Source organism: Hibiscus syriacus, unplaced genomic scaffold (assembly GCF_006381635.1).
Source record: "Hibiscus syriacus cultivar Baekdansim isolate YM2019G1 unplaced genomic scaffold, ASM638163v2 tig00110223_pilon, whole genome shotgun sequence".
In the NCBI taxonomy this organism is placed as follows: domain Eukaryota; kingdom Viridiplantae; phylum Streptophyta; class Magnoliopsida; order Malvales; family Malvaceae; genus Hibiscus; species Hibiscus syriacus.
Window position 1 is genome coordinate 2,832,138 of NW_024062636.1, and position 72,089 is coordinate 2,904,226.

At 34.0% G+C, this 72,089-nt stretch overlaps 3 protein-coding genes, 1 long non-coding RNA gene and 1 pseudogene across 4 annotated transcripts; 3 read left to right on the top strand and 2 right to left on the bottom strand.

Annotated features, from left to right (window-relative positions):
* Window positions 1–17,159: 17,159 nt before the first annotated feature.
* Window positions 17,160–17,707, top strand: LOC120114333 (protein SPIRAL1-like 5). Its single transcript, XM_039135280.1, has 2 exons — window positions 17,160–17,436; window positions 17,515–17,707. Exons 1-2 carry the CDS (start codon window positions 17,200–17,202, stop codon window positions 17,587–17,589), a joined length of 312 nt encoding a protein of 103 aa, XP_038991211.1. The 5' UTR covers window positions 17,160–17,199; the 3' UTR covers window positions 17,590–17,707.
* Window positions 17,708–24,758: 7,051 nt separating this feature from the next.
* LOC120114326 lies at window positions 24,759–30,719 on the bottom strand (annotated as a pseudogene).
* LOC120114327 lies at window positions 29,298–50,852 on the top strand. The gene is made up of 3 exons (XR_005515385.1): window positions 29,298–29,429; window positions 39,254–39,259; window positions 50,841–50,852. It is a non-coding gene; the product is annotated as an uncharacterized LOC120114327 (long non-coding RNA).
* A 698-nt stretch (window positions 50,853–51,550) lies between these two features.
* Window positions 51,551–56,062, top strand: LOC120114401 (monodehydroascorbate reductase, chloroplastic/mitochondrial-like). Its single transcript, XM_039135342.1, has 17 exons — window positions 51,551–51,655; window positions 51,763–51,934; window positions 52,050–52,149; window positions 52,248–52,325; window positions 52,626–52,697; window positions 52,811–52,929; window positions 53,040–53,124; window positions 53,229–53,318; window positions 53,603–53,704; window positions 53,867–53,956; window positions 54,065–54,145; window positions 54,482–54,553; window positions 54,630–54,724; window positions 54,844–54,932; window positions 55,020–55,082; window positions 55,177–55,217; window positions 55,818–56,062. Exons 1-17 carry the CDS (start codon window positions 51,646–51,648, stop codon window positions 55,929–55,931), a joined length of 1,473 nt encoding a protein of 490 aa, XP_038991273.1. The 5' UTR covers window positions 51,551–51,645; the 3' UTR covers window positions 55,932–56,062.
* A 360-nt stretch (window positions 56,063–56,422) lies between these two features.
* On the bottom strand, window positions 56,423–58,342 carry LOC120114402 (1-aminocyclopropane-1-carboxylate synthase-like). Its single transcript, XM_039135343.1, has 5 exons — window positions 58,303–58,342; window positions 58,092–58,262; window positions 57,866–58,001; window positions 57,626–57,786; window positions 56,423–57,467 (listed from the first exon to the last, which is right to left on the bottom strand). The coding sequence occupies exons 2-5, from the start codon at window positions 58,232–58,234 to the stop codon at window positions 56,480–56,482; spliced, it is 1,428 nt and encodes a 475-aa protein (XP_038991274.1). The 5' UTR covers window positions 58,235–58,262; window positions 58,303–58,342; the 3' UTR covers window positions 56,423–56,479.
* Window positions 58,343–72,089: the final 13,747 nt, after the last annotated feature.

The following is a 72,089-nucleotide window of genomic DNA, read 5'->3' on the forward strand; positions in this document are numbered from 1 at the left end:
CTTCCACCCCCAAGCTAGTCAATTAGAGTCATCCTGTGATTGCTTTTATTTACTCATATGCACATGGCTACCATTTATTTAAGAAAGTTACAGGCACTACCACAGCAAAGAGGAGTATCCCTCTACAGCAATTCCAAAGCATTTATTCACAATTTTAGACATAAGGGAGTTCTCATTGATTTATCATTTTAGAATAATTCCAAATTTCAATGCCAAGGCTAACTAGAGTTCTTTCATAAAAATTTCCTAAATTTCTTAAGTATAGAGGCCATAAAATCGTGTAAGAATAATTCAAAAATATAATTCACAAAACATCAAACCCTAGAGTCAGTTTTATCATTCTCAACAGTCATTTACATTCAATTTCTAGCCTAAAAAGTCAATCATCATCGGGTATCACCAAAATATTTTGTCAAACTTTCCTACCACTTACTGATGCCATGGTAAAATATTATGCTAACAATATTATGCATATGCTCTACAAAGAACACTACCTCCCCCAAACTTGAGATAAGCATTATCCTCAATGCTTAAGACAACAAATTACTTACTTAAACTAAATGCAATGTTACATAATGCAAAAATGAATGTGAAATGAGTGCAAAGTTAGGTACCTCAATTTTTTGATGGCTGGTTGAGTTGAGGTTCTTACAGCTCCAGGTCTTGCTCTCTTTCGGAGGAGTGCAAGGCTGAAATCGAAAGAAGTTGAATGATAGTAAGCAATATTAACACGACACACTAATGTATTAGTGTTTCGACTGGTTCGACGGGTGAAAGAAGATGTAGGTGCAACAACTAGACTGGGGGTTGGTTCGGATGGTGCCATAGGAGACTCCGGAGTATGGGACAAGTGGGTAGGATCTGGGATCGGCTCAACAATGGGAGGGTCAACATCATCGGTCTCGGGAGATGCCTTGGCATCAAATACCGACAAAATTTCATTTGGGAAACCCGAAAAATTCCGTTTGATGTCTAGAAGCATTTCTTGAAACATATAGACTCCACCATAGCATCCATTTTTCTTTGCATAGCCAAAGAAATTTTTTAAATCACCATATAGAACATACAATTGAGTCTGTGTCTATAGGATATTTCCCTTGAGAGAAAGCATCCTTGCCTTGGCATTAGATGGTTTGTCATCCTCAGACTCTTCAGTTGTAGATGCCTTAGATTTAGGGTTAACCAAACCCAATAACATTGACAACTAGGTTCTTATTATGCCCGAGAACCCAGACAATACCTCATTAAAACTACTTTCATAAACCTTTTTCTTTCAACAGAGTGCGATAATAAGATTTAGAAATACCAAAGTGCTAACTTTTTTACTCAAACATTCATGCACTTGTTCAAAAATTATTATACCCACATCAATAGGACGCGTAACCATAATGAAGTGTAAAAGTATTAAACATTGAAGGGTTATTATTGTATTGTAGGTGGTCTACATGAGTTTATGCTTCATGAAATGGTTCTACGGCTTTGTGCGCGGTTGAAGGCATTCCCGATTAACGAGGTAACAGTTGGTCTGACGGTCGTTCCAAGTGGTAAATCCTCAAGGACTCCATCGTATGTTGCACTGTAAACATCTTTATCAAAGTTTACATGTTGATCTTCAACACCCTGTAAATGAAAATAATGATTAAAGGCAGAGGGTGTGAACTGAATATATTTACCTCGAACGAAAATGGCATGTTGATTTTGTTTAGAAATATTCACATTGAACTCTTTTACTAAAGAGGCGCTAACGGGGTCGGGGTGCCTTACAAACTTTTTCCATTTTAATGGCTCAACAATGTCCATCACGTCTGGCCCAAAACTATTGTCCTGTTCATCGGTGAAGACGAACCCCAACTCAAATAAAAACTTACGTTCTTAAAATTTTGAAAGCGTTTCTTTTCCTCATCATCTACAAACTGTTGAGGGATATTTCTTTCAGCTTCCGTGAGTCTTATTTGTACCATTTTTGTAGTGGTTTGAAGGGAAAAATAAAAAAAGTTGAGAGCTTGTTTTGCTTCAATAGCATCAGTTATGGAGGAAAATGAGAGAAGAAGAAGAAGATGAGGAAATGTTAAAAGAAATAATGCGAGAGATGGAGTAAGTGGACGGTTGAAAAGAAATGAGTGGATGAGGTAAATGGGTAAGTGGGAAAAAGAAAAAGTAAACTATAAAATTAAATGTAATGTGAAAGGACAATACAGAGAGAAATAAATATACGAAAATAAAATAATATAAAAAAGAAAGTAAAAAATAATATTTCCCTTTTTAATTGCTTTATATTTTTCCTTCCCCTCTTGGTTACCGCTCTTTCGTACATCCCTGGGTACTAATGGGTCCCTACAATACAAAACAAATTGTCATTATCCCCGAATAATAAAATAAAAATAAAGATAAAGATAAAGATAAAGATAAAAGATAAAAGGAAAAATGAAAAAGGAAAAAATTTTGTTATTTATGCACAATAATATAATTAAATATCGTGGGATTAATTTTTGTTAATGGTTCAGGCGTACTCAAATGTCGTGCAAATATAACACCGACTTGTCACACAACATTGGAGATCCATTGTAAACTTTCAGGCGTTAACCATTGACCTTAAAGATCATCCCATTGTCCATATTTTTTATATCAACTGCTACATAGGGATAGACATGATGCACCTCAAAAGGTCCTGACCATCTAAATTTGAGCTTTCTAGGGAAGAGCTTAAGTCTAGAATTGTAAAGTAACACTTGTTGGCCAACATGAAAATATTGTGACATAAGCTTTTGTTCGTGCCACTTTTTTAGTCTTTTCCTTGTAAATCCTGACATTCTCATATGCTTGTGCTCTGAACTCTTCCATCTCATTGAGTTCCAACAATATTTTCTCTCCAACTAATTGAGCATCGAAATTTAACCTCTTAATGGCCCAATACACTTTATGTTCTAGCTTGACAAGGAGGTGGCAGGCCTCCCCATACACCAACTTGAAAGGTGACATGCCCAGAGGAATCTTAAAAGTTGTTCTATATGCCTAGAATGCTTCATCTAACTTTGGTGACCAATCATTCTGCCTCGTATTCAACACTTTCTCTAAGATCTACTTAATCTTGCGGTTGGATTTTTAGCTTGGCCATTCGTCTGTGGATGGTATGCCGTGGAAATCTTGTGACGAACTCCATATCTCCTTAATTCCTTGGAAATCAACTTGTTATCAAAATGAGTTCCTTCGTCGCTAATGATGGCTCAAGGTACTCCAAATCGAGTGAAGATGTCTTTATGCAAAAACTTAAGCACGATTTTGGAATCATTATTTGATGTTGCAATTGCCTCCACCCACTTGGATACATAATCCACGACCATCAAAATGTACAGATCACCACAAGAAGATGGAAATGGTCCCATGAAATCAATGCCCCAAACGTCAAATAGTTCAATTTTCAAAATACCTTGTAGTGGCATTTCATATTGCCTGGATATGTTCCTAATGCGTTGGCGTTAATCGCATGACTTGTAAAATGCATGATCATCTTTGAACAGAGTTGGCCAATAAAAGCCTGACGGCATAACCTTGGCAGCAGTCCTTGCTCCTCCAAAATAGCCTCCACATAGGGTCGTATGACAATTATATAGAATGTCTCGTTGCTCTTCTTCAGGTACACATCATCTAATGAATTGGTTAGCACAATGCTTGAATAAATATGGCTCATCCAAAAAGTAGAACATTGCATCGTGCTTGAATTGTTTCTTGGCCTGGCATTCAAATTAAAAGGATATACCACACTAATAAGAAAATTAACAAGGTCAGCGTACCACGAGATTGTCGTGGCATTTAAAATTTTCTCATCAGGAAATTTCTCTTGAATATATACAGTGTCATGACATTTAAAATTGTTCTCTAGCCTAGATAAATGATCAACAACTTGGTTCTCAGTACCTTTTTCTAAAGATACCTTATCAGATGCAGGCTTTCCTAAATCTTTGATTAATCTTATTATGATGTGCATTACGTCTTCGGACATTCAAATTCAATGGAATTGTCGTTTGTGTAATCTTCAAACCAGGAAAGGGTATTCGCCAAGGAGACCCTCTGTCGCCTTATCTGTTCAATTTAACCATGGAGTGCCTTAGTAACTTTATCTCTCGCATATATTCTTTGCGGATGACCTAATCCTTTATGCCAAAGAGAACTTGGCTAATGCTTGTCTCATTGAGGAAATGCTCGATCAATTTGTCTTATACTCGGGACACTTGGTAAACAAGAGCAAAACTACAGTCTTCTTTTCGCCTAACACGGACATCACTCTCCGTTCTGCTATCTGCTCAAAACTTGGCTATGGTGAGTCTCTAACTTGGGCACTTATCTTGGGGTACTCGTGAGACATTCTGGCGCTACCAAAGAATTATATAATTTAATTCTTGAGCGTGTTCAAATGAAACTCGCCAGTTGGTCGATCAGCAAATTAACTTTTATGGGATGAGTAACTTTGGCAAAATCTGTTTTACCGAGTATTCCGTCCTTCATCATGCAGGCTTGCAAGCTTCCTTCCTCTCTCTACCGTAAAATTGAAGAATTGGTTCGCCGTTTTATTTGGGGCTCGACATCTATTTCTTCTCGGATATTCCTCGTTAAATGGGATAACTTATGCCAACCTCTGTGTCATGGTGGTCTAGGGATTCGAAGGATGTCCATACAAAACTTCGCTTTCCTTTTCAATATTTGTGATGCTCTTGTTCGGTCACCTGAATCATTTTGGACATCTATTCTTCGAGAAAAATACAAGTGGAACCAATATTGTTTGGCCTCCATCTCGCGCTCCAATTGTTCCACTTTTTGAAGATCGATAGTTGGTATTTGGCCTTTATTTCGTAATAGTCTTGCGTGGTCGGTTAGTGATGGCACCCACATCCGTTCTGGTCTGATTTGTGGCTGCCAAACTTGGGTCTACTCTATAATTTTGCTGCTGAGCAGGCGATAATTGATGAAGATCTTAGAGTGAATGCGACCACTTGTCCTGATGGCTCGTGGAATTGGGATATTCTCCAAGCCTTGCTTCACCCCTCCGCATTGCAACACATTCAGAACATCCCACCTCCTTCATCGAGCGCTGGCCCCAACTTAATCTATTGGAAGGAAGATCCGAAGAGGTGTTTCTCTGTTCATAGTGCTTTCTCGGCCCTTGACAAAATTAATTGGTCTGATCAGAACGTTAAATGGAAGCTCATTTGGAAACTTTTTTGACTTATCGATCTCGTCCGGTTTTATCGAACGATATGCCACCTGTTAAGAAGCTTGGGTATCCCTTCAATAGCTAACCAAAGATTCTTGGTTATACTGAGACTTCAATGACGAACCGAAGGTGCAGGTGATATCAACTCTTCATATCCTTTTCATTTTCCTTTCCCTTTGATGCATGTTTACCTTACTGCTACCCACTAGATCCATAAATGGGAAAGTTGAAATGAAGACTACAAAGTCGATCGTGCAACAGAGAAAGTTCGGAGTTTAATAGCAACCAAAGCAATCCGAGTGCACAAACGGCTTGGGAACTTTGAAAATAATGAATTTAGTCAAAAGTAGAAAAAGGAATGGATGACTTTATAGAACCATGATTGATGCAAATTTTCATTTTACCTTAAAGTGGCATGCCTTCATTTGCAGTGGAATTAGTCGTTTTATTGGAGTAGTAGAGATGGACGGATGCCATTGTTGAAAACGCTAGAGAAGAAGTATACAACCGCAATTTAACATATATATTTAGTTTTGTTAAGAATATATCAGATTATTATGTTAGCTTGGTGGTTTGGTTTTAGTATTTATTTTTTGAAGGATGCATGTTCAAATCTTTATAGAAGGCAATTTTTCATCAAGTGATTTTAACAAAACGTCGTTTTGGGTGTGTTTTAACATTAAAATAGTTGCGTCAAAACGATGTCGTTTTGGTGAGGAGCCACGTCAGCAACATCAAAGCGTGGGGATGCCACGTGATCGTGATGTTAAGTCATTAACGGTAGGGTGTTGTAATTGCAGTGAAACATAAACGTCACTGATAAAATTGACAAAATTGAAATATCAGTAGCATTTTCGAACTCGAGCTTAAATATGAGTGCTATTTGAAATAGTTAACCCTATTTTTTAATATCATATTATAGATATTGAATTTGTATCATATAAACTATTTGATATATTATTGAAAGTTAAGAATTATTTCAATTCTTTTATTTAAGTTTGGATGTATTTGATGAATTAAAAAAATAAAATTATATTAAAAATATATATTTTATTTTAAAAATAAATTGTTATCATATAATTTTTAAAAGAAATCAATTTCTAGAATTTAGGAATTATTCCTAAAATATATTGAAAAAATATATCAAAAATGAAATTTTAGTTATAACTGATGGACCAATTAAAATATTTTTCATTAATTTAGCAGCTACGTCATCCCTTAATAATATTTAATGGTTAGTGTTTATTTTAACAAAATTCAAAATTTAATGTCTATTTTGTAACTTTAAAAAATGTAATAGCAAATAAAACAATTTTAATAAAATTTAATGATTATCTATGAATTTTCTCTATTAAAATATTTTTTTGAACAATTTTTACCCAAGGAGGGGAAAGGAGAAAAAAAGTGTAAGTTGGGAGCTTTTAATCACTCGGTAATTATTGACACTACTAAAGTATTTAGGGATGGGCAAGAACGAACCCGACGGGTTTCGACCTAATCGGTTGTGAAAAAAAATAGGTTCGAGCCGGGTCGGTTGGATTTTTTAAATGTGATGTTCGGGTTGGTTTGGAATTCAAGTTTAGGGTGAAAATACATGTCCCGACCCGACCCAAAAAATAATTTTACCTTATATATTTATGAATAATTACAATAATACCCCTCTATATTTTTTTCAATTAAATCATTATTTTATTAAATAAAATTATTTTATTAAATAAAATAATATTTTATTATTATTTCGGGTCGAGTTTGATCGAATTTGAATTTTATTTCAAAAAATCATTCAAATCAAGTGAAGAATAAAATTTTCAAAACGATTTGGGTTGGCCGAAACCCTACCTATTCTCATCCCTAATAGTATTATAGGATCGTCCTAGATACATATTATAAACAAAATTTACTATTTTACATGTATATGTTAAGAGATACCTTAGGACTATTTGGACTAAGTTCGGCTCTTTATGCCCAGCATACAAGTGCGTAAATGACCCAGCCCAACATAGCAAGTATTAATGGTCTTCGTTGTGGGTTTTTCGTATTTAAGATGAGATTTGATGTTAAGTCTTTAAATTTTGGTCATTTGTTTCGGAAAATAGATTTCAGAAAATAGATTTTGTAAAATGAATTATATTTATTAGAAAACATTTTATGAAAATTATTTTACAGTGTTTAGATGATATTGTGTAATCATTATCCACTTATTGGTAAATATTTAGAAATTATTTATTATAAAATCAAATCAAATAAATAATATTATTTATTAACAAAATATTATTATTATTTTAAAATATTAGAATAATTTATTTAATATTATTTATGTCAATATTATTAGTAAAATATTATATCTAGAATTGTATAAAAAAATTAAGATTATTATATTTTATTAGAATAAAATTATTATAAATTATATTAATTATTTATTAAAATAAGAATAATATATTATTAATTATAATAATTACTTATTAAAACAATAATATTATTTAATGTTAAAAATTATAATATTAAAAATAAGAATATTATATTATGTTATATTTTAAGGAGTATATTTTAAATATTCAATAATATTATTTTTATAAAATTAATAAATAAAATTAATTTTATTAATAATTTATTATATATTATTAAATAAAAATATAATATGATATATTATAATAATACAAGTATAACAATAGAAGTGTTATATTATATTATTAAAATCATCCATAAATATAATTTAATAATTAATATATTTATTAAAATGATACTAAATAATTTATTAATATTAAATATATAAAATAATAATATTTTGGATGTTTATTATTTGATGTGAAAAGTTCTTAAAATGACTTACGGAAAATCAGATCGTAAGTCATTTTTCAGAAAATGCAAAAAGAAATTCAGTTGAACAGAAAAATGAATTACATTGACAATTTGTTTTTCGTCAATAAAACACTAGAAAATGAGGAAAATAGTTTCCAAAAATCAATTACAATGAAACAAACAGGCCCTTAATAAGTATTTTGAACTATAAATCGTAGTATTTATCAAGTTCAGAATGTGTTTTAAATTAATAAAAATATTTTTAATTTTTTAAAATATCAAAAAGATAAAATTTAAAATTTAAAATTATATATAGATATTAAAAAAATAATATCTTATTAACTATTTAGAATTTGGATCGAATAATCAAAAAATTATATATAAATAAATAATTCAGTTGTTTTATATAATTCAATTGTTGGTAGGGTTTAGGATCATTTGTGTCTAGTAAATGGGTTACACAAGGTGGTAAGCTAGCTTCATCATAAGTATCCCTACGGCTTCATGGCCTTCATGCCTAGTTAGTCATATATAAATTAGAATCTATTTATATAATATAATTTTTTAATTTATACATATTTAATTTTATCTATAAAAATTAATATTAATTATCTATTTTTACTCATTTAACCATCTTTAATTTATATAATATTAAAAAATATATTATATAATTAAATCATACCCTCATATATATATATATATATATATATATAATATAAATATACCCTCTTTCATCTCCCACTAATATAGAGTCTAGCATCTTTCACACAAAACAAAAAGGGAAACTCAATCAATCATCTAATGTCAGCTCGCCTATAAATGACTATTTTTGGGATGAATTAAGATTTAGTATATATTATAACATCAACAACAACAATAACAAACATGGCTTGAATTCTCTCATAAGCCTTATATATTTGATATTAAATAGGTTTAAATGAAAAATAAGTATTTAGACTATGATTTTTGTTTATTCTATAAATATTAAGTTTTATTTTGTTAACATATGTATTTAACGTTTTCAAAATCGTAGACCAAAAAAAACGATTAACGGTGGAGAGCGAATTCACTATAGTATAAAAATTGTACAAAAAAATTATTATATTAAATCATCAATTAAGAAAAACGGAATGATCGTTCTCTTTCAAAGTAATTCTTCACCAAACGGAATGAAATATAATTTTTTTGGATTAAATCAAATAAATTTTGAAGTATACTTTGTAGGCTTATATAATAAATAAATACATAAACTATATCATTTTTTCTTTCAAATACCTAAAATTTTTTGTCAAATTAAGTACTTAAAGTTTAAATCTATAAATATTTTAAAGTTAAAAGTAATGTATGTTAAAAAACACATAAACCAATAAAAAAGTGAAGAAGGGCATATTAAGTAATTATTTACTTAAAAATTAAAGAAAAATAAATTAAATGTAAAAAGTATAACTCACCCTCTATTAAAACCAAAAAAAGGTGTAACAGACTCCCATTTACCTCGCTTTTTTCTTAGAATTTTTAAATCCTAGCTCTCTTGAATTTTTAAAATTACAAAAAATTAAATTTCAAATACATTTTTAAACCCTAATTTCTTTTAACTGACGTTACTTTTAAATTTAAAATATTCACAGATTAAAACTTTAGGTACATATTTTAATCAAAAAGAACTTTAGATATCTAAACAAGGTGATATATTTTAAATATTTATTTGTGGTATAAGTCTAAATTTTAATAATATCATATTATAAGAAATTATAATGACAATTTTGTAATTTAAAGTAAGGTTGGTTTTCGAATAATAGTTTAGTTAAATTGATAATAAATGCGAGGAACACTATGGCGAGTGAATGATGAGAAAAGCTTAGCTGAAAAAGGATATTTGTCGATTCAACTAAGGCCATATACTTTTTGGACATAATTAATGTTAGAAGGTCACTTCATTTTAGGGTAACCCCACTGGTTGAGCATTTCAATGTCTTCAAAGATTCAGTGGCTGCCATTTACGTATCTTTTTAAAGCCACAAAATGTTCCATTACCAATTTCAATCTCTCAGTCAATTAATTTCTGAATTTTCATGGATAGAATCATTGAACGATCTAGTATGAAACGAAACATTATTTTTTTTAAAAAGATTCAAATTTAAATTGTTGTATTTATAAAATTTGTGAACGTTATTCATAATTAAATTTTTTTTTAAAAATATAGTCTTATAATCAATAACTGTAAAAAGATTTTTAGTAATGTAAGTCAGATTATTTTCGGTAATCATTAGTTTTCAAAAAGAAATAATCGGTGTATATTTATATACAAAACTGAAACTGGTTCGAGTAGTCTCAGTTTATACCCTCGGTGCTTGATTTCAGAATCATCTTTATTGATGGTGCAATTACCTGAAAGCTGCAGTCCTTAGCCCTACAAGCTCCCTTCCAACCGAGCCTTACCATCAATCAAACCAGCTTAGTTCCTTTTCATATTCTTACTTTTTCCCCGAATACAAGTCATAAATGGGACCCGTAGCAACAACCAAATTATCACTAATTATTTCCCCTTTATGCATATGTTGTGATAATCACCCATTATCTTGATTTAACCCCATTAACGCACCTTTCTAGCTCTTAAATAGTGACCTTTGTTGATGATAAATGTATATTTGGTTACAGTGAAATCCCGATGCAAAAGCTATCTAATTAATATTTCGTACTTTCTTTTATAGTGAGGTAACATCGCCTCAGTACGCTGATTTTGCCTGGTAATTGATTAGACTCTAAATTGCAAAGATTGTGAAGTCCTTACCCAAATATCATCAAAAATAAAAATTAATATTAAAAATAATATATTTTTCATATATTTTTTTAATTGGCGTTTTATTGTCACATAAGATAAAGACACGTTAAGTGAAAAATTCTTTTGAAAGCATGCCTTGTAAGACATATCTTTTGCATTCGTAGTATTAACATAGATTGGGCTAAAATAGAAGAAAAGAAAAAAAATGTAACACCCTCAGACCGATGCGGGTGACCCGATCCGATCTAATGTGTCACATTAGGGCCACCGGAGCGACCCACAAAAAAAATCCAGGAGTTTTTTTAAAAATTTTGTTAAAACAAGTAAAATCATAAAACAATTTATAAATAAAAATAAAAGTTCCAGACTCATATATAAAAATATAATACAACCTATATGCCCCCTAATCACATGTATTGCACTCCTTAAGCAACACCGGTAGAACTCCTTTACTGATGTCGATAGTTGCACTGGTTCGATTTTTTTAATCTAAAATGGTGAGTAAAGAGTGAGCTTTGGGAAGCTCAGTAATACATAACTACCAAATGATGCTGAAGGACATGCAGATAAATAGAAAAACATAAATTTTTCTTATTGATTCAGAGGTCTACAGGTTTTCGAGATGAGCTGAGGTTCCACTGATATTTCTTCAAGTAAAAGACATGAAGATTTCAGTTCAGATGACCAAGTTTAGAAGATCAAAATAGGATACCTAGTGTGTTCCCACAAAACAGAGAAATGTATACAAATCCTTTAAAAACACTAGTAGTTTAAAACATATTTAAAAACCAGAGTAATACCCTCCAACCAAACACCGATATTCAGTTCCCCAGAACTACATCCATAAGGACTTACTCTATACTTATTGGGTATAGGAGCCAACCTAAGGGAGTATCTTAGGGCCTGAGAGCCTACACAAAGAATTTTCTCAGGGCCTCAAAGCCTACCCAAGGGTCATCTTAGGTCCGTAAGGAATTACCAGCTAATCAGTGTTGAACCTATATAAGGAATTACCAGTCGATCGGGCTGAACCTATATAAGGAATTACCAGCTTGATCAGAGTTGAACCTCCATACTTCAGAAGCATACCCATACAGTATCCAATAGAAATTAGATTGAGCATTGACTTTAATATCAAAGTCATGATTTAGTAAAATATCGTAAGAGTGACAATGAAGTTATTTATATCACATAATTTCCCTCCACCCATACACCATGTACAATCCATGATTTACCCAAGGGGGTGCCTTGGGACCTTAAATCCTACCCAAGGTCTTCTTAGGTCCGTAAGGAATTACCAACTTGATCAGAGCTGAACCTTCATACTCCAGCATACCCAGATAATGTCCCAATAAAACAGTTCAAGTAGTAACCAGTAGATCCCATGATCCATAAATCAGGAACGATTATATTTTCCAGTGAAAACATGTCATCAAAAGAACACATATCATGTAGCCATAGTTCATAAGCCATCAACCAGTAAATCATAAATTTTGGTGAAACATATTTCAAAATAGATAAAACAGTCATGTAGAACATAGGGAACACACTAAAGGATCCACATATTTTCCAGAGACAAATGGTAGTTATCAGGAATGAAAAACATGAAACTTATGTAATTTGATCAGTTTCCAAGGACGAGGTCCTATTAAAAAATGATCGACTATTAACGAATCTAAGCATACATTTAAAATTGATACTTCAGGATCTCTTTATGATTCAGGTGCATCAGGAAGGTCTTCAGGAACCTTTATATCAGTATAATTCAATATTCAGATTTACTAAGAGTGGTTCCATTATTCAAGCCAACAGGGCATTTTAGACATTACGATTCCTGAAAAATTATCAATAAATTTATTAAATAATAATATGATGGTGATTTATCATATCCGTTCTCAAAGAGACAAATGGGTATTTAAGTGGTATTTAATAACTTCCCAAATTGTAATAGTATTGGGGATGATCGACCTACTAGTTCGTACTCTAAAAAAACTCAGGGGCGTTATAACATTTAAAGCTTCACCGTTATCTTGAGAAGTTATCCAAGTCATGAGGGTATTTAGATCATTCTGGTATTTGAATTATATTTATTCATTCCAGATTTTAAGACATTAAATCATTTTAGGCTTAGGGGTATTTTATATTATTTCACACTTCAATGGGCATTTTGGTTATTTGAATATTAGAGGTTATTTAGTTGTTCCGCAACTCGAGGACATTCCGGTAATTCTGATTAATCCACATAGGTACCTTTTGGTAATTATGTCAGATATGCCCTTACAAGGTTATTTTTCACTTTTAGGGGTAATTTGGGTCTTTTGTAGTGCAAGGGCATTTTTCTAATTTTACTCTATATGGTTAAATCATTTTAGGCTTAGGGGTATTTTAAATTATTTCACACTTCAATGGGCATTTTGGTTATTTGAATATTAGAGGTTATTTAGTTGTTCCGCAACTCGAGGACATTCCGGTAATTCTGATTAATCCAAACATAGGTACCTTTTTGGTAATTATGTCAGATATGCCCTTACAAGGTTATTTTTCACTTTTAGGGGTAATTTGGGTCTTTTGTAGTGCAAGGGCATTTTTCTAATTTTACTCTATATGGTTATTTTTTTCATTTTGGGCTTGAAATAATACTTAATAATTTAATGATAATTTGTCCTATTCAAGATTTATATTGAATTATCATGGTTCTGGGTCAAATAAGGTTGAACAGATATCAACACCGCGATACTCACTAATCATTCGGACTGATATCATTCCAAAGATTCATTTATGAATATTGATTACACTAGTTAAACTAGACACCATCATGACACCATTAGAAATAATCATGAGGAGACGAACATTTATTTCAATGATATTATGTATTTCTGTATTACAATTGTATATAGTCAACGATCTTGGGCCTTGTTAGAAGACCTTTAGAGGTAGTTCAATCCTTAGGTTAAATTGCTTACAGGGTTTATCCTCATTCATTTATTCTAAGTCGTTTTATCCTCATTCATTTATTCTAAGTCGTTTCGACTATCATGGGTAAATCGTGTCATATTTGTGTTCGAAAGGCATCTTCGACATTTTATCAAGATCAATATAGGTTTAGAATAACTAATATTTATCCCAAGCCTAAAACATATTTATTTATGTATTAATCAATACCTAACTTGTACCATACAACATGCAATGGATAGTAAAGTATTACATCAATTTACGAGCCTTATCAATTTACCATTAAAACTCCATTCGATCACCCTCGAACTTTAATTCCACGTCCCATAATGTCTCGGATACATAGCAAACAAATTTACGCCAGAAACTAAGCTTAATCGAAAAACCAATTTCAATCTGAAGATAAAACACTGAAAATGGCTTATTGAGTGTGAATTTGGTAAAATGGACATCAAAATCGGACTCAAGACATCGAAAAACATAAAATATGACTTTTCAAAAAATTTAACTTTTTGGGTCAAAGTCAACGGTCAACTCTCTGGTCAAAGTTAACAGGTTGACTCGTTTCGGGTCAAACAGACCCGGTTCAAATCGGGTTGGCCTGTTCAGGCTGGTCCAGACCATTCTAAAAGAAACTAGAGTTAAGAGACATAGCCCACGCACGTACGGCGGCGCTTGACAACGAAGACAGGCTTATGACGGTCGATAGATCACTCCACAAGCAGCTAAACACCATTTTTCAAGCCATAATTAACTCAGCATCAGCCAAAATCCATCAGAAATAAAATAAAAGGGCCGAAAAGCTTACCCACACTGGCGATTGGCAAAAACGACGACGATGGGTGATGAACCCGACTGGGTTTTGGTCGCACGGAGATAGGGAACTTGATGGGAAGGGCGGTGAGACGAGACGGTGGTCGGATCGGCCGAAATTTGCAATAAACCAAGGTGTGACCCAAGTTTCTCCGACGATCTTCGAACGGCTACCCACGGCCTGAGATAACATATTCACTAGAATGGGTGATGACATGTACCGCTAGTCAGAAGAGAGAGAGTCGACGAAGGAGAGCATGAACGATTTCTCCTTTATTCTCCATGAATGACAGTCGATCTAGGTACACCAGGGGTCGGGGTTAGTTCGCGGGACGCCACTAATTTTGCTGATGACGTGGGTGGTCGCTATATATGGTCGGAGGGTAATAATCAACGGTGAGGGTTGTTGTTGGGGAAAATGAGTTCGGGGATTAGAGTTGGTTTGCTCGCTGAGGGGTTTATTTTCTACTAACAAAAAATGGTTTAATTTAGGGTTAGTCCCTAAACTTTGCACAGGTTCCAAAACCGAGCTACAACTTTTAAAAAATTACAATTTGGTCCTTAACTTTCTTTTAATTAAATTTTGGGGTGTTACGAAAGAGAAGTAAAAAATATTCAAAATTTATATGAACTTTGTATAAAAATATTAAATGCACACAATGCTTGTCAAAAATATGTAATTATATGAGCACGAGTATAGGTCGAACGACAGCAACAACTCATATTAATTAACCTTATTTTCAATCACTTAATATGTATATGTTTAAAAAACTATATTTAAACATTTAAAAAACTCACATTTACATAATATGAGATTTAAGAAGTTATGACCGAACATGTTAACTTTGAATTGTCAAAGACATATCCTAAACTTAAAGAGACTGGTGTCAATATGACGTTAAAGATAATTTTTTATAGTGGGATATTGAGTATTTCAAAAGACAATAATTGACAGAGTTTAGGACCTAGTCTGATTAAGTTCAAGACATGTTTTTGAGAACTTAAAATCAATATATTTGGTCATGAGCTTCTTAAATCCCACATTGTTTAAATATGAGAATTTTTAAATGTTTAAATAATCTTTTAAATATGCATTTATTAAGTGATTGAAGATAATTTTAATACATATGTGTTGTTCAACTTAAGTTTGTGTTTGTGTTTGTGTAAGTATTTGTCTTAAACACACTATGTGCCTTTAATTTGTTTTGACAAAAATCTTATATATTTTTAATATTTTTACTCTCTTTCCCTTTTTCTTTAATTTTAGCATAACTTTTAAAATTTTGATCGATTTATGTCACATAAACAAAATTTTTGAAAGTATTTTCCACGTAATACATTGTTGTCTTACGTAATAAAAAAGAATATCAATCTAAGAAATAATCTAAAATGAGTATTCAATTTTTTTATATTACAGTAAAATAGCCCCCAGATGCCTCAACAGTAGTCCAACAGCAAATGGGACCAAGGTTAACCACGTATTAAAGTAATGATAGGTGGGTTAAGCAATCCCAACGTGGATTACCTGTAAACAGTATTGAATTAAGAACCACTAAATCCTCAAAATTATTGTTTATTACTTGTATTGGTTTCAATGGCATCTGCTTGATTTGAACACAACCAACTGATCTCTTCTTTTGCAGAGAAACAGTTATGGAGTTGCAATTATTCTTTTGTAAATAATGACGTTTCTGCAATATAAAATTTAGGGTTGGAGCGGGATAGGGTTTGAATCCATGCTCTCATGATTGAAAAACCTCGCTACCCGGCTTCAAGAAATTATATAGAACATACATCCAGGACTATCTTGGAATCTTTTTTTAATGAATTTTGTTTATGTTAATTTATTTATTTTTAGAAGTGTTTATGTTTGATTCATTCATATAACATTTATTTAAACGGACATAAATAAATATTGTACAAACGATTCACGAACATTTATTGAATGCTTTGTTCATTCACTCCTAACCTCACCTAGAAATTAATCCATTTACATACATACAAGTTAGGTCAAAGATAAGCATCCATAAGATACCCCTTTCGAACACACGGTGACAGTTTTGATGAAAGAGTGGGGGATAATTTATTTGAAATTTTTAAAAATTGTAGAGGGAATTTAAATTTAAAGGTTTCGTTTAATTTTTTTCTAAAAAAATTGGATGATTAACTAAAAATTTTAATAATTCTGAGAGATTTAATGAAAACTTTAAAAAATTCTTATAGGGAATTTAATTAAAAATATTTAAGCTTTTTAAAACATAATGGAAAGTTATAAACATTTTGAGGTACCAAATTAAACATCTTTTAAATTCCAAAGTGTCAAATGTTAGTTTTCCAAAAAAAATTGGCCTCTCAATCTCCATTACCGTCCGCCACTGCTAACACACTTGCATTTTTCAATATTTAGTTTGCTTTATCTTACTATTTATTGCTATTTGCTATGGCCAAGTATATGTCAAAACATGTACATGAATATGACGCATATGTTAAAACATGTATATGAATATGATGCATATGTTAAAACATGCATGCACATGCACATAAACCCAACCATACAACCACAGTCCCGGAAGCACATTATATATTAGGGTTCCATCCCCTTGTTTGAAATTTACTTCACTAAATCTTGCACTTCTCCAGAAACATGAGTAGAGGTTGCAGCTACGGCGGCGGCCAAAGTTCCTTGGGCTACCTCTTTGGTGCTGATGAGAAGCCAAGTGCACCGACTGAAACGCCACCGATCCAGCCTCCATATGGCATAGATATTACCCCAGACAACCCTCCGTTGCAGAATAAACCATGTTCACAGAAACAGACTGAGAAAAACATCATCAACAACTATCATAGGGCTAAAGGACAGAATTCAGGAAACTTCATCACTGTGAGTTATTACTTTTGTCATGTGTATATATGTATATATATTTTAACCTAATTAGTAAGAGTGTTGTAAAAATTGCAGGATCGTCCGTCAACGAAAGTTAAATCAGTTCCTGGCGGAGATTCCTCTCTGGGTTACCTGTTTGGGGACAAGTGATGCAATAATTCCTTCTTACAAGTATAAGACAAGGAATTGAAGATAACAAGATAAGTGGGTTTCAAATACATCTGTAGTGCTTATGGTAAATAAGGGGTTCAGTTTCCCCATATCAGTGTTGAATTTGCCAGAGTTCCCAGAGTTCAATGTTAATGTATGGTTTTTAGCAGAAGTTCTCAAGTTTCTATATCCATGGGTGTGAATTTGTCATATAAACTTTGATTAATTATTAATGAAGTTTGTGTTTTATATTAAATATCCAAATTTGGATTGTGGGAACTTTTCCCATTTTGGATTGTTCTTTGTGAATAATTTGTTAATGTTAGAACTTGTTTGTGCTCCCTTTTGTGTACTTTTTTTGTTCAAGTGCTTCCACTTCTGATTTCTTGCATTTTAAAACACTGAAGATTTCTGAATTAAAGTTAAAAGCACAATGTTCTTGTTTTTTTTTAATTTGTACATGTTATCACCTAAACAATAATGCAAGAGTAATATTAAAAAAATAAATATTTTAAACAAGAATGTCCTAAACTGTATAAAGTTGTAAGATCAAACACATCCGACATTTATGGTGGAACTTAATTCTAACTAATTTGATGATAAAACTTGAAATTCCTTCTTCATTCCTTGAATGTACCCTAAACAGTCTCATATTTATTTTCTCCCAGATGAAACAAATGAAAGCACTCCAGATTAACTTAAAGATGAAAGTGATTAAGGATTTACCCTTCGAATAAGTACATTTCTATTCAGCTCCTCCTCCCAGACTTCCAGTCAAGTACACTTCTATTCAGATTGCGCACTGCAAGAATAGTTTCCCAAATGTTCCTTGAAAATAAACATTCAGAGAAAAATATTTCAAGTTTTAAACGCAGTACCACATATTATGCAGTGACCATCAACTTCAATTTTCATTTATAGCATGTTTTGATACATAGAAAGGAAACCAAATCAAATTGTGCTAAAGGACTCTTTTAATTTGAATCTCATATCAAATAATTCTAGTACTTTTCAACGACAGAAGCTTCATGCCTCAACATAAACAATTTTCTTAAGCTCAAATTCATGGAATTCTTATTATCCACATGCATGAAACCAACCCCTTTAATAACACATGTGTTGACTCAGCAACCCATGAGGAGCCTTCACTTGTCAGGATATTTTAGCAGTAGCCGCTAAAGAACTATTATCCTTCCAAAACAAATCAAGCACAAAGGTGATTTACTTTTTCACCACAACTTTACGAAGAACAAGTTACATGCACCAATAGTTTGTAATACTAAACAAGATAGAAAGAATGAGATGCAGCCCACCAACATAGCTAAGGTTCTTATTAGATCATTGTCTAAGTGTTGCTTTGATCTTTTCCAAAAGACTTTGACAGTTTTTTTAATTAGTTTCCTTATAATAAGAGGGACTCCTAAATATCTAACAAGAAGATAATTAAGTTTGAAGCTAGCCGGATCGTGGATAATTCTTAATTCACCTGTTATAATTCTGGAAATAAATAATTCACTCTTAATAGCATTGCCTTAACCCTGACAACTCATAAAAATGTACCAAAACTAACTAAATACCAATGATAGGGTTCAAGAACCTTTGCAAAGATTAAGCAGATAATCTGAGACACATGAAACCTAACATTTTACATTCAGGTGAAATTGAAAAATGTTTAACTGTAACCACACAAACATGTTTTCATGGTCATTAGGAAGCGATAATTGTACACTAACATATTTTAGGATGTTCCTAGCATCATTGCCCCACTTGTCTAATGCAATTTGTTTTAGCATCTTCACTACCTTAATCAAACTAGCATTTCCAACTGATTTTTCCTTCTTAAAAATCTTCTCTGATTGCAGTGCATTTTATAACCTATTTAAACTTGTTAGAAAAAATGGTTAATCCGAGATAAAAATAATAATAATAATAAATATTATTATATAATCAAATGAAGCAAAATAAATAAAACTTAAAGTAGAGGCAAGAAATTGGTTTACTCATATTTAGAGAATGAATCGGATGAGTAGAGTATGATAAACCGAAGAATGATTTTTGTTTAGGCCTATATGAACAGTTTCCTTAAGACAAATTCGTCCTCTCCTCGGTGCTTTTAGTAACGTTGGACGTCGGTCTTCCAGGATACAACAACAAAAGATCACAACAATAAGCATAACGTTGTGATCAGTCAAACACAATCTTGCCTTTCTCTATTACCGGAAAGAACGAATTTGAAAGGAATTTTCTAAGTGATTTCCTAATTCATTTTTGTGAATTGTGTCTCAAAGTTGTTTTTAAGATTGTGCCTCAACTAACCTATATATAGGGGAGAGGAAATTAATCAAAAGGTTATGACCTTTTGATGAAGAGATTTGTTGAAAAGCTAATATGTATAATTGAATTGATGTAATTTTATACCAAATAATAAGTCTGTTCACCAAGTGACATAACTTATTACTAAAAGACATCAATTTTATTCAATTATTTATTAATTTTTTCAACAATTCCCACAAGAATGAAATTGATGATTTCAACCACTGACTCGATATGGTGATAGATTTTACGTTTGATATTTGCATAGGATAGGTAGGCGTTCCCCTTTGAACCTTCCCTTGTGAAAATATGTTTACCTTACTGGTTGTCCAGTAGACGCAATGTCTTTGAACTGTCCTGTCGTTGGTGTAAACGATGACATACCTCACACAATTATCTTACTGACAAGAATTTGGTTCTCATGGTTATGTCCATATAGCCGTGGACATCTCCTGGTTCTGCAAGAGTTTAGAGAACTATGCCCCAATAGTCTCTTTGAAGCGGCTCCACTTCACTCTCACATAGGTGACTTATGTTGTTTGGCTCATCGAAACACATAGTGGTCATTAAAAGCATTGCTTAACCTTTTCCACATTTTAGTCACTGTTTTTATCATAGGAATGGACTTGGGGATAAAAACCCCCACACTGACCTCACAAGGTCTATGCAAGTGGGTTGTCCTATTGAACTTAGATCTTGGGATCTCCAATCAACTAAGTTGGGTTTTCCTCCACATAGCGCCTTAAATATTAATGGGCTTTAATCACATTCCTTTCGATGTTTGTCAACTTGATCTAGCGGATCCACAATATTATCTTTTGATCTTACAAAATCAATATAGATAACTCTAGTTGAGATCAATTGTTTAATGATATTATGTCGACGACGTATGTGTTCGACTTACCATTATAATTATACAAGGCACCCCCACACTTTGATGTAGTTGTAGGAAAGTTTTCTACATTTTCATAACTCATATGTTGTCTCGCCTATTTTCTTGTAAGTTACCTTATTTAAGGTAATTTGCTAATAAAATAGCTTCTTCCGCATGTTCTATGACAACTCAGAACATGACCAAATGTCATTCATAATTCTTTAGAATCTTATGGATACTATACACTTCATATGGTGTATCTGACAATCCATTTAAGATGTAATTCCGACATAGAAATTTAGAATGCTTTCAAGCTTTAATGACAACAATGTCTATCTCATCCTCTCTATGAATAGGAGGATCATCCTATATTTGACCATATTCAAGATGCTTAAATATAACATCTTCTGTCGCTATGTCTTGAAATTCTATCTATGAATTTCACATGCTTCTTGTTGTGGATCACAACCACTGACATCGTTGAATTTTATTCAAAGTATGAATAGGAATCAACATTTCAAATCACGAGTTAGGTGAATCGGTGGGGTTACCATTGTTTCGTTTAAAACATGTAACCAAAATTTGTAAATATTTCAACAATAAATTGAAAGTTAATTCAATTTATTTTACTATTTGTTTATGTTGAACAACAAAATTTAATTAGAAATTAAAATTCTAAAACAAAATTTGTAACAATGTTGTTACCTCCAAATGATTTTTGTTATCAACAGTAAATCAAATAAATTTGTTGAACAATAGGATTAAAATCCTGAAACATAATTATAGGCCCGATTTTTGTTCACATACATATAATAATTTTGTTCGGTACCTTATTTATCGCAATGAATTTTAGTCAAAACTAAAATCCAACAATTGAGTAATTTCTGTTAAATGGCGGGAATTTAGTAAAACTAAAACCCAAAAAAAATGTACAATCAACACTATTTTGTTGAATTCGTTAAATGTCAGGATTTAAAACTAAAATCCGAAACAAAACTAACTTCTGTTGGACAACGTGATTAAAACCCAAAACAGAACCAATTTCTGTTAAACGACGAGAATTTAATAAATTATTTCTCGAAACAGAACTAACTTCTGTTGAGCAGTGGGAATTTAATAAAACCCGAATTAGTAGTATAATCTCAATGTATAAATACACGTAGCTTTTCGATTTCTTGATCAAAATTCACCATTCATTAAACAAAAAAAATTATGTGCCTTATCATGTTATAATCAGACTGTGTCCAACATGCCTTAACCTCGCTTGAAACATGATCTTTTGAATTCAACATGCCTTGAATTCTTGACAAAAGGTTTCACTTGCGCCGAAGATTTATCAATCAAAGTTGGTGGACCGCAAACCTTCTTATCATCGTTGATAATCAAACTTGAACCAATAATTTGCGGGTTAAGGTGCAGTGTGCACATGCCAAACATTGAAGGCTGGCACTTACACTAAACTTTAAAAATGTTTCATAATTATAATTACGCCTCTTTCGTTATTCTTCACTCAATTTGGCAATTTCCAATGACATGTTGATAATCAAATTGCCACAACCAAATCACGTTTGTGATAATCAAATTGCCACAACCAAATCACGTTTGTGAAGATCCAATCAAGAAACAAGACGTCATGCAAATTATTATACTACGCATACTAAACATTTCCAAAGAAAATATAATATTCTACGTACCTTGATGCTTGTTCCAGTGATTTGGCTTGTAGACTAAAGAAAACAATTCGAATGAATTAAGTCTTCAACCAATTTGGAATGAATTGTCAATTCTCAAAATTCCAATGCAACAAACACTTTGGAACCATATTCTTGTCCTAGACACCAAATGCATCATTTCACGGTAAGCATCACGTGAATGTTTGTAAGTAGGACTAAACCACATAGAAGTATCCTCTACTGCAAATAGCCACCAATACTTGTTTTGCATCTGTTTGATACTTCGTTCAAATAATCTCGTTTCAAAAATAAACGGAATCTGTCTTAAGATTGTTAGAAAAAATGGTTAATCCGAAATAAAAATAATAACAATAATAATAAATATTATTATGTAATCGAGCGAAGCAAAATAAATAAAACTTAAAGTAGAGGCAAGAAATTGGTTTACTCATATTTAGAGAATGAATCGGATGAGTAGAGTATGATAAACCAAAGAATGATTTTTGTTGAGTCCTGTATGAATAGTTTTCTTAAGACAGATTCGTCATCTCTTCGGTGCTTTGAGTAACATTGGACGTCAGTCTCCCAAGATACAACAATAAAATATCACAACAGTAAGCACAACCGTAGTGATCAGTCGAACACAATCTTGTATTTCTCTTTCATCGAAAATAACGAATTTGAAAAGAATTTTCTAAGTGATTTTCTAATTCAACTTTTTGAATTATGTCTCAACTTTGTGAATTGTGTCTCAAAGTTGTTTTTAAGATTGTGTCTCAACTAACCTATATATAGGGGAGAGGAAATTAATCAAAATGTTATGACCTTTTGATGAAGAGATTTGTTGAAAAGCTAATAGGTATAATTGAATTGATGCAATTTTATACTAAATAATAAGTCTGTTCACCAAGTGACATAACTTACTACTAAAAGACATCAATTTTATTCAATTATTTATTAATTTTTCCAACAAAACTTATCTACTCAAATATTTAAATGTTAATATTTAGTGTCTCGATAACATATAAATTTATGTACAAGGTGAAGGGGACGAGTCTAATTTCAAAGAAGACGCATTTAGTGCATCATGGGAGAATGATATTTCATATTAGCATAATGAGATGAGCTGTCCTTGTCGGCAGGATATTCTTGGTGATATCGTTGATGGAGATAACGTGTATGATGGGCTTGCTGTGTTCCTGAGAGTGTTGTGATTGTCCAGGTGACAATTGATGGTTCATTGAAAGAGAAGAACAGAGTCATAGACAAGATGGGTCTCGTGTTTGAGGTGTTAACTGTTCCCTTTTGTGTGTGTGTGTGAACTGGTCATTCTTGGGATAAGGAATTAAGTATAGAGGTAAGATTTATATTAGAAGGAAAAGATTTTAAGATTCGAGTAAAAATAGATTATAAATAAAATTTAAAATATTTTAAAATTTAAAATTTTTAGAGAGATAGTGATCATCGTCACCCTCTCTATTCAAAATATTTATAACTATTATATATGTTTTGTTAATTAATTAAGCAAATAGTTAGGCATTCAGCGGCTATTATCCTCCAATTAAACAATCAAATATTCTATGTCCAACGTCCATTACTTCTTACTTTATCATAATTATTATTGTGCATTTACTTTCTATTTTTTTATCACCACGTTGCATATATTTAATTTATTTAATATTTAGAATATAGAAATTATTTTTAGGTGGTTCAAAAATGTTTGATCTTAAAAAAATCATTGGACGGATGACTCTTTGATGATTGTACTGAAAATCACAATTCTTAACACATTAAATATAAAAAAAAAATTGTATTTTATTAACTTATAAAAATTCGATTTTGAGCGATCATCGTGCACCGAAGATCACAATTTTAACTACGTTGAACACTTAAAATTATTAAACCATGCATTAAAAAAAAGTGATGATAAACAATACTGTGTTAAATTAAGCCAATAACAAGCTATACTTAAACTCGCCCTACGATTGGCTTTCAATGTTGGAGATTATATGAAAGAATCAAATACACATACAATATGATATGGTATTCCAAAAGCATAAGATAAATGTTTAGAAGCCACGATATAGAAAACCATAAGAGATGCGATTTATTCGAAGAAAAGACGAAAGACGACTCATCTCGGCACAAAGTCCATCATATAGAACCTAAGCTAACTCCTGAGTGGGCTTATTTCAACCACTTTGGGTGCCAAATTTCACGAACAAAGTTATGTTTCATCTCCTTGTAGATTAGTTTCACTTAAGGTGACAAAGAAGTAAAGTTGGATGATATCAACCTAATTCATATAAACTCCATTGAATGCTAACCACAAACATCATACATATATACAGGAAATTCCAGGGAACGGAGCCGATTCCCGCTACATTTTTACATAAACATCCCATAGGAAATTCTCTTAATGAACTGGATCTGGATTGAATAGCACAGATTCCCTCCATATAAGCTCTTTGATGTGATCTTCAGTGCACGATGATTGCTCGAAATCGAAACTGAAAGGTCGAGGACAGACGGGTTCATCATTGGTATCGTGAAGAGATGCCAAGTATGGGTGACAAAGTGCCTCATCAACTGCATAAACAGATCGCAACAAAATAACTAGTACGCAACCATCTCAAATGCTGTGCTTGAAATTCTAGTTTCTTGGCTCGTATACCTGTAATTCGTTTGTTGGGGTCAAAGACAAGCATTCTTTCTAGCAGATCAACAGCTGCAGCAGACATATTTGGGAACCTAGCTGAAAAATGTTGTTTCCTACACTGTGGAAGCTGCCTAAAGTACCTTCGGGCATTGTTGCTTCGGAGAAATCCGAGACTCGTGTCGTCTGGTGAACCTATCAGCTTTTGCACACACACACACACACAAAAAAAAAATGTTCAGATTAAAATGCGGATCGCCTATGCAAGACCATAGCTACCTCAGTGATGAGTCTGAGCTGATGAACATAATCTTTGCCCGGAAACAGAGGCTCCCTTGTCTTAATCTCTCCAAATATGCAAGCAACAGACCACATATCAATTACAGCAGTGTATTATGAACAATTAAGGAGCAACTCCGGCGCTCGGTACAAACGAGTGACGATATACTCAGTCATGAAATCTGTTTCAGACGTGGTCCTGGCCAATCCGAAGTCGGCGATTTTAAGGTCGCAATTGGCATTCAAAAGCAGACTGCTTGGCTTAAGGTCACGGTGCAAAACATTGGCGGAATGTACATACTTCAGCCCTCGTAACAGCTGGTATAAAAAGTACTGCACAAGGTTTCATTATCAGATTCATGGTATATGCAGTGTTTGATGAAAGTATGATAATAAATGTGCTGTTCTCATAGCCTGTTTATCCAAACCTGACAATGATCATCTTTCAATGGTTGGTCAGAGCGGACTATGTGATGAAGATCAGTGTCCATCAATTCGTAAACGATGTTAACATCATTGAAGGTGTTGACGAAAACGGGTAAAGAAAACGAAAGAACACGAGAATTTTACGAGGTTCGGCAATGTGCTTACGTCCTCGGTGCCTAGGCGGCGCTAGAAGTTTTATTCAATGATTTTTTAGGTCTAGATTTCTTCAATCTGCAAACTAAATGCTCGTTTCCAGGTTGAGTGAAACCTTCAGGTTGCCGCATGTAGATCTGCTCCTCTAAATCACCATGCAAAAAAGCAGTTTTAACATCCATCTGCTCTAAATGCAAATCCCAACTAGCCACCAATGCAAGTACTGCTCGGATTGAAGTGTGCCTGACCACAGGAGAAAAGATTTCATCATAATCAACTCCTTTCTGCTGTGAAAAACCCTTCGCTACCAAACGAGCCTTGAACTTCTCCCCTTCTTTTTCTGTTACTGCTGGTTTCTTCTTATACACCCATTTGCAACCAATCGGCTTCTTACCCTCAGGAAGGGGAACTAACTCCCATGTGTGATTGTGATTCAAAGACTCCATCTCCTCAACCATGGCTGCCATCCACTTGTCGTTTTCCTGACTAGTAACGGCATCATGAAAAGTAACTGGATCATCATTGCTAACAGTAAGTGCAAAAGATACCAAGTCTTCAAAACTCAATCTGTTCGGAGGCTTTATATTCGTCCGTCTCACCCTGTCTCTGGCGAGACTATAATCCTGCAAATCATCCGTAGTAGAACCACCAGAAGTCAGTTGAGAAGTTTCTGGTTTCTCAACTGGAAACTGCTCGAAATCTACCACTGTCGTGTCTTGCTTCTGCTGCAACATAGATTGTTCATCAAAAACGACATCTCTACTAATCACAACTTTCTTCGCAACTGGATCCCAGAACTTGAATCCTTTGACACCTTTCTTGTAACCCAGAAAAATGCACTCCTTCGATTTTGCATCAAGTTTGGATCTCTCATCAGCAGGTACATGCACATAAGCAGGACAACCAAAAATCCGTAAGTTATCAAAACAAACATCATGACCAGTCCATACCTCTTCTGCAACTTTCCCAGCCAGCGATGCCCTTGGCGATCTGTTGATAAGGTAACACGCCATGTTAACAGCCTCAGCCCAGAAGTGTTTGGGAAGCCCCGCATTCAACCGCAAACATCTGGCTCTTTCATTCAACGACCTGTTCATTCGTTCCGCAACACCATTCTGTTGTGGTGTCTTGCGCACTGTAAAATGCCTCTGAATCCCATGCTCCTTACAGAATTGTAGGAACTGTGAATCTGTGTACTCCGTACCATTGTCAGACCGCAAACACTTGATTTTTCGTCCTGTTTGGTTTTCTACCTCAGCTTTCCACAGCTTGAACTTCTCAAAAACTTCAGATTTCTGTTTCAAAAAATACACCCAAACTTTCCGTGAAAAATCATCAATAAAAGTAACATAGTACCTAGATCCACCCAAAGACGATGTCGTGGAAGGCCCCCATACATCAGAATGCACATAATCAAGAATCCCTTGAGTTGTGTGCTTCGCAGTCTTGAAACGGACTTTAGTCTGTTTACCAAGAACACAATACTTGCAAAAATCGAGCTTACAGCTTTTGACACCATGCAACAAGTTTCTCTTGTGTAATTCTGCCATACCACGTTCACTAAGATGAGCAAGGCGCATATGCCACAAGTTTGTCGTATCATCACAGGACTCAACAGAGTGAACTCCACCTGCAACGGTACTCCCTAACAATCTGTAGATATTCCCTGCAGTCATCTTGCCTTTCATCACAGTCAATGCTCCTTTAACAATCCGAATGGTTTCCCTATCCTCGTCAGCCTTAGGGATAAAACCATTCTTGTGCAAAGTGCCCAAGGAAATCAAATTCTTCTTCAAGTCTGGGATATGTCGAACACCACTCAACGTCCGAACGGAGCCATCGTGCATCTTAATTCTGACATCACCAATACCAACAATATTGCAACATCGATCATCACCCAAATAAACCGAACCAGAATTAACCGGCCTGTATGTCAAAAACCATTCCCTATTTGGCGTGATGTGATAAGAACATCCAGAATCAAGAATCCAAGCATCTGTCAATTGTGTCGTTGAAATAGAAAGCATATCACCCTCACTGCAATCAGAAGTATCATCCTCGACCACGTTCACAGACTTGGATGAGCCATCACGCTTCTCATCAGTCTGCTTTTTCAACTTCGGACAGTCTCGCTTCATATGTCCCGCCTCCTTGCACTTGGAACAGTGAATCGTCTTCTTATCCCTGGATTTGGATCTGGAATTCCGCTTCCCGGACCCTACCTTCTCTGGCTTCCGTCCACGATCTCGATTACCCTTGACATATAAGCTATCGGCTTGAGAGCTTTCCCCTGCATTCTGCTTCCGCTGGTTGTGAGCCAACAAGGCTGCAGTAATCTCCTCAACGTTGATAGTCTCTTTCCCATATGTAAGAGTAGTCACCATGTGTTCGTAAGAGGAAGGCAACGAACACAACAGAATCATTGCTCTGTCTTCATCCTCAATTTTCACATCAAGCCGAGCCAGATCAGAAACGATTTGATTGAAGACATTCACGTGTTGCGCCAAATCGTGATCGTCCTGCATCTTCAGCCCATACAACCGCTGCTTCAGATACAGTTTTGTCGTTAAGGATTTGGACATAAACTGACTTTCCAACTTCCTCCAAATTTCGTCTGGAGACGATAGATGCATGACGTGATACATGACCTCGTCCGCCAAGCATAATCGTATGGTTCCTGTCGTTCGCTGCTGCAATTCTTCCCAATCTTCCTCATCCATCGACGTCGGCTTTGTAGGTCGCAAAGCCTTCAAGATCCCTTGCTGCGCCAATAGATCCTTCACCCTCGTTTGCCATAATCCGAAGTTACTCTGACCATCGAATTTCGCGACTTCGAATTTTGCTCCTGACATCTGATACCAATTGTTGACGAAAACGGGTAAAGAAAACGAAAGAACACGAGAATTTTACGAGGTTCGGCAATGTGCTTACGTCCTCGGTGCCTAGGCGGCGCTAGAAGTTTTATTCAATGATTTTTTAGGTCTAGGTTACATCTCTATTTATAATAGAAAACCCTGGTACATAATTACAAAATCAACCCTGTACCGTACCGCGGGGGCTACGCCCCCGCACCCCCAACCCACATAATTTGTAACCCCACAACGAGACTTTCTTTGTAAGGACAGTTGATGTTCGCTCACTCCGCTCCATCTCGTGTCCTCTTTACTGGTATATTTATGAGCCATATCTAACAAAAGGTCTCCTTCTTCGGAGGTCGAATGAGGTCCTTGATGGCAATGACCTGCAAAAACAGGAGGAGATGCGTACGTGATTAACCCCTGAGAACCAAATTCTAAAGTTGGAGCTCGGGGCTTACATTATCATGGCTCATGTGACGAAGAAGCTTTATTTCCCTCAATGTCCTTTTGGCATCTATAATGTTATCAAATGCATTGCCGATCTTCTTAATAGCAACCTCCTGAAGCGTCTCTGAATTGACAGCAGCACTGGAGAAGAACGGCAAAGAGTTCATGTAATACACTTCCACCTTAACAAAGCATGGAATGCCAATTGGTATTATGGTAAATAAAATTTTAACAGGCATAAGAGGTGCGTCTATTTCATTTTTTTCGTACAACATCACGGAAGACTCCCGCAAACTGCTACGTCTAACAATTACAGAAATGGGATAGGCATGGTTGAACGATAAGATTGAAATTTTAAGGTTATTTAAGTCTTAATATTAATAAATATTATATTCTGATATTATAATAACTATTTTGATATGTATTATTTATATTTCAAATGATAAACATATGAATTGATTTATATACGACTTCATACCCTAGTTATTTATTTATTACATCAAGTCAAAATTATATACGATTTCTATTACGGGCACTCTCTTTAAACACTAAGACTACTTTATAAGTTATTTTATATCATTGTTTTTTGATTAGCTTGACATAGTATTCTTAAAAGTTGTCTTTTTTTGTTCATAGTTTATGATAATTATAAGGTAGTATGTGTTTTTAACTTTTTATAGTAATTAATTATGCACGCACATTGTAAAACAACTGCTTGAACTCATGACTTATAGGGAAAACAACATTTCCTTCAACCAACTAGGCACCTTAATGGGTTCGAGATATTATAGGTTTGTATAAAAAATTATATTAATAATTTAATTTATATATACTAACACCCTTATATATTTGAATTAGTTTTATGTTACTCTTTACGCCGTGTTTAATTATTTTTTTTACTCCAATTCAGATTGTGTACATAACTTGATTTTTAAGTTGAAATTATAAGATTTTATTTAACAGAACTAATATGAACATCGTTGAAAATCCTAAGCTAATTTATGGAAAGCGAGGAAAAAGATATTATAGTTTTAGTAGTAAGAGAGCATCACTTAATTAAAGTCTGACCACAACCTACAAAAATCCTTTTAAAAAACAAAAACCAACCCATACAGTGAATCAACAAAAACATACCCAAAAAGGGAGGAAAAAATTAATCAACCACCAAACAAAAGAGCATTATAAACAACAGCAGAAACAAAAACTCCCATGAAATATTTGAACAAGAACACTAAACGTAGCATAAAATAAACTTACCATACAATACCGTTAGCACCTCTACCGATCGGACGAATAGGAGGAGCGTACTTGCTGGACACCTCAAACAGGTTACCGTACACATTGTGGTGTACATATTTTCCTCCATGAGTCAGCACTTCCTTCACACTGCCTCCCTCTGAGCTCGACTGTTTTGTACTCCCTATTTCCTTCTTCATTTTACGTGTTTTCCCCCTCCTTCTGCTGCTCGAAACCAAGTTATCTAGTAAGAAGAAAAGGAAAACTCAGACTAGGTTTATTTATATCTGTAGAATCATTGTTGGGCAACTTTGTTTATTTTAAGTACTTGTAATGTTCTTTAGACTGCAAAAATATGTTAGCTTCCTTAGTTTTTTTTTCCTTTTTTGAGAAACTCAGGGATGGAGAGTTTTTCTTTGTTTGATATGATCAAAGTTTGGTGGGTCCAAATCCGTGAAATGAAAGGAGACATTTTCTAGTTTTTCTGCAGATTTTTTAAAAAAAAGTAAAATTGAATTAATCCATCCCTCACGTAGCGTAACATGTGGTACCTTTTAACATCACCCATGCAAGATGGTGCCAAGTATTCTCTTAGCCAACTGCTTTTCGGATATGGTGGTTGTGCCCATCACGGGATGCCTGCTGCCGTTCCTTGCCCTCTTTTTGCTGTGCAGGCAGTGGAGGATCCACGCCTTATTGAAGGTGGATAAAGGGACGGGCATTGGACCCGAACCAGAAGGGGTTCTGACCCGATTTGGCCGGATTTTTTTAAAAAATTTTGGGTTCGGGTCGTGTCAGATTTTTTAATGTTAGGTTAGGATCGGATTGTATTCGATTTTAAGGTGAAAAATACCCGACCTGATCCGACTTGAAAACAATTTTAATTTTACCTTATATATTTAAGGATAATTACAATAATATTCATCTATATATTATTTTCTTTCAATTAAATCCTTATTTTTATTGAATAAAAATCAAATTTTTAATATATATATATATATTATTTTGGGTAGGGTTCAAAATTTTTCTCAAAAAATCAAGTCAAGCTCAGGTTGGGTGGAAGATGTATATTTTTTTTGGGTCGAGTGGAGGATTTATGATTTTTGGGTCCGATCGGGTGGACCTAAAATCCAACTCGACTTGACCCATGCCCATCCCTAGATGGATATATATGTTTACCATAAAATTTGAATTTTCTTCGTATAATTATCTATTCCATATATTATACTTATCTTGAAATTTTATTCATATCAATTCATATAAAACATTATACTATGAGAAAATAACCTCAGTGACCAAAAATGCCTTATAATATACGATTTTAACCAACTTTTTTTAGATTTGCCAAAATGACCAACAAAATCGCAATGCGAAATAAAAATCGCAACGCGATCTCCAAAATCGTAAATCAGTTCCTAGAATCGCAACGCGATTATGAAGAATCGCAATGCAATAGTACAAATTAGCATTGCGATTTTCCAGAATCGCAACGCGAATATGAAAATCGCAACGCGAACATATAAATCGCAACGCGATTCTGACTATCGCAACGAGTATCCGTAAAATCGCAACTCGTATCCGTAAATCGCAACGACAATACGTAAAATCGCAACGCGTATCCGTAAATCGCAACGAGAATACGTAAATCGTAACGCGTATCTGTAAATCGCAACGAGAATACGTAAATCGCAATGCGTATCCGTAAATCGCAACGACAATACATAAAATCGCAACGCGTATCCGTAAATCGCAACGCAATTTTTAAAGCGCCATTAGAATCGCTACGCGTATTTTATTTTCAAATTCCAAACACGAATATTAATTATCGGAACACTGAACCGTCCACAGTATATCCCGTAATCGCAACTCATAACCTAAAACCTAAAATCACAACTCAGTCCCATCTCTATCTCTCACTCTCTACGGCGAAATCCGTCCCCATCTCCGAAGATTTTCGTCCCCATCTCCGGCGAAATCCCTCACAATAATTCACGGTCAGAAATCCCTCACAATCATTCAGAAATGGAAAATCAACCTCCGAGGGTTAGTTTTTTTAATTATTTTTATTTTGAAATTTTTGCATTATTTTAGGTTTTTCATATTGAAATTGATGATAAGTTTACTGGTAATTTCAATAATAGATTAACCATTTCACTTAGATTTCTTATTAAATTCATTCGATTGTTGCAAATTTTAGTTTCAAGAATAAACTACTACTCTTTATGTTTATTGTTTTTTGTATATCTTCACAGTGTAGTTTTTGGTATATCTAACTTGGTATGTTTATTGTTTTTGTAGAAATTTGTTTCGGCTTCATTGACATTAAGGAATAAAGTTAGCCTAGCCACTACAATTGCTTCGAAGCTTTCACCTGCACAAAGAAAATTGTTTGAGGAAACATGCTTCGGGCCATGGCTGAGAGTACAGCATCCGGGTGGAGATGCTAATTTGACCCATTTGTGGCTTCAGACCATGACTAGCGATCTACCCGACAGTATACAACGTGGTGAGGAAGAGATATGGTTTTATTTTTCACCGGCGTATACTTGTTTTGGGTGGAAGGAGTTCTGCTTAATCACTGGTCTACGATTCGGACACGATGATGTAAGCCGGTACACTCATCATATCACCCGTCCATCATGGTTATCCCGGGTTTTTCCTGATGAGTCAATAGAGAAGCCGAACTTACACGTCGACGACCTGAAGAAATTGTTTAATAAGAAAGATGGTTTTACTCGGATGAATGACGTCGATGTTGTCCGAGTATGCCTTCTAGTACTTTTGTATGCCGGCTTTTTAGGCAGAGAGGCCAGACAACCTATTCCTCAGGAGCTAATATTATTAGTAGAGGACCTAAATGCATGGAATCTGTTTTCGTAGGGTTCGTATATATGGAAAGCTACCTGGACTAAGTTGTCATCTGCCTTTGATGACCGCAAAAGTTTGCGTGGCGATGGGTCGAAATACACTTTGTCAGGATTTGTTTGGGCCTTTAAGTAAGAATTTCTATATAATGTTTTCAAAATTATAATTAATTATTTAACAATTACTAATGTTTGTTATTATATTGTTTGTAGATTTGGATATTCGAGGTTTTCCCCAGCATGCGGACATATGCATTAAAAACTTCAAATGATATTCCTAGGGCTATTTCCTGGAAGAGAAAATGTCTGTTGGATTGGGAAGACTTAATACCATATGCGATAATAAATAATGTAAGTTAACACAAATACTATCATATATAAACAAGTTATTAATAGTAGACGTTTAACTTTGTTTGAGTTTTTATATTTTTAGGAGGCCAACACTCCATTACAGAGACTAACACCCACGGAGGCTGAGCTTGCCACTGATTGGTGGCAAGCTAGTCACCGTTTTTTTGATGGCACGAATGATGAGCAGCCTCCACTTCCTCCACTTCGAGAGCCATCACCTCACCCATAGCCATCACCTGATCGACCCGACTATACACCTCTACAACGAGAGCCATCACCTATCCCGTCACATCATCGAGCCTCTTCTCTACCATCACCTCATGATAGGCGACCGGCAAAGATGCCACAACTTCTATCTCCCTGTTCTCCACCTCCATAGGATGAGTCAAGGGAGTTACGTGATGAGGTCAATGCCTTGCGTGAGGAGATCGGTACTCTACGCGATAACGATGGTGCATGGCGTGTGGAGGTGTCTACTTTACGTGGTGAGGTTGCCGCTCTACGTGAGATGGTAGTATCGTTGCAGAATGAGGTTCATACTCTACGCAACGAGGTAAGTTTAAGATTTTCCATATTTAACTTGATGATAAATTTACTCGTAATTTCACTTAAATTAACCATTTCACTTAGATTAACCATTTCACTTAGATTGCTTAGTAAATTTATTCGGTTGCTGCCAATACTGCTAAACTGTTTATTCTTTAACACTGTAAAGTTAGTATTTGTCTTTTGTTTTGTCTTTTGGTTGAAGTAAATTTATTCGGTTGCTGCCAATTCTGCTAAACTGTGTATTCTTTAACACTGTGAAGTTAGTATTTGTCTTTGTTTTGTCTTTTGGTTGAAAGTAAATTTGTTCGGTTGCTGTCAATTCTGCTAAACTGTATACTCTTTAACACTGTGAAGTTAGTATTTGTCTTTGTTTTGTCTTTTGGTTGAAAGTAAATTTGTTCGGTTGCTGCCAATTCTGTTAAACTGTGTATTCTTTAATACTCTGAAGTTAGTATTTGTCTTTGTTTTGTCTTTTGGTTGAAGTAATGCAATCCATTCAAGTTTCAATTTGCAGAAGAAGAAATAGTTTACTTTCGCAACACGAAACTTAAAATCACAACGTGAAAAATGACTATCGCAACGCGAAATAAAAATCACAACTAGAGAATCGCAACGCGAAATGAAAATCGCAACGAGAGAATCGTAACGTGAAACTATAATTGCGTTGCGATTTTCATTTCGCATTGCGATTATCTCGTTGCGATTTTCATTTCGCGTTGCGATTCTCTTGTTGTGATTTTCATTTCGCGTTGCGATAGTGATTTTTCACGTTGTGATTTTAAGTTCCAGAAACTATATTTTCTTCTGCAAATTGAAACTTGAATGAATTGCATTAGTTCAACCAATAGACAAAGACAAATACTAACTTGACAGTGTTGCAAGTTTGAAACATATTTTTCTTTGTTATCTGATGCATTTTGTAAACTATGATAGAATAATGACTTGGGTGAATACAATGCAAGTTTGAAACATATTTGTCTTTGTTTTCAATGTTTAAATACCATGTCTGTTTATTTACTGATTTTTGTATTTAATTATTTAGCGGCCCGATAAGGTGGATGCTTTACGTCGGGTTTTTCTTGCACGACGGAGTTCACGCATCAGACGTTGTGCACGTGCTATTAAGTCTCCGTACACCCCAATAGTGCGAAGACACCGCAAGAAGAAGCCCGACTCGCCTGTCATCCCTCAAGAGTCCACTCCTATCGTTGAAGAGGCCCCTATCATTCCTCGAGAGTCCCCTCCCACCGTTCAAGAGGCCACTGTCATCCTTGAAGAGGTCTCTCCCACCATTCAAGAGCCCGATTCACATGGCGTCATATGTAAGATTCTTGAGAAACTCTCTGACGTGCCGGACATGATGGATGAGAGTTGGCTCTCGTATGAGTTACCGGCCAGTACCATTCCGGTATCTGAAGTGGAGAGGAGACAACTACCGGACACAATTCTGGATAACACCCTTTGGGCTAAGACCGCAGTTGATTTTTATCTACATGAGCGGAGTCAGGGGTGTTTCACTGACATATGCAAGCTCAACGATGATATCTATTAGTTGCTTGATCGGTCTTGGTGGGGCGTATTATTAGGGGTCGAAGACAATGGCTATTTCGATGGAGGGGTAAGTCTTATATTTTTCTTATATTTCAATTTGATTATTTTTTTTAAATTTATGTAAGTCACTAATATATGTTTTTTTTTTGTAAAACAGCATATCGATGCGTGGGTATCACGTCTTCTAATAATTAGGAAACTTAAGAAAAATAAAAGAAATACACGATATACAATTATGTCGACGTCTTTTAACGTCGTTCACTTGAAGAATCAACGAGATGAATCATTTGCTTTGGGCAATGGACAAGCTAAACTTTATCTTGCATGGTGGGAGGTCGATAAGGTTAGTATTTATTTTAGATTGAGTTTAAAGGTATTCATAAATAAGTGCGCAAATGAATGAATTATTACTTATGATTGTAGGTGTTTATCCCTGTTTGGAACGTAAACATTGACTTCTCGTCGAGCTTCAGCTCCCATCCCTTAAGGCAATAGTATATGACAGCATGATAAATTACATATCATTGGCTGATTTAAGAGATATTATTAAGGGATGGAGCTCTCATTTGGCTAAATTCTTGGATGCGATAAATTATTGGACTCGTTCTGGAAACAAGAAGCCAAAGAAGCTCAATATTATAGTTAGCAGAGACGAGACCGCACCACAACAAACGGAAGGAGCCAGAGGGGATTGTGGTCCTCTCGTATGCTTGGCGTTGGAGCGTTTGATCACAGGAAGTATAAAGTATCTACCTCCCACCGATAGAGATAGAGCTGTAGTAGGCTTGTGGTTTAAGCATTATATGGCTAGATCGATATATTCGAGACGCTGCCTACCTGCATCCGCGTTATAAAAATGTTCATAAACAATTGGTAAGTTTATAGGCTTTTGGTTTGAAAATGTTTGGTTAAGTACCTAGAATTCAATAATTTGTTGTTTGTAGGTTTTAGATGTGTAGAAAGTGTTGTTTGAGCAAATGTTTGGTTTCTGCAGGTTAATCTCAGAAGTGATCTGCGTGAAAATGATGTATGGCTGCAAAAGTTGATTCAATAGTAGATGAGGAAATAAGAATTATTGCTTATTTTTTGATTGTTTAATTGATTTGTAAAAGATGATTTGTAAAAGTTGATTTGTTTAATTGATGTGAACATAATTCTTATTTGTGTTTGTTTAATTGATTGAAATGTAATGGTTGATTTTGTTGATTTCAATCTGCATTATGTTGAAGGTAAAAATGACTATCGCAATGCGAAATGAAAATCGCAACGAGAGAATCGCAATGCGAAATGAAAATCGCAATTGTTTGAGCACACTGAGGTAAAACACGTCTTAAACAGTTTATATGCTTATTAAAATTCACTTCCCAATAAGCTTTTACAGCCTTCCAGTATGTCCATTTGTGATTTTTTATACTAGCAGACCTTGATTTTAGATTTCTATACAAATGAACATCGCAAAGTCCATGAAAAGCATCTGGGAAACACCTTCTAACAGCGTTGTCAATTGAGTTTGTCCTATCGGATATGATTGTCAGATTGCTAATAGGACCTATGCAATCCCTAAGATGCCCCATAAACCATATCCATGAATCAGAGGTTTCAGATTTGCCAACCCCGTAAGCTATTGGCAGTATCCCATTGTTATCATCCATGGCTACTGCTAATAAGTTTACTCCAAAGTATCGACCTTTTAAATGTGATTCGTCACCTATAATAAATGGGCGCATACAATTAATAAACGAACGAATCTACAAAATCATATACACAAGAAATATAATCATTTAAATGTGAAATGCATGTAACTAACAAAAATGAGTCAACAAAATTATATTGATTTACTAACCGCAGCACCAATGGCGATAAACAGCAACTCAAAGCGTCCATCTCTATCTGTTTTGATATGAGTTACCGACCCATGATTTTTCAACTTTAAATTGTGACAATAAGCCGACAGTTGGGCAAACGATGCTTCTGGCGACCCCCTCAACAATTCCAAGGCATAACATTTGGCTCTCCAAGCTTGAGAATATGAGATACTAATCTTGAACCGACCATTCATGTCAGTCATAATTTCATGTCCCCGATATACCCTACCATTCAAAAACATTAACTCAGCCAGAAAACCACCCAACACCTTTTTGTTTGCCTGTCTATGGTGAGGAAAAACTTGGGTTCTTGAACATATATGTTTATCAATAAAAGTCTTAACTTGAAACATTTGACAATCTTTTATCCTCTTTGCAATCATACGCCACATACAGTTTTTGTCAATCATACACCTTGTTTCGAAACGATCTTTGCTTGATTTGTTAACTTTTAGTTGATAGCCATCTTCCACACATTTCGTATACAAAGCTATCTTAAAGTCTTCCTTTGTATCAAAACAATCATCTTTCTTGATACGAATAATTTTTGTGTAACAATCAACTGCTATCTTTACCAACTCTTCTTCCGGTATCTGAAGTAATTCTGGCATATTCCAGTTATACTCCCGTGGCATTTTCTTCGGGGACTTTTCTTTGGGGATTTCTTCTTTTTCTTTTTCTTCTTCAGTGTTATATGAATTACAGAATGGATGTTCAACATGTTCATTTACAGTCGTAACTTCCTCCTCATTATCATCAACAACATCTTCCTCGGCAACGGCTGTTTCATCATCAAAATTCGGGTATTGACCAATATCAAAATCATTACACGCAGGGTCTGTTTCTTCTTTTGAAAAAGCATCAAAATCCGAGTATTGACCAAGATCATAGTCCGGGTATTGACCAAGATCAAATTTCGAATACTGACTAGTACTCACAATTTTTTCTGTTGGCTCATCATCGTATAACTGGTCAATCCGAAAACCAGAATTTGGTGCTGAAAGTTGATTGGGATTTGGATTAGGGAAAGGTTGTGGGTTTTGAGATTGTGTTTGGTATTGGAAATGTGGTGAAACAATATTTGCTTGGTGATGAAATTGTGGTGGAACCATTAAATTTTGAGCACCATAAACTGGGGTTGAAAAACTTAGTTGATTACTACCCGCTACTGACCCAACTTCACTACTTCTAGGTTTAACAACATACAATGTAACATCATCACTTGAAACACTAATGTAAGCAATGAATCGTTTAACATCTTCATTGTCGGTTAACAAATAAATTTTACCATTTCTCTGATAAGATAGCCTAAATCCACTTAGGGGCTCTAAATTCAATATATTTGCAACACGTAACATTAGAGTTTCATAAGTTAACTTTTTTAATGACAGTTTTAGTTAAAGATTCATGGGTAAAGGCATATATTGTAAAACACCATGAACATTCTCCCATGACCCTCCAAAACACAAATCTATCCAAACATGATCAACATTAGATGATTTCATTATTGTAAATTAATTTACTAAACAAACGAGCTGCGAAACTAAAACCTGTTGCCGGATGGGGAAGGATGTCGTTGGATATAGGAACGGATGTTACCGGAGAGAGTGATAGATGGAGATGGAATGAGTTGCGATTTAGGGATTTAGGTTATGAGTTGCTGCTGCTGCGTAGTTATATACCCAAAACATTTATGTTGCGAAATTAAAACCTGTTGCGAATTCAGAAATCGAGTTGCGAATTTGAAATTCAGTATTGCGATAGTCAGAATCTCATTGCGATTTACGTATTCTCGTTGTGATTTTCGGATACGCAATGCGATTTTACGTATTGTCGTTGCGATTTACGGATACGCATTGCGATTTTACGGATACTCGTTGCGATAGTCAGAATCGCGTTGCGATTTATATGTTCACGTTGCGATTTTCATATTCGCGTTGCGATTCTGGAAAATCGCAAGGCTAATTTATACTATCGCATTGCGATTCTTCATAATCGCGTTGCGATTCTGGGAACTGATTTGCGATTCTGGAGATCGCGTTGCGATTTTTATTTCGCATTGCGATTTTGTTGGTCATTTTGACAAATCCAAAAAAAGTTGGTTAAAATCGTATATTATAAGGCATTTTTTGTCACTGAGGTTATTTTCTCTTATACTATTAATATATATATGGAATATGTCTATCATAAAAAATATTTTAAAATCCATCACTCTATTTGAATTTTTTTTTTCAATTCTCTTTAGACCATAAAACCAAGACTATGGCTTACTGTTGAGGAACACTTGGAGCCCAATTGTTTTTGGAATTGAGAAAAGCCTAGAATCTAGGTTTAGAATGTAGTCCATTTTATGAAATAGAGTATTTGGTACTTTGAAACATTTTTTTTTGGTGAAAGAATGTTTAAATCAGGGATGACTCTCCCGATTCAAAGTCAGGGTTTATCTAAGATCCAATTGGTATTTACATAGGAATTTATAGATTATTTATCAAGAGTGATAGTAGTAGGATTCGAACTTGACCTTACAAACTCGAATTCCTTAATCACAACCACTTGCGATAATTACAAGCTCGAATTTGGTACTTGAAACTTTATTCATGCAGCCCAAGTTCAATAACCTTGAATGAATCGGTACACTTTTAACGTATATTAGATAATTACAATTATATCCTTGTAAATATATATGTTTCATTTTATACCTTGATTTTTATGTGCTTTTCCTCTATTTTCCTACTAAGTTGATGTCATTAAGTTAAATGGTATCATATTTAATCAAACACTTAATATGTAATATCCTAAAATCTAGATGTAATTCATAAAATATTATCTTTCTTGCCAAAGTTTTTCTCTCAACCTTTGCATCACTTATTCTCTTTATATATATATATATATATATATTTGACGGGACATCAATCTTGATGCCAATCAATGCGAAATAAAATGTACGCAAATGACTCTGCTAAACATAAAATTTTATAATGACTTATTTTTCGTGTTTAAGGATCAAGATATCATCTTTAGGGTGTGTTTGGTTGGGGGAATGTAAGATTTTCATAGGAATGGAATCCACATTTACCCGTTTGGTTGGCCGGGAATGTCATTCTCGGTAATCTTACATTACCAATAGTGGATTTTTGAGGTATATTACACAGAATGTCATTACTTCCATTTTCTTAGGTATTGTTGTATTACCGACATTTTGGACTAGAATGCCCTTAATTTTTTTTTCTTTCAAAAATATCCTTATTCTGTCATTGAATAATAAAAATTCTACGAAGGTTAAATTACAAATTTATCCTTAAACTATTTTAGATTTACAAAAAAAATCTATAATTAAAATTTTATATGAAGTTTAGGGGTTAAAATAAAATTTGACCCTTTCATTAAATCTTTTTATATTTTCAATTTTGTAAAAAAATTATATAAATTTTATGAATTTAATTTTTTTAAAGAAAATATATAAATATTTTCCTAACTTGTTAAAAAAATAAATATAAAATAAGGACAATTTGATCAAATATATATTTTAATAATCTTTTATTCTTTTAACTAAAAACGATAATCTTACATTCCTGCTAAACCAACCAAACACAAAATACAATATTTCTAGTAATCCTATTCCCTGTTAATCTTTTATTTTCACTGATAATCTTACATTCTGTGAACCAAACGCACCCTTAGTGTTGGGTCGCTAATCATTTGTGATGTTTAATCATCCACGTTAACTTGCATATCATCATTTTCTATTCTTTATTGTGAAAAAGAAACGTGCTAGTTTGGGAGTAAAGATTGAAGAGAAATATCAATGAAAATGATGTCTTACGTGAACAAAGAATATCAATAAAAAATGACTAACGTGCCACATTATTCTTTTATTATCCAAGTAACGGTTGTTAACGCTCGATTAATCGATTTGTCATAAATTGATAATATTAATGATTAAATTGTTATTTTTGAAATATTAATAAAAGAAAAAAAAACTTATTTAAACATCATTAACAATTTAAGTAATTTACCCGGGTAGTTCTGCGGTGCGGCGCCTAAAAAACGGCTAATATACGGCGTGACCGGTTAAACAAGTGACCGGTTAAAATTTAGACCGGTTATGTTATATTATTTAACCGGAAATATTATAAAGTACAATAACATACTAGGTAGCGCTTATATAATGTAATAGGTAGCGCTTATATTTATCTATTTTTATAAGTAAACCGGTATATTTATACCGATAGCATTGCAAATTTACCTATTACATTATATTATATTGAAAGTGTCCATACTTTTTATAAAAAGGATCGATACTTTAACAGTGTATTTAGCTCGTTAAAATCTGGACACGCGTTCCAAACATCATTGAGATCTTTACAGTAGGTAACAGAATCGTATGTTTTGCATTTTTTTTGATCCTGTTCACAAACAGTCGAACATAAATATGTAGGAATCATAGACAACGAAAAGTCAGCAAACTGTAATGACATTCATCTTACCCACACGAATAGAAAATGCTCGGAAAATACAGGTAGTTTCTCAAGTACACGGTCGACGTTATGCCTGAGATTGTAATCAAGTTTGAATGTTAACATTCAAATGTATATTAACGATTTTTGACTACAGTAATTCAATTGCCTCAAACATGTTCTAACCTCATCTTTGAAGACCAAAGGGCAACAACAAAATTGTCGACACAAAATTGCATAAATTCAAATAATCCTCTTCTGAGGACAACATCTACAACATGAAGAAAATGAGATTAAAGTTCTACGCTTATATGTTAAAATAATGGATACAAAAGAATAGAATTAAAACCTGTCGGCAGTCTTGGGATGTAGGCAAGGACACCATTGAGATCAAAAATTAAAAGTTTTCTTGAAGGCGGCGTTGCAGACACGATATACTTGTTTGGATCATCATCTTCATCATCATCATCATCATCGTCATCATCTTCATCGCCAGCTTCATCGTCATCATCATCATCATCGTCATCTTCATCGTCAGCTTCATCTTCTGCGACCGCTTGGTTGTCCACATCTGTTAAAAGAAAATAAAATAAAGTTCAGAACGTGTAAATGTTAAGAAACATAGATAATGAATTACCTAACTCGTTTGATGTCGTTGACGTAATTCGTTACGCAACATGGAGACTTCACGTTGCAATGATGAAATATCGGATCGCATTCCACTCACAAGGGAATCAATATGCTCCCGAAAATTGACCATGTATTCCATCACGGTCTTAATTGTGACATCCTCTGCAACTGGAGCTTCTTCCATCATTGCGTCTCCACTTGGTTGCTCTTCTTCATAGCCAATGGGGTCCATTTCCTCCCTCTCTTGATCTAATCCGACCTCCTTGACACGCTTCCAACCGAGTTTTTCAACAAAATCATATCCCGCTTTTTTAATAAATACCATGTCAATCTTGCGGGTTAATCGAACAGGGGCGTCATGCGAAAAATCAACTTCCTTCTTCTTCAACAGATGGGTGATGACACATCCATATGGTAGTGTAGTTGAAATTGTTGCTCCCTTTGTGACCATATATACAATTGTATTAAATATGAGTTTTGCAATGTTTGGAGCCGTTTTGGATTTATACTTTGCTATCCACCAATAATCGCTGTCTCGAAGCGTTGAATGTTTTCCCCCACTAGGCCGGATATACCATGTGAGCATTTTATGAAACACTCTCGACTCTACATCGAGGTGAATTGGGCTATTTCTAGTAACCCGTTTAATTGTAGACCAATCTACACCATTTTCATCTGAATCCCCTGTATTCGCTACACCTAAACCCTCCGCAATAGTTTCTGGAGATATATATATCCTTCCCCATGACATGTGTATTAATTCCTATTATATTAGTCTTATTAGGCTCGTGCTGTAAGGAAGCATTGTTGTAGAAGACTCTAACTAGGTTGGGATAATATCTTGGTTCTACACCAAGGAATTCAAGCCAACCCCAAGATGTAAATGTGGATTTAAAACTAAATGCATATTTATCATCAAACAAGAAACCCAGGTCAATGACATGTTCGGGACGAATCTTCCTTACTTTAAAACTCGTCTGCCATCTTTGTTTCTCCATGTCGGATCTAAAGTTCAGAGTTTCGAAGGACCTGATTTCCTCAGAAGAATCGTTTGTTACAGAAGGAGGTGGTTGAGAAGAACTGGGTTGAGAAGAGCTTTGAGAAAGACCTCGCTTCTGACGCTGACGTTTTGGAGCCATTTTGGTTGGATGCTACCCCTATTACAATGGAACACAAACACATTCAGGATAAAAACTCCAATATAGAAATCAATCAAACCCATAAAATATCGATAAATTTACCTGAATATCTGATCGTCACTTATGATAACGGTAGAAGAAAGAGGAAGATCTGCCTGCTTGCATTTATGTTTAGGGTTTCTCGATTAAGAGTACTATATATCGTAAACGGTGGAAAACACTTGATATTTAAATTAGTATCGACACAAACTATATTAGTGTCGACACATTATTTAGACATATTCTCTCATAAAACCGGTATAATTGTACCGGTTAGATTGAAAAATTACATATTACATTATACTTTTGGGTTCGATGATTTTGGGATCGACACTTTTTATATATGGATCGACACTTTATGGGTGCACCTTGTTTTTAATTCATTCTGGAAAAAAAAAATCGACACAAACTATATTAGTGTCGACACATTATTTAGACATATTCTCTCATAAAACCGGTATAATTGTACAGGTTAGATTGAAAAATTACATATTACATTATACTTTTGGGTTCGATGATTTTGGGATCGACACTTTTTATATATGGATCGACACTTTATGGGTGCACCTTGTTTTCCATTCATTCTGGGAAAAAAATATCGACACAAACTATATTAGTGTCGACACATTATTTAGACATATTCTCTCATAAAACCGGTATAATTGTACCGGTTAGATTGAAAAATTACATATTACATTATACTTTTGGGTTCGATGATTTTGGGATCGACACTTTTTATATATGGATCGACACTTTATGGGTGCACCTTGTTTTCCATTCATTCTGGGAAAAAAATATCGACACAAACTATATTAGTGTCGACACATTATTTAGACATATTCTCTCATAAAACCGGTATAATTGTACCGGTTAGATTGAAAAATTACATATTACATTATACTTTTGGGTTCGATGATTTTGGGATCGACACTTTTTATATATGGATCGACACTTTATGGGTGCACCTTGTTTTTAATTCATTCTGGAAAAAAAATATCGACACAAACTATATTAGTGTCGACACATTATTTAGACATATTCTCTCATAAAACCGGTATAATTGTACCGGTTAGATTGAAAAATTACATATTACATTATACTTTTGGGTTCGATGATTTTGGGATCGACACTTTTTATATATGGATCGACACTTTATGGGTGCACCTTGTTTTCCATTCATTCTGGGAAAAAAATATCGACACAAACTATATTAGTGTCGACACATTATTTAGACATATTCTCTCATAAAACCGGTATAATTGTACCGGTTAGATTGAAAAATTACATATTACATTATACTTTTGGGTTCGATGATTTTGGGATCGACACTTTTTATATATGGATCGACACTTTATGGGTGCACCTTGTTTTCCATTCATTCTGGGAAAAAATATCGACACAAACTATATTAGTGTCGACACATTATTTAGACATATTCTCTCATAAAACCGGTATAATTGTACCGGTTAGATTGAAAAATTACATATTACATTATACTTTTGGGTTCGATGATTTTGGGATCGACACTTTTTATATATGGATCGACACTTTATGGGTGCACCTTGTTTTTAATTCATTCTGGAAAAAAAATATCGACACAAACTATATTAGTGTCGACACATTATTTAGACATATTCTCTCATAAAACCGGTATAATTGTACCGGTTAGATTGAAAAATTACATATTACATTATACTTTTGGGTTCGATGATTTTGGGATCGACACTTTTTATATATGGATCGACACTTTATGGGTGCACCTTGTTTTCCATTCATTCTGAGAAAAAAATATCGACACAAACTATATTAGTGTCGACACATTATTTAGACATATTCTCTCATAAAACCGGTATAATTGTACCGGTTAGATTGAAAAATTACATATTACATTATACTTTTGGGTTCGATGATTTTGGGATCGACACTTTTTATATATGGATCGACACTTTATGGGTGCACCTTGTTTTCCATTCATTCTGGGGAAAAAATATCGACACAAACTATATTAGTGTCGACACATTATTTAGACATATTCTCTCATAAAACCGGTATAATTGTACCGGTTAGATTGAAAAATTACATATTACATTATACTTTTGGTTTTCGATGTTTTTGGGATTGACACTTTTTTATATATGGATCGACACTTTATGGGTGCACCCTGTTGGCCATATTGTAAATTTGCCTTTTACTTCCAAGTATCGACATGACCCTTAATGTGTATAAGAAACATGTACAACAACATACTGCTAACTTTTCTCATCTCATTCATAATTATATTCACATACAAAAATATAAATCGTATACAAAATTATAATCTTATACAAAATTAACTCGACATTTACATCATTGCATCCTTTTGTTATTCTTATGTAATATTGCAGCTTTTGTTATCTCCTGTCTTCGTTCATTTTGATTGTGGCTTACAAGATCGTTTAATACTCGCGATCGATCCCAGTCTCCAACAACCTATATTCAAATTGTCAGAACGTTAAGTATTGTCAACTACAGCATTCAATCTACGACTTTTAACAATTTTACCACAAACAATTTTTTCTATCCACTTACAAAATCACCAGTTGCCCCTGTAGAACCGATCGATTCCATCCACATCATCACATACATGCCGCAATCATATCTGTTACAAAATTTGAAAACCACACATGTCAATTATGATGAATACTGCATAAATTAAGCTTTCTATTTGTGATAACATCTCATACCCATTCAATTGCTTATTCTTCTTATGCTCCACAAATTTGAAATTTTTCAAGGGATACTTTCCTAGAGATCCACATGACTCAACCCAAATGCGTTTCTTATTATAAGAATCTAATATTTTAATCTGCATTAAAATAGAAGAAGTTATACACCAAAAAAATTATGCATTATAATTTACATAATGTCCTTTCATACATACATACATACCAATCTCTTAGCATCCTTCACTCTCTGTTTAGCTGCTTCAGTTGTAAACATACTATCATATATTGTTACAACATGATCTACCATATCCAACACCAACAGATACCAATGTGAATTATGGTAGTTTATTGTGATCATTATCTGCAACAAATTTCACACCCAATTTGACAAAATTCAACATTCTATATCTGAAAACATCATTTGCAATTGGTATGGTGTCTTACCTTCTCACAGTCGGTGAATTTCACATAGTTATCCAATATGACACCCCAGAAGGTAGAAATATTCTCAACACTTTCTTTGTTATTGGCTTCCAACGCCTGTTGCTGTAATTACGCAACAAACATTATTAATTTACCGTCTATAACACTACTTTTCAATATTTATTAATTTAACTCACCACTAAGAGGTATGGAAGGTAGCCAATCCTCCGGTGTGACTTTTGAGAATCGTAGCATATGGTACAGGCGAGCAAATCGATAACCTAACAAAATTAATTACACAATCAGAACATATTCAATAAGTTTTATTTATTTTCTACTTTCTACTTACCACACCGCCAACCCATTCCGTAGGCTTCAACGTTGCAACGTCGTATACAGTAGCGAATTGATTTCCCATTGATATTACAGAATATCTGTATGAATCATTAGGATTAATATCTTGTCATGAAATATTTAAATATCACTCACAAAACAATATATTTCACTTACCCCGATTCTAACTCGCTATTCCATAAATAATCACAAATTGCAGCTTCGATATCATCAATTCCGGTTGGAATATCCGCTTTTTCAACCTACAATTTTGCATACAAATTTTTGTCACAACAACATAATAAAAATCAAATTAAGTATTCTTTTATTAAACTTACCTTCTGCTTCTTCTTCTGGGGTGCAGGACATTCCGAATCCAAAACTGCTGCTATAACACTCTCCGGTGTATAAATGACATCGACTTCCTTCCTCCTCATTTCTTCTATCTCTTCTTCTTCCTCCTCCCTCTTTTTTTCTTCATATTTTTTCAGTTCATCGTACTTTTTTTCTACATAGCTCTTCATATCTTTTATTTCACCCTTCAATTGAGCTCCTTCATCCGAGTATTTATCAACCACCCCCTTCACCCCCGTAAGTTCACTCTGTTTTGCTTCACCGTCGTCCCACTCACCTTCATCCCCCAATACAACCATCCCTCCTTTCTTCTCCTCTGCCTCCACTGCCTCCTCTACATCCTTGCCAATAACCTTCAAAAAATTAAATTACAATATTAAGACATTGATTATATTCTTAATATTATTTAATTACATTTATTACCATTTCTTGCTTCTTCCCTCTATCCAACTTCAACTTCACCATCACTCTAACCACCTCTTCCTTCCCCCATGCACGGATGCGTGCCACTCCGGTTCTTTCATAAGCCGGCACTGCCTCACAGCCCGACCAAAAATCGAACAGTGCAACCTGCATTTATAATAAAATTTATATTTTTATATAAAAACACAAAAAAGTGATTCAACTCATTTACCTCTAAGATTGCTATGCACCCTTTGAGGTATCTCTGGCTGCCCTTTTTAAAGGTGATTATTGATTCAATCAATCTCGAATGGATATATTCAGCCCAATTGAATTCACCCTTCAAGCCTTCATCGCAAATGAGCTTCATATATTCCTTGTTCGTTGACGTATCACCCGTTGGACAAAGAAATATCCCGACAAGGTACAATAGAACTCGGGCCTTCAGCTCATCCCCCAAGTAAGATCCACTTTTGATATCCTCTTCAACTTCAGTATATGTCACCTTATGATTCAAACCATATTTGGAGGCAAGTGCTTTCCAGTTCTTACTCCTACAGACTTCTATAACACTTTTGCCTTTGTTTTGTACCCCCAATACGGCTGCAGCAGTCGATACCCCCAGAGGGAATGAATAATCACCATACTTAGCCATACATTGACTGACGTCAAATTGTGCCATCAAGGATCGACACAATTCCCTCCGAATAGGTCGATCCCTTACTCCGATCAACGATCCAAAACCTATTTCTCCCAGCACATTCAACTGACCCTTCTCCTTAAGGTGTTTAATTAATAAATTCACCCTTTTAATGCTGCATCTTGTCGACACTTCCTACATTTTTTAACAATATATAATGTTATAGTTCTTATATATTTTGTATCAACGTATTTACAAGTTTAATGAATACCTTATTTTCATGTGCTTTCCTCCGTTCTTTGTATTCTTTACTATCATTCCTTGACTGTGTGATGTAAGGTTCCTTTTCAGCATCACTCATTGAATTCCATTTGGACCTCACATCTTTTTCACCTAATATTAAACATAAACGTTTCTTAATCAATACATTAACACTAAATACTAATACTACTCAATGTCAATTTCATTTTACATACCGAACCGCTCTGTGTGCCATCTCCCTTCATCCTTTTGCATTCGGCCATACTGTTAACATTTAAAATTTGTAATCAATTTAAAGTTTATCGATACTTTAATCCAATTACCATTTCAACAATAATAACAAAAAGACATTGATACTTACTAGAAGTACATATATCCACCCTTTGGTTGCTTTCGAGTCTCGGCCTCAATTTCAAAGTCATCTGCTCCACCAACAATTTTCCAACCCATTGACTCCATTTTTCCTTCATATATCAGTTTACGCAAATCAAATTATTTTGTTACATACACTTTTCAATATACAAATATAGATAACTACTCTTGTGGTAAAACGGTTTTCTTCAAAAGAATTTGAATGGCCACACCAAAATGTGTCGGCACATTTATACAACCTATAATATCATTTTCTACCTATAATATTTAATAAAAGTATCGACATTTATATTTTTCCTTGAATATCTATTTCTACCTGCAATCGGTCCCAAATGCTTCCTTACTCCAAAACCCCAAACAACACATAAAAAACCCTATCGCAATTACTGTAATAATAAAAAATTAGGGTTTCGACAACATACTTTTCGATTCGACTGCAGCAACAAACAAACAAACTTCGCTTTAGAAACGCCTTCTGAAATGCAGCAACAATTACTCTTCGATTTCAAAAACTCGTCCGTTCTATCTTTTTTCAGAGGATATTTAGCTATGGCCTTTATATTTTCATCGGATATGTTATTTATATTTAATCGATACAAATACAAAAGTGTCGATACTTTTATGTCAGGTGTCGATACTTTCGAAAGGATAATTACTTATTTCTTTGAAAGTGTCGATAATTTATTACACGTACTTACGAAAGTATCGACACTTTCAATATATCCGGTATCATTTTACCGGTTTTATCATTTTGTTACCGGTTTTATCATATTTTACCTGTTATATCGTTGTGGATCGATATATTTTTTTAAAGTATCGACACATTATAGGCGCTATAACTGCTTCTCTTTTAAATTCACAAAGTGTCGATCCTTATATAACGTATCGACACTTTTAAATTTACCGGTTTTATCATTTTGTTACCGGTTTTATCATATTTTTATCTGGTATATCGTTTTGGATCGATATATTTTTTAAAAGTATCGACACTTTTTAGGATTTAAAACTGCTTTTAAAGTTATGTAATTTATGTTTCAATTTATTTAATAGTGTTTCATGTTTTCCACCTACAATATTAATTTAATAATTTAATTTACACAAAATTTTATTTGATTGTTTTGATATTTTATAAAATATTATTTAGAATTTAAATTTAACAATATTAACCAAATAATTTAATAAATATGTTTTCAACAGTGAAATAAGTATGGACACTTTTATAAAAATGATATATACTTTTTTGAAAGTTATGTAATTTATGTTTCAATTTTTTTAATAGTGTTTCATGTTTTCCACCTACAATATTAATTTAATAATTTAATTTATACAAAAAATTATTTGATTGTTTTGATATTTTATAAAATATTATTTAGATTTTAAATTTAACAATATTAACTAAAGATAATAATAAATATATTTTCATAGTGAAATAAGTATGGACACTTTTATAAAAAGGATAGATAATTTACAATATAACAGGTAAAAATATGACAAAACCAGATTCATTATGACAAAACCGGTAAAATTTACTTGATATGTTAAACGTATGGACACTTTTATAAAAAGGATAGATACTTACCGATAACCAAAGTTTACCGGTTACCAAATTTTTTAATAGTTTTTCATATTTTCTACCTAAAACATTATTAGTTGTCAACATAATAGGTACCGCTAAACCGAATTTATTAAATACATTTTAATGTATCCGGTAATACTGTATATTAGCCGTATATTAACCCGCCTTTCCTGAGACAATCCCAATTTACCCTTTTCTAAAGAATCATAAAAGTTTTATTCTTTTTAACTGATACTAAATACTATAAAAGCTTTGTTAAAATAGTATAATAATAAGATACATCGTACCCTTAAAAAAATGAAAATTTAGGTTTTTGAAAGGACACTGTTGAAGTATAGGTTCAATTTTCCGTTGCAATAACGAATTTTCTTTCTCGGCTCTAGAAAATAAATCAGCATGGAAATTTCAAAGTTGAACAGTATTTGTCAGTAAGAGAACTAGGATGGACATATTCCAGCTTCCCCCAAATGATAGGCAGAACCTTCGAATGGCGAAATGCAACTAAATTGGGCTGACTGCTGGACCAACCTGGCCTAAACTGCTTTCGAATAGAGCCAAAGCCGCCTCAATAGTTAATAAACTAATCATTTTTCAAGAGTTCTCTCTCACTAGAAAGCACCTTCAAATAGCATGTCCCAAGGTCCAATCCTCCACTTAAACCTGTTGCTGCTACTGTAATTGCTGATCTTTACATAAAATTTCACTTCTTTTTCTAAGTATTTCCTCCATTTCATTCTTTTTTAACAGCTCGAAAAGCAATGGCGAGTTTATCGAACTCGCTTCAACTTAAGCACGGACCAAGTCTCTTGTGCCCTCACTCTTCTTCTTTCACTCGTTCTCGCCCTTCCCCTTGCATCCGATTCAGAAGCTTCACCAGAAACTTCGTCGTTTCCTCTTCTTTTTCTAATGACAACCGAGAGTCAGTTTCTCTGAATCAAAGCTTTCTTCTTTTCCGCTTTCCAATTTGACTAACAATTCCATGTTTATATAACTTGATGGAATCTGGGTTATTCATTTTTTCCTGCATCTGATAGATTTGTGATCGTTGGAGGAGGCAATGCTGCTGGGTACGCAGCGAGGACATTCGTCGAACATGGTATGGCTGATGGCAGGCTCTGTATTGTATCTAAAGAGGTGATTTCCATATCATATTATGCTTTTTTTAATGATTCTTTTACTATTTAGTGGTGTTGATTTTGGGCTTTTGGTTTGACGTTGTTAAAATTTTGCAGGCATATGCACCGTATGAGAGACCGGCTTTGACAAAAGGCTACTTGTTTCCTATAGATAAGAAGCCTGCTCGATTACCTGTATGAATCTTCTGCACAGCTGTTTTTTTAAAATAATCTGAATTATGTATTTTGTGCTTGTTAAGAAATTATTTTGAAGGATGCTTGTTAAGAATTGTGAGTGAACGTGTCCTTTTCTTGTACATTGGGTCATTTTGAGTCCTTTGCTTGTGATTTTCAGATGAAAATATGTTGCTAGTTCATGTGCTCAATGATTAGAACTTCAAACCTATTCGGGTTTAGTTTTCTGTAGGCTTCAACTTTTTCATGCTCGTAATATGTTATATACTGTTTTAATTGTTTCGAATTGAATCATAATAGGGTTTTCATACTTGTGTTGGATCTGGTGGTGAAAGGCAAACTCCTGAATGGTACAAAGAGAAAGGGATCGAGGTATTTCTTCTAGCTGATTTTGGTATTTGTCTTTCGTAACCTTTAACTTCATGAGCTGAGAAACAGATGTTTGCCTGTTCTAACCTTCTCCCCTGCTTCTCTTTTATGATTAGATGATTTATGAGGATCCAGTAACGAGTATTGATACAGAAAAGCAAACCCTAACTACTAATTCAGGCAAATTGCTGAAGTATGGATCTCTTATAATTGCTACAGGATGTACAGCCTCAAGGTAATCGTATCGGTTTGCATTGGCCTCCGATTTAATTGTCCTAGATTATACACACGAACTAGTGAAACAATTCAGAAGTGGTCACTGATTTCTTGATGTATTTATTTCAGATTTCCAAATCAAATAGGTGGTAGCCTTCCTGGTGTGCACTATATTCGGGATGTTGCAGATGCTGACTCACTAGTCTCATCTTTGGTACTTTAAAGAGCTCCTGCAACTTGTAGATTTTCTTTTTTTCTTTTAAATGTTGTTACCTTGGTTCCTATATGGTTGATAAAAATTTTTATTTAATTATTTAGGAGAAGGCACATAAGGTGGTGATTGTTGGTGGTGGTTATATTGGGATGGAAGTTGCTGCTGCTGCCGTTGGCTGGAAACTTGATACTTCGGTAATTAATTTAATTCGGTAAATTTACTTTGAGTTCTTAATGAAACCAAAACAATCAGTTCCATTTCTGCTGTAGTGTTCCTCTGTGGTCTGAATTCAGGTGTCACTTCTAATATCTTGAAAACTGAGAGTGAAAAGTTTCTTTATGTTTCAAGAAAATGAGAAATGTATATATTCAGAGTTCAGACACAAACATGTGCATTCTGCGTGAGCCTGTGCACAAGATTATATATTTTGTAATGACTTGCTGAGCTTTAATTCAATATCCTTTTGCCCCTAATGCAGATCGTTTTCCCAGCGGATCAGCTTTTGAAAAGGTTATTCACTCCTTCTCTTGCTCAGAGGTATGAAGAGCTATACAAAGAGAACGGTGTCAAATTTTTGAAGGTGCTAGCTCTCTGAGTGTCTCTTTTCTCTTACACACGCTGCAATCTGAATTCATGTGGAGCAATTTAATGTGAAATTGGTTTCCAGTTAGTCGCCAGTAAACACCTGAGCTTGACTTATACCTGTGGCTGAGTATTCTGATCTTGTTAAATCACTGACCAGGATGCTTCTATCAAAAACTTAGAAGCTGGTTCTGTTGGACGGGTAGCTGCTGTTAAACTTGTAGATGGATCTACTGTAGAAGCTGACACGGTAACCATTTTGTTATAAGTAAAACTCCTTTTTTGTATTTTCTTATTTGTTTGTGGTGGGGGAACTGGGCAAGTTGTCCTTTTATCCAATATTTTCAACATTCTGCAGGTAGTTATAGGTATTGGAGCAAAACCTGCAGTTACTCCCTTTGAAGCGGTAGGGTTAAATTCTACTGTTGGTGGCATACAGGTGAGCCTCATCTTTATTTTGATCAGATTATGTTATTCATTTATACGATTTATTATAATTAGCTTATATGCATTGTTATTCATGTATCTAGTAATATACATAAATATTTTATGATATTGTGGTCACTTTATGCAGGTAACCAACTTGTTGTACTAGTATATATTATATGCCTTGATGAAATTCTTTCATGTTTTTTTACATTTTCTATTGTTTACTGTTAAGAAGACCACTAGACCACTGACATTTTTTTCATGCATTTTTATGATCACGGTTGAGATTCTGATTGTTTCTTGTGGAGTATGTGAATATGATGATTGATGTCTGAACATGAACCAGGTTGATGGTCTGTTCCGGACAAGCATACCTGGAATCTTTGCAGTGGGAGATGTTGCAGCATTCCCCCTTAAGGTACAATATTTTCAAATCAACATTCATTTTTCCTTTCAAGATCTATAAGTAGTAAGTACTCATTTTATCATGACAGATGTATGACCGCATGGCACGAGTTGAGCATGTTGATCATGCTCGTCGATCTGCACAGCATTGTGTCAAGGCATTACTTAGTGCACAAACTCACACGTATGTAACGTCTATCCCTTTTGTTCCTCAAGCCAAATTTCTGTGATGTTAGATACATACAGTGCCGCTCCTTAATTCTGAAAAGTTGACTTGAATCATTACTTGTTTATATTTTCCAGATATGATTATCTGCCCTACTTTTACTCGAGGGTTTTTGAGTATGAAGGGAGCCGCAGGAAAGTTTGGTGGCAGTTTTTTGGGGACAATGGTGAGAATTTATTTTACTTTGCATTTGTAACAGTACATGTAAAAAATATATGTTATCTCACTTTTCAATTATAATCTTTTTGGCCAGTTGGAGAGACCGTTGAGATTGGAAATTTTGATCCCAAAATTGCTACTTTCTGGATAGATTCTGGTAATGGAACTTCTTAGAGTCCTCTCCTCCCTATTCATTTTCTGTTACACTTTTGACCAAGAAAGATTGAACTTTTTCGTAATGACTTTTACAGGTAAATTGAAAGGAGTTCTTCTTGAAAGTGGAAGTGCTGAGGTAGTTTCCTTTACAAGATTTCCATGCCACTTAGAATTGTTGGTTGAATAGTTGACACTGTTTACTTATGTTGAATTTAGGTCATCTCTAAGAGAAGTAAAAAAAAAAGTGGTGCAAAGCAGAAAGTGCTAGGATATAAGTAAACATGGTGTTCATACAAACCGTCTATTCTACATAAAGTATATATGTTTTAACTAAGTTGATCTTTTCAATAGAGAAAAAGGAAATAATATATGGAAAGAGGGAGGTAATTACAGATTTCAGTGTTGAGTTGACATGTATGAAATAAGAATATAGTCGATTGTTAAATAGGTTGTAGGAGATGCAGTGTTTTGCATGTCGGATCAACTTTCAGTAAGAGATGGCTCTTTGAGTCGATGATGTCAATATCATATCCTTCTTGGTATTTCTCAGCAGAAAAATTTAGTTAGCTATATTTAGGGCTTCCTGCGAGGTTTAACAGTATGTAATTCATAGATTCATTGGATACTTGTAATCATTTCGTCTGAGATGCTGTATTTACTTTCATCTTTTGTGCTATGTTATTATAGACTTTGCTCTCAAGGCTCTAAAGGTCACATTGTTTTGATCATGTTATAGGAATTTAAAATCCTTCCCGAACTTGCAAGGAACCAGCCTTCCATTAACAAAACCAAGCTCCAAAAAGCGTCTTCAGTCGAGGAGGCACTAGAAATTGCCAAAGCCTCCTTATAGTCGAGCAGCAAGCTTAGTTGCATGCAGAACCTCTCGTCGACAAGCGCTGGTCTCTGCACAAAATTACCGTCATGTAATAGAATCGTGGAACCTTACCATGGAATACGTGAAACTTGGCATGAAACGAAAAATATAATCTTGTTTGATATGCAGTGAGAGAGATGTACTACCACCCAGAAGTTTTGGTTGATGAAAACTACTTCTGGGCGTTTGAGGATCCAATAATAACTGAATCAGACAGCCATTTGCTTGTGTAGTATAATGAGTTACATAATTTTCATCAATTTGGTCCTTTTATTAGTATTTTATATAAGCAAAAGTAACATAAGCAACAATGGTATACGTGTGCATGAGCAGTGCCCAACAATATGTTGAGCTTCCCCAACAATATTGCATTCTTGCATGTGAGGAAATACCCAAAAAAAATACAATTGTTGAATGGTATAGGGATTATTTCCATGGCAGAAAATGTAGTGGCTTCTCTAACACAAGTAAATTAAAAGGTTCAAGTTCTGTATAACAAGGTCAAAAGTTTTAGTTGATCAAGCTTAAGTCCTGGCTTGGACGAGGGGCGATTGAGGTAAGGGTGAGTGAGGAGACATAATGCTCTGTGACATGAAATCGTCCCGTCTTCGAGAAAAGCTGAGTTTAAGGCTGCTCTGGCTGCATAGTTTACGAGGAACCATGGCCTTGTTGTGCTCAAGCATGAAGGTCCTAATCCTCAACAAAGCAACTTCCATGGTGTGGTCATCCATGTTAGCAAAACATACCCTGAACCAACCTGGCTCATTGCAATGGAAAGAAGAACCAGGGGAAACATTAAGCTTAACTTCATTGATTATCACCCGCCAGAGATCCATTTCGGCCTCTAACGTCTTCTCTTTTAGGAGTTTACGCAGATCCATCCATATGAACAGCCCGGCATTGCTCTTCAAAGAACCAATACCAACTTGAGAAAGACTCCAAGTGAAATACTTATGCCTTCTGAACAACTGCTCTTTGCTTTCCACAATGAAACTATCAACAAAATCGTCGTCGGATAGCATCGACGCTATTAAATGCTGGGTTTGTGAGGAAACCAGCCCGAAGCTGGACATTTTCCGAGCACAGCTCAGAACTGAGTCGTTATACGAGTACACAAGGCCGACTCTGAAACCAGGGAACCCCATGTCCTTGGAAAGGCTATACACAATGTGGATGAGATCACGTTTACACTCGACTTCCTCGATAATCTCCGAAATACTAACGAACTCAGGCTCCATGAAAACTGTGGCAGCGTATATCTCATCACCAACCAAGTGTATGTTCTTTTCATTTATGAACTCTACAATACCCTTCAATGTATCTCGATCCAAGATATTGCCAAGCGGATTCGATGGATTGGTTACGAGCAAACCCTTGACTTTCAGGTTATCTTCTTTTGCCTTTTCATATGCCGTTTCCAGGGCATTTGTAGTGATCTTGAAATCATTGGAACTCTTACAAACGACCGGAACAAGTTCAACCCCTGTTCTCCACCTCAAGTCACGATCAAATCTGCAAATCAGTGGGAAATGTTTGAGTCATTGATCAATTTTCAAAAGCTGAAATTAGTCAAACTCATTCTAAACGTTTAGATTTGTTCTATATAAATAACTTAAAGGAAAATCCCAGAGAGAGAACGTAAGAAAAATGTCAAAAGAATAATGCAATACCCTGGATAATAAGGAGTGGGAACCAGAAATGCTTCACCAGGATCAGCCAAGCAAAAGGCAACCATCTCATGAGCTCCGGTTGCTCCACCGCTCATAACAATGCGGTCTGGGTCAAATTCCACTCTGCCTCCCCTCACTTTCCCCATGAATTTTGCAACAGCCTGCATATATACCCCATTTTCAGTAAGTATTGAATTAACAAGATGAAGCAGAAGGAAGATTTAAGTTAATTCACCATACTTGTCTGAACTCAGGCATCCCATGATAATCCTGGAAAAGAGCCGTCTCCTTGAATTTGTTTACACCTTGAGCACTGCAGAGGGAGGCTTCTGGGTGCTTCATGACCCACTTTTTGATGAAGTTGAAGCAAAGCTGAAGAGGTCAAAGAGCAAAAACACCATCAGTTTCTTCATATAGATAGCATCCATTTTACCATCAGTTTCTTCTGGGTTTATAATTTACCTCGTTCTCAGCTAAACCCATCTGAATAATTCCATCGGGTCTATCCGTGGGGTGAAACGGGTTGGTCTCGTATGCCTTCCATCCATCGAAATAAGGAGAGTTTTCACCATGACCATCGCCAGTAGCAATCTTGGATATAGCAACCATCTCCTTCTTTCAACTATAAATAATATAACTTAGGTTTGGGATGGTTTACAGAGAAACAACAGATTAGCTTTGGAGATGAAAACAAGTAGCTTACAAACGATTGAAAGAATAGGTTAGCTTGTGCTAGTGAGTTAAAATGCTGGAGGAATTATTGATTGTTTCTTGTTTGCCTGTGCTGGGGGACTTGCGCAAAGCCAAGGTATTTATAGTGTTAATATCCTTACAAGTCTACGATTGGCTGGGAGAGAGGGACAGAGACTGACAAATGACTTTTTTTTTTTTTGAAAGTTTTATAATTTTAAAATTTTAAATTTTAAAGACGAAAATAAATTTTTTAAAAAATCTAAAATTATAAATTACATGATAATTTAAAATTTTTAAGAGACGGTAGATAGATTATTATTAAGTTAAAGTGATTATAAAATATTATTTGTTTTAAATGTTTTCAATCATTTAACAATTATCGTTCAATCATCATATTGTGATTGTTGGTATTTGAACCCGTAACTTCTAGAAAAAACAACAATTCTTTTAATAATTGAGATAAGTTCATTCGTACTATATAAATTAAATATATATAAACATATTTTTAAAATTTATATGTTAACATAAAAACATATAACTTGTTTATCTTGGATTTTTGACACGACTTAAATGAAGGAAACCAATACCGTCCCATGTGATAATCACACACCACATTTTCTCACGCTAATTGTCATTTTCTTCAACGATGAAATGACACCACTTCATCTCCCTTCCTCTTTCTCGTTTATCTATTTTCTTTGTATGTAAAAAAAAACATTCTCTTAATGAGAGAGAGAGAGAGAGAGAGAGAGAGAGTTTGACAGGTTCAGGGGTCTAAGCTTTTCTGTGTGTCACGTCACTAACACGTTTAATATTTTGATTAATACTTATCCCAAAACAATTAAGCATATTATTTTAATGAAGTCAAAACATTAGTTGCTGCTAATGGAGGTTTGAAAATTATAAATCTGGTTCAAGAACACTAGAAGCTATTGTGTTTCAAAGGGTCGAAGCATAAGTTGAGGAGAGTTTATATTAAATAAACGAGAATCATAAGAAAAAGAGAAACGAGATTGGGTTGGCAGAACTTTGTACTCAATAAACCATGTGAAATTCATGCAACTCATTCATGTTGATGTTTCAACGGTGAAGCCTTGAGACAGAATGGTTCAAAATTCAAACACTAAACTTGAACACGCGGGGGCAGCCATTAGTAAGAAAATTGAAGAAATTTTGACCAATTTAGGATCTTAATTCTACGAGTTGTAGGGTTCTTTTTCGTTTGGCACGATAACAAAATGTATTTCTCATGTTGGATTAAATTATCACTTTAACCCTTATTCTTTTTTTTGGAGCATCAATTAATAAATAATCAACACTAAATAAATGATTATTTAGTCGAAATTGTAAAATATTTTTTATCCTAAATAAAATGTTTTTATGAAAATATTTCAAAAAAGTAAAAAATTTAAATTTAATTAATTATTTAATTAAACACTAAATATTTTTTTTACCTTATATATTACAAAACTTCATAAGACTGTTGACCAATTTGGAAAGGGTTGCCCGTCAAATCTTTTACCACCTGGTCCAGTCCAACTAAATACATCAAGTTGTGACATTATGTGGCGGGATACTTGGATTTTCACCAAGGCAGTCGGCTTTACTCATGGGTGTTTGGCTAGGGATTCACAAAAAAATGGTCGGCTCCCGGCAGCCGGGACGATAGCCTCACTGATTGGGCCTAGTTTTGGTCCTTGAAGTTTGAAGAACTAAGATGGCATCTACATTCCTGATTTGAGTCTCACATTAAATGAATCGGGTTGCACAGCACACGAGCTCAATTGCTCTGGTCTCAACCCATAAAATTAGAGAGGAGACACATTACTCTCACGTCATATAAAAAAGAAAAAATCTCAAATTTGATGCTGCGCATCCTATCAGATATAATTTTTGGAAAAGTTTACATGTTAATTTTCTCATCGAGAAACAAAACATCTCGGTTTTTTTCTTCTTCTTCAGAATTCCTCAATACAGAGCTCTTAAAGCATCAATGCGTAAAACTTCTAAGCCAAAAAAGCGTGTTTACAATGTGCAGTTATATGTATAATAAACAAATTAAGCTTGAAGAATGATTCATCCCCTGTTAGATTCATTGTATTTGTATCAAGTAAAGCATAAGGTTCGTTGCATTTAGCGGAAATCACTATTCAGACTCAAAGCATCTCGGTTTTGCTCCACTGAAGCAATGTCTATTAGGGATGGTCATGAGACTCGAACCCGACGGGTTTCGTCCTGATCCGACCTGTTCGAGTTATATTTAAAAAAAATCATGTTCGGGTCGGATCAGGTTTTTTTAAGATTATGTTCGGGTCGATTGGGTTCGGGTCGATTAGGTTTGGGTTTAGGGTGAAATATACCCTATTCGACCCAAAAAAATGTAATTTTATCTTATATATTTAGGATAATTACAATAATATCGCTCTCTATATTATTTTCTTTCAATTAAATCCCCTTTTTATTGAATAAAATTAATATTTTTTAATAAATATATTATTTCGGGTAGGGTGAGTTTGGAATTTTATCTCAAAAAATCGGTTCAGGTAGAAGGTGACAACGCATCGTTTTACTTGTCAAATAAAATAGCCTTAATCTCAAAATAATATTAAATAAAGAATATTATAGAGAGAGTAAGGGTTGATTCGCAAGGAATATGGAATTTGTAACACCCTAACCCGTATCCGACCTGGATCCGAGTCCGAGGTGTCACATCAACTTTCAAAACTTGTGCAAAATAATGGAAATTTCCCATTAAAAGAAAATTTCATATTATTTCAAAATAAAAGTTTACAAACTTATCAGAGCATATACAATTCAAATCGTTTATCTTACATGCCAATTACATTTCAAATAACAAATACATAAAATATTGTTCTAATCTGATATCCATAAGGGAGAAGTTGACCTGTCTTGCTCCTCTAAGCTTCTCTTCTTGCTTCCCGGAACTTACGTATGAAACACTCACACGCTAAGTCGATGACTTAGTAAGGCATATAAAACTTAAAATTGAAACTCTAGTTTCTAACAATGCATGAACACTTAATACGAGTATATCATGCACAAACATCTATCCTTTTATATGACAAATACACACATGCACATATATCATAATCTTTATACTTAGCTTTATTATTAATCTTTTTATCATATGATCTTTTATTTACTAGGTGTGCACATCATATATCACCTGAATCAATTCGCAAAGAATCAAACATATCATCATACATTTTCTATAATTCATCTCATATCACATAAGCATATACAACATATATATAAGGTATTTGTTGTTATCTCTGTCTTAGCCCATGTACATATGTGAGAACTAAAGATATGTGAGTACAATGAGGTTGTGCACCTATGCTGTCACCACAGCTCGTATAATTCCACTGAGTGGCATATGAAGTCTATGTCCCGAAGGACATAGGTAACCCTCGACTCTTGGCATGCCAACTATACCTCTATCTCTCATTTCACATAACGTGGGCATTCTCTTTCATATCATTTCCCATATTCATATGTACATGTCACTTTGCTTATAACACTTATTATGTGTTCATATAACATGTATGTCATTGCCATCTCTTGTTCACATGTGTTTCCCATATATTACATATACCACATATATCACGTAACACATATATCTCTTATATCCTCTCTCATATGTTCACAATGGCATATCATATGGCTCATATATTTTCATATAATTTACGTTTTATTCTCTTATATTCACATAATATCATTGATCTTAGTTCACTTTCTCATGTTATCATACATGCATATAATCTTATGTGTCCTATCAATACCATATAAGCTTACACATGTATTCATACATATTATTTCATATAATCCATATAGTAATGTCATATACTCATATCACATAAGAATTTCACCTGACTATATCTTATGTCCATTTCTCTGCTTAAATCATATAACACCTTTAACATTCTCATAGGATTTTATAATTCTTCATTCGATAATTCCTATATCATAATTTCCTTTAAGTATATACAACTTTCCTATAAGACTTATCCTATAGTTTCATATTATCATTTACGTTCATGTCCCCTAATTTATATATTATTCTCATATGGTCTCATAATTCATTATTTTATGATTTATATTTGCATAACTCATCACTTATACACAGCTTATATTACATTCTTATGTATCACATTTATCTTATCATATAGCTTACCTCTTATGATCATATAATTACATGACTTATTTTATATTCTCCTATTATCCGAAAGATCAATGCTAATTAGCTTCTCTCACTTTTCCTCTAATACAATAAGTCTATTATACTAATTTCCTCTAAACTTAACTCATATAATTTATGTCTTGTTATCATATCTTCATCTAAACATATATCTACCTGTTTATAATCACTTAGCTCATATTCTTTTCGTTGTTATCCTATAAGTCATTTACTATTTTATATGATTCATGATCTGATAACTTATTTTACATGCTCGTATAACCCTTTTCATACAGTTTCATAATCTAGTATCACATAATTTCACTTATATCATATTGTCATGTTTTCACATATATCATGGATACTTAACATGTATCATATAAACATGTATTCTCATGACTAATATTCACATACTTAACCTATAAACATATGCATGTGTTTATATATGCAAAGAAATCATATCAATAAAATAATTGCATTCATGGACTCATACAATCTAATAGTGGAAATAGACTCATTGCAAGTCTTATTTCCATAAAAACGTCTTATATATAATAACTAGCACTCACCTGGCCTCACTAGTCAATACCAATTCCTTATATCTCCTTGATGACTATTACTTGTCAACTTGTCTGGACTTTGCTCTCGATCGATATCTACATGAATATATAATCCAATAAATGTTGTAATTCGAATTACTTGCAAAGATTCTTATCGAAGCAAACTAAATAAAGCACTAATTTCCACTTCTCAGCTTAAGTAGTATCGGTACTACCATCACAGTACTGATACTTCTATGCTAGGGTATCGATACCCTACCCCGGTATCGATACCAAAATTAGCTTCGATGTTCCCTGGTATCGATACCCTCCACATAGGTATCGATATTGTTCATATAGATATCAATACCCTATGCACAATTTCCTCATAATTTGCATTGTAGTATCGATACTCATTCAACCAGTACCGATACCACAAACCCATAATCCATTCCTTAAACCCGAAAATCATCCATTACCCAGCTAAATTCCTTATTTTACTCTTCTTTCATGCCTTTAAACTTAACCACACTTACACAAATTAACTTATTTCACTTTAACTCATCACAACATCCCATATATAACTATTATACTTGAATTCAAGAATCATACCCAATAATCAATATGTTCCAAATTCATTTCTATTGCTTCTAATTTCTTAATTAGACCCTTGACAAGTCAAATTTTACTTCAAAACTTACTTACCAACTTTTTCTCAATATTTCTCTTAGAAACTTCTTGTCTTTAATCCTTCCCAACTTCTTCATCTTTTAGTTTTAAGACAACTTAAGCTTAAGTATCATCTAAAGAACATAAACCAACTTAAAATTTAATGAATAATCCCTTAACAAGGAACTCACCTTTTCTACTTAGCTTCCATGCCTGAAGGAAGAAGAAGAAGAAGAAGAGAACTCTGGAAACTTAACTTTGCCTCCCTAATTCCACGTGGTTAATTCCTTTATAAAGGAATAATAAAAATCTTTCTTATGAAATGCCTATTATACCCTTACTTCATTAAATATTTACTGAACAACCCTTCACAAAATATTCCTAATTTAATCCCTAAATTTTTCAATCTTTCTAAATCAGACCTCAAAGTTTCAAAGTTTCTATTTTAGTCACTAGCCATGATTTTAGGATGTTACAGAATTGTTGATGAATTGATTTTTTTCCAAGGCTAGGCATGATCTGCAAAATAAAAATAAAGAGGGGGTTTTGTTCGATTGAAACTAAAGAAAATAAAATTGAAAGGAAGTAAACTTGAATTAAAATTCTAATTATAAAAATCAACCTTCAGCTTTCACTTTGCCTTAAATTTCATCAATCATCGAAATAGATCTTAGCTTCGGATTCATGCCGGTTACAGTCTACAGGGCCCAACCCCTATAACTTATTTTTCTCTCAATTGAACCGACAATCCAAGGCAATCTTTGATTGCAAGTCCTTATGTGGACTAATCGCGACAATCATTCTTAGTACCAACTCGATTTTAAAGCTTTGGAAAAACCCAACGCGGATAGTGTCTCGTTGATAATCGAATTCAATCTCAGTTCCCAATAACGGACCGCCGCTAAGTGTGTTCCTAGGAAGTCGAATGTGCTACAAGCCGATCATTCCTCCCAACTATCAATCGAAAACACTATCAATCCAACATGGACTTTTTGAAAAGAAAATGCTTTTGATTTTTAAAGGATGGTCGATTACCAATCTTTGATTCCAGAAAACCGAGAATGTAACCTAAAGGGTATTGCGTGCATTTCATTTCTCACGATCGGAATTGAGTCATCGCTTCGTCCTTTGGCTATAAAAACTTAGCTAAGTATGATAGAAATCATACTTAGCATTTAAAAAATAAGTAAAAGCGAAAAAGTAAAAACGAAAGAGAAAAGTAAAAACTTTTATAAAACAAGAGCAAAGAAAAACAAGAGAATTCTATAAGTGAATGATGATTTGAGGCTTACCTCAAGGGATATTTATAGTCCTCAAAAACCCTAAAAATCCTAAAAGATAATTCCTAAGAAATTGCAAAGAAAATTCCTAAAATTACAAAAGATAATTGCAAAGGATAATTCCAATAATTGTTTGAAATAAATCACAAAAATAAAAATAAATCCTAAAATCTCGTATGGATTTGCGGCTAAGTATTATGTATTCACAAAAATGCTGATTGGACCTTCTAGAAGATGCTGACTCGTTGCCACATGAGTGAAGTCATGCCCACTAGTCCAACCATGATTTCAGAAAAATAAAAACTTGCAAAATCTGTCCCTTTTAGCATAGTGTCTAGAATCAAATACCCTGCATAGAAAATAAGATAAAACGCCAAACTTAGCAACATAAACCGACAAATAAATGAGTAATTAATAGTAAAATAATAACTAAATTAAGCACACATCAAAAGGTGTATATTTTCGGGTCGGGTTCAGGTCTGGTGAAGGATTTATAATTTTCGAGTCAGATCGGGTGGATAAAAAATCCTACCCAACCCGACCCGACCCGACCCATGCCTATCCCTAGTGTTGTTAGTTGCACTTCTCCAACTCCTTAGCAGGTCGCAAATAATTCACTCGGATCGGGTGATTTTGGTTCGAGTCATTTTAGTTTAGACTTAATTCGAGTCAGGTTCAGGTCAGGTCGAGTTATTTCAGGTTTAGGTTTTATTCGGGTCTATAGTAAGTCTGGTCGGATCATTTCGGGTTTCAATTTTATTCGGGTCTATAGTAAGTTGGATCGGTTCGGGTATCGGTCGGGTCAATATCGGATCAGTCAATATCCAATCAATTATTTTTGGTTTGGGTCAACTTTGAATCTTCAGGTCAATTTTGAGTCTTTAGGTCAATTCAAGTTGAGTTAGATATAAGTTAAATTAAGTATATATAGAATTATTGATATATTTTTGTAAAAAAATCATGTCTTTTTTTTAAATCTTATCATTTGTGTTTAATTTTAATTCAAATTCAATAATCATTTACGAATTATAATTTATCTCAAACTCGACTTATAAGATATATTGATAATCATTTACGAATTATAATTTATCTCAAACTCGACTTATAAGATATATTGAAGTTTGTGATATATTTTTTATTAATTTGGACTGAAAAGTTTATGGTACGATCTGTTTGATTAAAAAAACTAAGCTTTTAATTATAAAATTTATTATCTATTAAAATTTAAATTAGATACTTAACATTTAATTATAAATATAACATTTTTATTAAATTTAAAAGTAATAATAATATACTATTTATGTTTGAATATATATTATTTGAATTATATCAATAAATGATTTTATAGTATTATATCATCGATAATATTTTAATTTAAATTTATAAATAAAAATAGATATCTTTATATTGTAAAAATAATTTATTTGTGTAATATAAAAATACTTTTATTTTATATTAAATGTAAATAATTGTATTTTTTTTCCTATACAAAGGAATCAAAATAATTTGTAAATTAATTTAATAGTTTTTGAAGGTTATATTAGTAGTTCCAAAGTAAAATATTAGGTTAATAATGAGTTAATTGCATCATACGTCCCTAAACTATGACTCTCATTTCAAATTATTCCTTAAAATTTTAAATATTCCAATTCCATCCTTAAACTATGAATTGACTCTCATTTCTAAATTAGTTCTTAAACTTTTAATCGAGTTTAATCCCCAAATTATGAATCTCATTCTAAATTAGTCCATAAACTTTTAGATCTTTCAATTTCATCTTCAAATTCATCTAAATATATAATCCATTTCAACTATAGTATAAACCAACGTACCACAAAACCAACTTATTGTCATCAACAAGTATAAATGAATAAATGCACTTTGCTTCAAATTCAAGTGACTACTCAATAAAATTTCATAAACAATTTCTTTAGTTCTTTCTAAATTTCAGAAATCTAATAGGTTACCAAGAGTGGCACATATGCAGATCATTTTAAGATGATATCTTTAATACTTGGATAAGCATACATCGATTTAGAATTTCAGCCATGCCACAGGGAATGAATACGAAGATGAGGATGTACAGTACCACACATAGTACTTGTTATAATGATAAACTAACTATAAGTTTGATTTGCACGCACAAAACAAGCAGTGGCGGATCTAGAAATATTTTTTAGGGTGGATACATATATGTTAACAACATAAAATTTTTAAATTGAATGAGTACAAATAAAATTTCAGGGTGGGCACCATCCATAAATTAAATAATTATTCGAAGAAAACTCAAATTTCAGGGTGAGAACGATAAATTTCAGAGTGAGTACTATCAGTAAAATAAGTAATTAAACGAAGAAAATTCGAATTTTAGGATAGGTTTACTCTAAATTAACTGTTGCACCGCCACTGCGTACAAGTATGTCATCCCTGTTTACAACAGTGAATAAGCCACTTTACGGTTTCTACACCAGACATTTAATATGAAAGGATTCATTTACATGAGAACCAAAGAAAAGAAAGAAAACCTCACCAGGAATATAAGGTCGAAGCCCTAACTTGCTTGCATCCATGTTCTGGTATTATCTGTTCGGTGGCAGCTCTCTGCTGTCTCGAGTTTTGGACCTTTCAACTACTTCGAGCTTATTCGGGTGTTATACAAGTTAACCAAGGAACAACTGCAAACTATTGGAAACAAATACATGTATGCCTACAAGCCTACATTCAGGTATACCTACATAAAATTAAACTCTCAGCTACTGTCTTAGCTAAAACAGAGAATTTCGTAACCACTAATAAGAAACGGGCCAAAACAACTGACTACTAAAGCAGACATTAAAAGCTTCTAAAGAATGAAGTTGAACTAACATATTGCTTCAAGGGCTAGGCAGCTTGATACCGTTTAAAAAAGATTTCAAGTTCGAATCATTGTGTATGTAGAAAATTTCAGTTGGTAGACTCACCCACTAAAGCTATGTGTGTAATACGGGTCGATTCAGATTAATCAGGGCAAAGTCTTGGAACCGGTAGGGGAAAAAAATGAAGTTGAAGTCTTAGTAGTTTCCTAAGCTTATATTTACACGCACCGGACAAAATCTCAAGCTGAGGAAGAACAGTTTTCAACCATTTTAAGTGAACTCCCATCGTTATCCCATGTAAGAAAACATTTTAAGACTAATGCTTGTGTCTACTTGTCATTTTATCAAACAGATAATAGGAAGTATTAGCATTATTTAGATGCTTCGAGTTACCATCATCATTCTACAATCCATTGAATTGGATTTACTCAACCTCCTACAAATAAGCGTATTTTACCATGTAAAACATCAAATCAGCTACAACGTGCCAATCCCAAAGTTGGAATTCCGGAAATCATTTAAACCCTTCAAATCAGGAAGCGAATATATATTCATTTGTAGCCACAAACAACATCATCCAAAAAGCTTGACATATAAACTATTATATGGAATACAACACCATGCTGCGCTGATACGGTTTAATAAAGGTAACGTAAATATAAAATAAATTTTAAAATTCTAAAAATATATAAAAAAAAATCACAAATATTCATTAAAATTCATAGTAAATTAAATATAAAATTTATTAAAAATCAATATTTAACGTGAAAAACGCTTAATAAAAACCCATGGTATCTATTTAAAGAGGAAGAAGAATACAAGAAAGGAAAGCCTCACATTTTGATAAGTTACAATTATATACATCTTTTTGTGATTAATTCCTCCATATTATTATTATAATTTGAGTCTCATTGTGAAAATTATGTTTCTTTTGATTTAGGAGGTGAAATATGGACGCAATGGTAAAAATTAACTCAAAAGCGTGTTTTTAGCTTTCTATGTGAGAACCAAGTCTTTTGGAAGAATGTGGAATTGGACAGAAGACCATCTTCGACAAGGTGTGACCACACCTTATGACTGACACACGACTGTTGTCTGGTAAGTAGAATCCAAACTTTTAGAGGCAAATCCGAGATGAAACTCACTTTTATGAATATTTCCATTATTTTGAAAGTATCTACCTAGAATCAATCTCTTTTCAATTAGGACTTTATTTATTTTGATTTTTCTTTTATTTTAACTTTTCTAATTTGATTTAGACTTGGTTAAAGGAGTTTACCTTTTGGGATTTGACTCTCTATATAAAGAGTACATTAGCCTCCTTTAGAGATATATTCGACAACACAATTTTTTTTTTCTCTTGTATTTTCAAGGGTAAAACGATTCCGCTGTAATTTTGTGAGGCTTTTGCTAAATAATATTTATCCTTTAATCCAAATAATCTTTATTTCTTGCTCTTATTTTATGAATTATTGATAATGAATAAATTGCCGCCTTAACTCGATATTGAGGTTTCTATCGCTATTCATAAGTTTGTGATCCATAATGGTCATGAACAATTGACACAAGTAGCAAGGGGTAAGTCTCATGATTTGTGTTTGTTACAGTTTATTTTTCGAACTTTACATCCCTCATGATAGTCTCCGAAAAAAATAAAGATACGAAATTAATTGATTTTGTTTTAGTTGTTCTCACAGTTCTTAATACTATCATTGGATTTAATATGAAACTCTATTACCCCAATTGTTTAATAATAAGATTTGATTTGAATACTTGTTGCGAATGAGTAAGCTAATCAATTGTAAAAGGGGAACTATACTTGTTACGGATCCCAACAAGTGACTAATTACTTGGATATTAAAAATCGATCTTTATTCATATGAAAAGTTATAGTCGGATGAAGAACACATCTTTAAATTGGAAGTTCGGTAAGAATTGATTTTCATTACTTTTAGTTTTATTTATTGATTTTAGTTTGATAACCAAACCCCTCTGTCGAAACGATTTTTTAACGGCGGGGGGAGCGAGATTTTAGAAACCGCGTCATTTTTAATTATTCTCTTTTCAATTGAATTTTTAATTAAAAACGATGCAATTTTAGAAAACCTCTCGTTTCGAAAAATTGGAAATTCTGTTACGGTAAAAATATAAGGTTCGAGGAGTCGCCACCAATATTTGATTAGGGTGTGATTGGGCACCCAATAACATTTTGTCATTTTAAATAAAAATTAATTTTAATTAAAACGACAAGTAGAGGTCTGCGTTATCAAAATCTGAGTTCGGGAGTCGATTACGTGTGGGGAAGGATTAGCACCCCCACAACGCCCTAAATCGGTACCTAGTCGATTAATTAATTTCTTTGCAACGAATTTCACAAGTTCAAATTTGATTTGATTAATGATCCCTTTAAACGACAAACATGCAAATTTGCAACATTCAAAGCAACAAAATAGATTTAATTTAAAATTACCAAGTCATTAGAAAGATAAAGAATATTCGATTATTTAAAAATATCGAGACCAGATCTTTAGTTCAGTTCTAACGACCTTTTCTCGAAAAGTTTAAATATTCGAATATTTCCTTTTCTTTCGCTCCCAAATTTTACAATGATATATCCAAATTTAATTAGGCGTTACTGACGGGATACCATTTTAATTTAAAATCGTCAAAACAACTTTCCTGTAAGTTAAGGAAAGCCATTCTGATAATTTTAGATTAAAATGGCATTACCCTTAATTCCGATTATGCAATAATGTCAAGTTATGCATATGAGGATATCATGCAAATCATACAAAGTGATGTTAATGCAAAGATTAATTGAACATGCGATTAAAGTAAACGAGGCTAACATGCTTTAAAAAGAAATACACCTAAGTGCGTATGGACAACATGCTCGAAATAATATACACATGCATATATTTAAAATAAATCTAAATTATCTTAACATACATGCATAAAATATTAAAAGGACTAAAACATGAAAAATAAATAACAAGTTCTTTCATAACATTTCATTTTTGGGTACTGCAAACATAATACAACCAAAATACTGCAAATGACCAAATTGAAAGTTTCTCAAATTACACATCCAATGCCTAAACAACATTAAAATGGCCCTAACATGGTTCTGGACTTAGATGTAACACGCTGAAAATTAAGATACAAAATCAAAAGATAATAAAGTTCAGTATAGGGACCAAATCGAAATGAAACAAGGTTGGGATGGCCACGCCAGACATTAACCCTTTTCCTAAAACGCACAGTTTTCCCCTCAGCTATCAAAACGCTACCGTTTTGGGCCTAAACGAAACGACGCCGTTCTGGCGTTCAGTTATATAGGTTATTAGGGTAAAATCTGAAACCCTCAATCACTTCTCTTCAGCCAGACCAAACCAAGCCCCGCCGTTTTCCTTCTTCTCTCCCTCAAACTCTCTCCTAACCCTCGACGAAGCCCAAACAAAGCCCTAGCCTCCACAGCCACCGTGGCCTCCACCGCCTAACGCTCCGATGAGGAGCCACGCAGGCGTGAAACCTACCCCGTAAACCTTGAACCCCAAAACCTTGAGTCTCTCATGATAGAACCCAAAAACCAAAGGGGCTAAAACAAACCCTTACCTCACTGCTAAACCCCGCGACCCTAGCCCCGTTACCCGGTTGAACTATGACCAAACATGTACTGAACCCTTCAAATCCCTAAAGCCCGAGACCTAAAACCAATATTCATGACTCGAAATCAACGGGAGGCGAAAGGTTTTACCTTCTCACAGACGGGGTATGGATTCCTAGTGACGAAAGCTACTGGATCGGAAGGGTAAGTCTCTTTTGCTTTCGTTTTGTTCTCTAGTTGTTGATGAATGATCTTCTGGGTATTTCCTTTTTTTGTTCTTTTGGGTTGTATTCTGTTTTTTATGATTGAGAAATTTTCGTTTTTTTTTTTTGGTTCTTCTCCGTTGCCGATGACCGAGAGAGCTCCCCCTTTACCCCCTTCCTTTCCTTTCGTTATTTCTAGTTGATAGATTTCTTTCCAGTTTTGTTCTTTTCTGTTTCTGCTCTCGTTTGGTGTGTTTGCAGGGCTCTGGAGCGAGCAAGTCACGGGCGCGAGCAGCCTGGGCACAGGCGATGGGGAACAGTCCCGAGGGACTTCACGTGGGTAGCACCCGGTTGGTTCGTGCTGTCTTGGAGTTCTGAGTGCGTTAGGAGCCGTTGGATCACCTCCGATCTAACGGTGGA

Bases quoted from the DNA above. Each gene is read 5' to 3' on its own strand.
- LOC120114402 (XM_039135343.1), bottom strand. From the start codon at position 58,234: ATGGTTGCTATATCCAAGATTGCTACTGGCGATGGTCATGGTGAAAAC. The intron at 57,787-57,865 runs GTATGGTGAATT...GTATATATGCAG, and splicing joins GGATGCCTGAGTTCAGACAA to GCTGTTGCAAAATTCATGGG. The intron at 57,468-57,625 runs GTATTGCATTAT...ACTGATTTGCAG, and splicing joins CCCACTCCTTATTATCCAGG to ATTTGATCGTGACTTGAGGT.
- LOC120114333 (XM_039135280.1), top strand. From the start codon at position 17,200: ATGAGTAGAGGTTGCAGCTACGGCGGCGGCCAAAGTTCCTTGGGCTAC. The intron at 17,437-17,514 runs GTGAGTTATTAC...TAAAAATTGCAG, and splicing joins ATTCAGGAAACTTCATCACT to GATCGTCCGTCAACGAAAGT.
- LOC120114401 (XM_039135342.1), top strand. The intron at 52,326-52,625 runs GTATGAATCTTC...GAATCATAATAG, and splicing joins AGAAGCCTGCTCGATTACCT to GGTTTTCATACTTGTGTTGG. The intron at 53,125-53,228 runs GTACTTTAAAGA...TTAATTATTTAG, and splicing joins ACTCACTAGTCTCATCTTTG to GAGAAGGCACATAAGGTGGT.